Source organism: Cyclopterus lumpus, chromosome 14 (genome assembly GCF_009769545.1).
Source record: "Cyclopterus lumpus isolate fCycLum1 chromosome 14, fCycLum1.pri, whole genome shotgun sequence".
Classification (NCBI taxonomy): domain Eukaryota; kingdom Metazoa; phylum Chordata; class Actinopteri; order Perciformes; family Cyclopteridae; genus Cyclopterus; species Cyclopterus lumpus.
In genome coordinates this window covers 16,867,904-16,931,165 of record NC_046979.1, presented here as the reverse complement: position 1 = coordinate 16,931,165, position 63,262 = coordinate 16,867,904, and the positions used below count along the sequence as shown (strand labels likewise).

The 63,262-nt window shown below is 44.6% G+C and overlaps 4 protein-coding genes across 5 annotated transcripts; all 4 read right to left on the bottom strand.

Annotated features, from left to right (window-relative positions):
- Positions 1–6,502: 6,502 nt before the first annotated feature.
- On the bottom strand, positions 6,503–9,395 carry LOC117742885 (oligodendrocyte-myelin glycoprotein-like). The gene is made up of 2 exons (XM_034550534.1): positions 9,388–9,395; positions 6,503–8,531 (listed from the first exon to the last, which is right to left on the bottom strand). The coding sequence occupies exons 1-2, from the start codon at positions 9,393–9,395 to the stop codon at positions 7,163–7,165; spliced, it is 1,377 nt and encodes a 458-aa protein (XP_034406425.1). The 3' UTR covers positions 6,503–7,162.
- A 10,379-nt stretch (positions 9,396–19,774) lies between these two features.
- LOC117742331 (kinase suppressor of Ras 1-like) lies at positions 19,775–28,012 on the bottom strand. The gene is given in 23 exon segments (XM_034549523.1): positions 19,775–20,476; positions 20,689–20,824; positions 20,967–21,098; positions 21,491–21,624; positions 21,757–21,853; positions 21,964–22,160; positions 22,245–22,523; positions 23,032–23,089; positions 23,194–23,242; positions 23,571–23,612; positions 23,878–23,949; positions 23,952–23,988; positions 23,990–24,046; positions 24,233–24,342; positions 24,432–24,493; positions 24,699–24,745; positions 24,747–24,783; positions 24,887–24,956; positions 25,545–25,680; positions 25,682–25,718; positions 27,283–27,368; positions 27,370–27,779; positions 27,865–28,012. Coding segments are annotated over 23 exon segments (2,532 nt in total). The 5' UTR covers positions 27,974–28,012; the 3' UTR covers positions 19,775–20,338.
- Positions 28,013–31,246: 3,234 nt separating this feature from the next.
- Positions 31,247–39,915, bottom strand: LOC117742884 (kinase suppressor of Ras 1-like). Its single transcript, XM_034550533.1, is given in 4 exon segments — positions 31,247–31,297; positions 31,443–31,480; positions 31,483–31,585; positions 39,523–39,915. Coding segments are annotated over 4 exon segments (429 nt in total). The 5' UTR covers positions 39,760–39,915.
- A 3,881-nt stretch (positions 39,916–43,796) lies between these two features.
- Positions 43,797–59,669, bottom strand: LOC117742481 (vascular endothelial zinc finger 1-like). 2 transcript variants are annotated; one of them, XM_034549892.1, is made up of 5 exons: positions 59,538–59,669; positions 53,283–54,034; positions 49,759–49,828; positions 49,503–49,665; positions 43,797–49,006 (listed from the first exon to the last, which is right to left on the bottom strand). In XM_034549892.1, the coding sequence occupies exons 1-5, from the start codon at positions 59,568–59,570 to the stop codon at positions 48,675–48,677; spliced, it is 1,350 nt and encodes a 449-aa protein (XP_034405783.1). In that variant the 5' UTR covers positions 59,571–59,669; the 3' UTR covers positions 43,797–48,674. The 2 variants fall into 2 exon arrangements, with proteins under 2 accessions (XP_034405783.1, XP_034405784.1); XM_034549893.1 differs by lacking the exon at positions 59,538–59,669 and adding an exon at positions 58,545–58,800.
- Positions 59,670–63,262: the final 3,593 nt, after the last annotated feature.

Sequence of the window (63,262 nt, the reverse complement as noted above, 5' to 3'; positions counted from 1 at the left end):
GTTTTTGAAACAATGACTTAGATAAAACCCAAATAACAAGACTTTTGACAGTTTAACAGCTAAAGCTCTGTCATTAGTTTGGGGACACCCCACATTGCGGCTGTCTGTATCTCCGAAACAAAAGCTATGGAGGCAAATGGTGGCAACTCCTCGTGGCACGGAAGTGACAAGGAAAATGGAAATATGACACCTCTCTGCACGTTTTTTCTGTTCCACGCCATTTGACGATACATTCAAGATTATATTACTGTTGCATGTTCTATAAGTTGTCAAATGGGTGACAGTACCCTACAGCATATGCCTAAAATGTGACTGTGGAATAAAAAAATAAAAAATTGCAGCTGCAGAGAAAGAGAGAGAGAGAGAGAGAGAGAGAGAGGTTGTGAATTGATGCAGAATATGAGCTCTGAGGAACAACATGCTTTAAAGCGATCACAAGGTGTGCAAAAATCACAGTGGATTTAACACATGAAGAGCAACTTGTTTTAAGCTCAAATAAAAACACTAGGGTCTCCGGTTTCACACTGTGGTTGTGAATTATTCTGCCGTTTGAACCTTGTTATCGGGGCCTTTCCGCTCATTGTTGTTGCACCATGAAGAGTGCAAAGTCAGACGTGACGGAAAAGTTATATCAGGTGTGACGTTTTTATAGCACCTGTGAACCCAAAACAGCAGGACGCCAAACCAGACGCCCATGCTCTCTTTCAAATCCATCACATGTCGTCAACAACCCTTGCATATGTCATGGATAACATAGTTGAACATTCAGGTCCCTATTTCTTTTTCTTTTTTTCACACTGATTGAAGGAGAAAAATGTATAGATTTCTAAATAAAGCGCTGTTCTCCATTTTAATCTGAGCGGCCACCACCGCCTGATGAAAGTGCCCAACATGTTTATCCTTCTTTAAGCAAGTATAGGCGCTCTGGCAGCTATGCTTTCAGAGCAGCTGAGCGTTTAGTATCGAGTGAGGAGGAAAGAGAAGATGTGTGTATCTTTCTACAAAGTATGAACAAACAGATTTCCCCGAAACCGAACGCCACCGCGGCTTGGAAGCATTTGTAAAGGTGGCAGCTGTCGAAGACGTTCTGATTATTGAGAGGATGAAGAATAGGAAGTATTAGACACCTTTTTTTTCAATTTCTTTTTTTTTCTATCCCGCAAGCTTTTAATTCATCTGCGTGTTGAATCATAATTCACCCTTGGCTTTTCGAATCAAGGACAATGCAACGATTTCTAGAATCACACAGTTGCATCAGTGCAACTGTGGCTCGCTTTCAGTGCTGAAAGATGAACCCCCTTCTCAATAGAGAGGAAACTCAGCATGCGAAAAAAGAAAGAAAAATAAAAGAAGAAGAAGCTTGTAACCAACTGAGCCTTTGCATGAAGACTGGAGGATTTAGGGATGGAGAGAGAAGTAAAATTGATAGTGTGTGAAAGAGCTGTGGGGGGAAAAGAAAGTGAGAGAAGCAATAGACTCACTGACAGTGTTATGAGATGCTGTTTTGAGAAGAGCCATCCTGTTTCCTGTTGCAGTAATCATTTTACACCCTCAGAATCCTCACTTGACCTTGGAGAAATTGTTCCTGGATCATGTATAACCCCCTTTCCCCCGCACAGATTCCTACATGTAATCTGTTTGTGAATCACCAAAATATATTAACCTTTGAATGCCTGGAGACATGCATACGGGTGGTGATGATAGTGAAACCTGAAGTGTTTGGGGATTATTGCCTTTTTTAATGCACAATCTGCATGACTCTCGCCGAGGCCCGCCATGTGTTTTGAGCATGCACTGGCACGCAGAGGAATCCAATATACATTAATCCAACACTAAAAGACAGCTCAGACTAAATACCTCCTATCACTTCCATGAATTTGTTGGGGATATTATACAAACGCTCTTGAGACGTTGTTAATTTGATCCTTTGGATTTTGTGAATGATTTGGTATTGATCTCTGTGGACCTCTGGAGGGCCTATTACACTGGAATTCAGAATCCAAAGGAGAAGCTGTTGAGAAGGCTGCAGATGTGAACAAATTGTCTCCCTCTAGTGTCCTCTCCTCCCTGCTTCTCCGTTGCTGCATGAGCTAAAGCACCTCTCAGACTGCAGGGAGGGAGCCGGACCGAGACATGCATAATTGACAGTCCTATTTCAGGAATTAGCCATCCACCAAACTGCAGCCGACCTGCTCTTTCATCTCGCCCAGGATAGCTTAGCATCTTGTGAGAGTACATTTCAGCCACATTTGATTGTAAACCCATGACTTTAATGAATTTGTAGCTTTCCAATGGGCGGTCGTGGGAAAGCGGCGTCGACTGATCGTGATATGTGAGGATCACTGGGACCGTGTGTGCGATTGTTACCGCACAGAGAAACTGTTTGAAGTCAGATCAGTGGGGACGGATGTTCTAGTGATGAGTGATTTCTCTCCCCCATTATGCCCTCTGTAACTACGCAGATGAGTTAATTAAGCTCTGCCAGAGGCTGCGCACTAATATTCCAGGTAGATGGGCCCCCGTGATATTCAGACGTCCACATTATTAAAAAGAACTAAACCGTTATATTAAATCCTGCAAACTACCCTTGTAAGCGTTGAGAAATGCTGTATTCCCTTGTACCAAGTGCCCAGAAGCACCTTCAAGGTATAACACAATATAATCGCAGATGGGAACAGTTCTGCAGAATCACTCCAACCACACACACACACACACACACACTTCGGTTGTGACAATAAAGGCCGAGCGAGTCTCCATTTCTTTTTGAGTTTTAGAAGCCCATCTGCATGTGGGGCTCTTTAGACCAATCGGGCTCCAGCACAAGTGGGCGATGACGACATCGTTTACCTGCTCCACTGGGCTGGGAGATAAGCTCATGCCCCTGCTGCTCCCTGGAATGTTCTGGCTGCCGTTTTGAACGACATCGGAGAGCGCCGTGTGTTACAGATGATGACGGGTGGCATTAAAGCACCGCGAGGAGCCATCCTATCACCTGTACAGTCAGCAGTGCGCAGGAAGATGTGCATGTTGGCCTTTCCGAGAGACAGAGGGAGTGGTGGAACCCTCCCCATGCAGAGACCCAGTCATGTAAGTTATATCAATCTCATTTGGGGGATTTTAAATTGAGTTTGATTTTGAGCTCCCCGAATCCCCCCCCCCCCCCCCCCCCCCATCCTCTGTCAAAGTACATTTTTTTTAAATGCTCTCCGGTTTATCATGCAATTTTACAGTACATGCTCAACAGTGTTGAGGGTTGAGGCACACTCATGCACAGCACAGCTGCATTTGTTGTTGCTCGACAGACAAACTAACACGGCCCGAAGAACTACCTTGTGCCCAGTTTCATTCACTCTCTCTGAATTTGTTTATATGATATTGTGCATATGCTATACGACTCAGACGTTTCTTTTAAATCTTCCAGAGGCTTAGAATTACACAATAAGCAGGCCTCGCCGGACACACCAGCTAAGTGGTGCTTTCTGTCCTCCGGCTCATTCTATGTTTTTTTGTTTTTTTTCTACCATCCTTTTCTCTCTCCTTTGCCTTTTACCTTATTTACTTTCCCCCTAACTGGCTGCCACCATTTATTCTCCCAGTTGCCAACCATTTCCTATTCTGCAACCACCGACCTTAACACTGACCTTGCCTTGTGAGACAAGAGCGAGAGATACCCCCCCCCCCCACACACACACACACACACACACACACACACACCCTCCCTCCGGCTCCCCCGGCCACCCACCTACCCCACTCCTGCTCTGCTGCAGGGTTTGAATTTTTTTCCCTGTCTCATCAGTCCTCCGGCTGCTGGAGTATACGCCTTGTTATTTCTTCCAGATTCCGACTCGTTTCTCCTTTCAGCTGATCAGTGCCCAGACTGGAAAACATCGCTCTTGGCTCAAAGAGGCTGCGAGCCCCGGCATATGGACCCTAGCAGTCGATACAGATTAGGTTTATCGGATAAACTTTATCTGCAACATCTGAGCGTCCTTCGGTTGGGGCACCAGCCTAATTCTGGTGCACGATTGATATTGTGACGCAGGCTCTAAGGAGGTCGAGATTGGCAGCCATTGTTTGAGGCACAAGCAGGCTGCAGAGGCCTTTTCAGGGCATGTCAGTGCACATCTGCATGTGTGTGAGCTTCGGTCCGCCATGGTCGTTAGATGCATTTTATTCAAAATCTAAACCCTCGTTTCATGTTTGGTGCGTCGAATTATCCTGTCATTGCAGTGGACTCACACATGTTGCCGAGCAGAAAAGCCCACTCTCTGTGTGCATCCTAAACAGATTATTCTTGTTTTGTTTTTTTTACGTCCTTGAGAATAATCTTCATCAGGGGCAAGTTGTGTCCTGACGAGAAACACAATCTCTCCAAGAATGATCTCCAGCTCTAATGTTTTGGGATAAACATTCATTTCTGTCCCGCCACCACAAGAGGGCACCTCGAGCACATGTAATCAGAACAGGAGCTGATGTCATTAGTGCGTCTTAGTGTGTGTGTGTGTGTGTGTGTTCATGGAGGTGGTTTAAAGTGACGCATCTCCTGTGTTCCTTTCAGGAGTGGTGAGTCTGCAGTCACAGTCAGGTTCACCACCTACTACAGTGGCCTTATGGCCTCTCACGCTGAAGGGAAAGACTGTGTGACCCCCACAGGCTGCTTTCTGGGCTGCCTGTTATTTCTGCACATTGTGTCAGAAAGAAAAAAGGTTCAATTCCAAACTCAAATAGCTTGGTTGTACAGCAGTGCTCTCAAACAACACAAGAAAGGGGAAATAAACAAAATAAACTCCTTTCGCACACTCGGAGGCAATCTGCCTGCATAAAGACTGTAATACACTATACGTTCTAAGCCTTTCTGTATATGCCACCGTCTGAACACGGTGGTATATACATAAAGCTGATGGGGACTTAAATGCACGAGAACACAAGAGGGCAGTGGGGTTGCCGGGTACAAAGAAGCACATTGGGGCTGAGTCTTATTGAGTGTGGCTGAAAGAAAGAAGGCAGTTCACTCAAAACAAGCCCGGGTGGAGAGATGAAGAGGAGAGGCATGACAGCAGTAAATGATGCTAGCCTTCTACACCTTGTCAGTTATTAGGAGGAGCCAGAAGAGAAATCCGATATTATTTTGTGTGGTCTACTGGGAAAATAATTGGCAAGCAGGCCAGCTCGCTGGCACCTACAGTATTTTGAAGAGATGTTTGAAAGTTCGGCAGCTAAAGTTAAGAAATACATCATGTTTGTTAAGGATTAGAAGAGCAGGACAGAGACCAAATCAGTGGTTGCATTGTTGGCTCTCAGCTTGACAATTAAAAACAATTAAAACCAAAACTTTCCTCCTGAAATTTCTTTTCTATTTTTTGGCAAAACAATATCTCAGTCAAACACATCTCAGTCGTAGCTCCGCTTTCTCTTTTCATGTCACAGAAACAAGACCCAGAGAGGAAACCTGGCTGTTTGATAGTATTATCGTATTATACTGGCCATATTCACTTGGCCGTTTTGCTGGACTCAACTCAATAAGATAACCATGTCATAAGTTACAAGTGATTAAATGAAGGATGCAAGGTAAAGGTGAAACTGAGACTTGAAGGAGAGAATATAAATATAGTTTAATTTGATCCTTGACTCATAAATACCCAACACACCAACCACTAGTTCCTTTCTGTTTTGGCATCTGTGTGGCAGCTATAAATACACCCAATTTATTCAGCAGGTGTTTGAGTTTTCATAAGGAAGAGAGTTGTGCAGATAAAATGATCAGTCGTTTTAGTTCACTCTGTCTGACCTCTATTACAGCGGGTTTATTCAGTAAAGCTTAAACATGATGTCAATGTGTCCAGTTTTTTGGTATTTATCTGAGTCAGAAAGAAGGAAATTAATTTCTATTTTTTCCCGGATGTATGTCGTGACTGGCTATACATCAGATGTTATGTCTTGCATAAAGTAGGTGGATCTTTTTTCACTGATATTTCAGAAAACTAACTTAGACACATGTGATTGCCCAATGACCCACATATAAGACTGTGTTTGTTCTGAGCTGCAAAGTGAGGTCTATTGGGAATAAGTTCTTCTGTACTTAGTGAACCTTCACTCAATAAATGCACTTCAAACCAAATCTATGCGTATTCAAATCTGAATAAGTAACCGTTTGATGTATTGTATAGCATTGAGCAACTTCAGCCCCCATGAGGGTTGATACCTAAGTCTCATGGGAGATGTAGTCGTTGATTACAAAAGAAAAAGAAGAAATGGCAGTTTGTCCCATGAGACTATCAGTGAAAACAGCCTGAAATCAAAATCATCTGTCTTGCAGTTTAGCGTGAAGAAAAAGGTGGCGTAAAACAATTCAAACCCAAAACAGTAGATATCTCATCAGTTTTATTAAGCGTATTCCACTGCATTCTGTGCTTTAATGCTCTGCGGCAGCATTGCAGTGTAGGTTAGCATTCCTGAAGCGTTCAAACACCATGCAGATCATTTTCATGAGCGTCACTGAATCATGAAGGACACTTAAGTTTGAGATGTGATAGAAATACAGAAGCGGTATACTCGGCGCTCAGAGTTCGTTAAAGATAGCGATGCAACATTGTCCGTTTGTCCGCCTATGGAACCCCTTCGCTCCACAGTTGGTCCCCGTGATGCACGTGGCATGACCACTTGCTTGTCATGGACCCTGTGCCCAGAAAGGACCACTCCTCTGACCTAACCCAATGCAATAAATAAAAAATAAAATAAAAAGATATGACCACAGTAAGACTAAAGCAACAAATAAAAGATGCACAATATTTTTTCGGTCATAATGTGTCCTGGACTGGCATTAAATGGGTACACTGTAGTTGCAGATGAGCAGGAGGCTACATTCAGTTACATAAGAAACTGGTACCTGGATGTATAGTGCCATCATGTGCTTAGCTATATTCATTACAATGCACTTTTTTATTTTTTATTTGAGAGGAGGCTTGTAAAAAGTGTTGTTAGAAAAGGTACTTCCTTGTTGTTGTTTTTTGGGCCAATTATTATAAAAGTAGCATCATAACACACTGAGAAATAGCATTTGTTAAACTTTGTATTTTAAATGGCCTTTGTGCTTGAAAAGTAGGTCACATACAAACACGAAAGTACTTTGTTTTTGCTGGAAATTCACAGGTGTCTTTGTCTTTCACAGGACTCGTTGCAGAACGAGGGACAGAAGACCCAGGTTGTGTAGGAATAGGTGCGAGGAGCGGGTCGCGGGAGCCGGGCCGCAGTTGCTGATGCCGCTGGGAACCGACTGATTCTTCCTCCTCACGCTCCTGGTGCGAAGAGTGGTTGTCTTCCTTGTCTGGATGGAGGGGCTCTCCGTTGTAAAGAACTGGTCTGTGACCAGCGTCATGTCAGCCCTGATGGGCGTTTCAGCAACGAAGCTCGTGGCAGGAAAAGAGGACGCCACGCTGGCGTGGAGTGAGTCAGCGGAATCAGTGCGGAGCATGTGGTCTGCAGAGAGGGGGTTCATAGTTAGCCGTGTGCCCGTGTTTCTGGGTCGCGGGGTGGAGGTGCCGATGGGTTGGTGCTGCGTGGTCGAGGCCTCTTCGGAGGGGTGCGGGGTGCTCTGCAGGCCAGAACCAGAAAAGTGCCACCAGCCGGTGACGCTGGCCTCAGGGGCCATGGAGCTCTGATCCTGGGCACTCGCTGCAAGGGGGGGCAGATTGTAGGAGCCAAAGTGCCACCCTCCAGTCTTGCCAGGGCGCACCCCTCCACAGACAGGCTGAGTGTGGCAGGGGCAGCCCAGGACGCGGGCAGGCGTATGCTGTGTCCAGGACAGTAAGTAGGTGATGTCGGCATAAAGGTGACAGGCCCATGGGTTGTCGCCCAGAGTGATGACCCTAAGAGATGACATCTTGTCAAAAACTCCAAATGGCAGGGTGGATAAGCGGTTGGCATGCAGATAGAAGTGAGATAGTTGGAGGAGCTGGTCCAGAGATCCCGACAGCACCTTCACGAGCAAGTTGTGGGACAGGTCGATGTTCTCCAGGTGCACGGGCATGTTGGTGGGCAAAGTCCAGAAGTGATTGTGGCTCAGGTTGAGCGTGCGCAGGTTGGTCAGCGTGTTGTTGATGAAGATGGCCCGCTCCAGCTTGTTGTCGGAGAGGTCAAGCAGCCGCAGGTTCCACTGGTGGACCGTGTCGTTCTTGTCCAGCAGCTGGAGGTGGTTGGAAGCGGCGTGCAGCTGCCAGAGGGAGCGAGGCAAGCCGGCGGGCAGGCGGCTCAGCCGGTTGTGAGACAAGTCCAGGAGGCGGAGGTGGGTGTACGCGGTGAGCTGGCCGTCCAGGTTGTGAAGTCGGTTGTGGGACAAGTTGAGGGAGCGCGCGTTGTGCTGCAGGCCGTCGGGAAGCTGTCTCAGGCCCCTCCACGAGCAGTCGACCTCCCTGTGGCTACGGCCGCAGGAGCACATGGAGGGGCACACGGCTAAGACATGCGGCCCCAGCAGCAACACGAGCAGGAGTCCCAGAAGGGCCTCGCTTGGGGGCAGCTGCGGCAGCTCATGCCTGCTAAAAGAAAAGATAGGGGGACAGGACGGGGAGAATGTTAGGGTTGGTCTCACACAGCGCCCTCTTGTGAAATGATTCCTGCACTGTGTATGGATGGTGAATACTGGGGATGTATCTGGAGGAGAAGCACAGTGACTGCAAAATGCTCTGCTGAATAACAACTTGTTTCATCATTACTCTGAAGCTCAACCCTCTGCCAGAATATCTTTCATTCCCATACGTCACAATTGAACTTTTTTTAAAAGTAGACATATCCAATATTTGTTAGAGAAACACAGACACACACACACACACACACACACACACCTCTTAGGCTCGTGCATACTGTACGTACACGCACAAGCTGCTCAATGTTTGCTGCACATCACTGCATTGCTTGCAGATGCTCACATTCACATTACATGCCATTCTGACTCCCCCTAACCATGCAGGGATTTTGTATTTTTCTGCAAGTGGAAATGCATCCTTTTTGCTCTAACTGATAAAACATTCCAGTTGATCTGAGAGAGGATGTTTCTAGTCCGTTCAGGAACATCGTTCATCACGAAAGGATGAGAAATCCCTGTCGTCATTTTCCCTGGCATCAGTTTGCTTGTTCAGTCATCAGTGGTTGTCAGAGCAGTCAGTCCCAGGCTCCCAGAGGAGGAGAACTAGCTCAATAGACGGGTTGTATTATTGACTCCACAGAGAACGCATGCATCAGCTGGTGCAAAGGCAAGCAAAGACACAGCCAGGAGCCCTACACTGCTGAAACTGCAGTGTATGTGAGCAAGGGTGTGGCAGAACGTGTGTGTGTGTGTGTGTGTGTAATTGTGATTGTGTGTGAAAAGAGTCTAGAGATTTCTCCATAACTCACCTCCTCATCTTATCATTCCAGTCACTTTTCTCTGCTCCTTTTCCGCCGTCCGGCAGCCGCTCTTCCCTCTCCTGCTTTCAAGCTCGGGACCAGCTGCTGCTCTGCTGAAGCGGTATTTTTCTTCTTCTTCTTCTTTTCTTCTTTATTCTTCTTCTATGCTTGATGTACCCTCATAGGATTTGACCCCTGCTCACTTGTCCAGTGCGAGTGTTTTTGAGGTTGCCCTCACCGCCTTTCGAGTTTGTCCTCCCCGAAGAGCCGAGAGTTTGATATTGCCTTTATGGATCTTTGAGTTAGCGTGATCAGGCACTGCAGGCTTTGGATTTACTCTGTGCAGTGTAAGTGAGCGGGGAGGGGAGGGGAGGGGTGGGGGAGTATTAGGAGGGGGGTAACGGGTAACTAAGGAGAAATGGAGCGCATAACAGAGGGGTCCCTGCACACAAGGCTGCTGCAAAGAAAACTCCCCAATCCCTCATCTGGCAGCTTTCAGGATGTATTCCTACATTTATAGTGACAACTATTGTTGCAGTTAGATTAATTGGCTGATCTCAGTCCTGTTTGCACTCAAAATCAATTAGACTGTTATCGGTTATCACCCAAATCAATATTACCCCCCCCCCCCATCTAAAGCATCCCTTTACAAAGTAACACAGTGCCGTAATTGGTTGTTATTTTCCCTGTGTCAATGTAAACGCTGCCACAAAAAAAGATTGACCTTCAAGATTTATTGCAGAGGACTCCAGTTCACTGCAGCTTCCCAAACCTGTCATCAGCAATACAGGCGAGTCTCCACGCTGCACTGCATTGCTGTACTTTTGCTACACATCGTCAGAGGGTTCTAAAGGACAGTTCAACAGCGATACAGACGGCGATCAGGGTTTAAAATGTGGCATCACTGCAGACTCCTGATTGGTGCAACCGCAGTCTTTGTTCAGTTGTCATGTACCTGCATGTGCCCTTTTTTTTCCGGTGCGTTTGTTACTTCCTCACACATCTCTCTCTGTACTTTCCTCTCTTGTCTGCCTATACTTCCTGAAGCTGCATGCACCGAAATACTGAGTATACTGTCATTGGCCCCTTACAGCAAGCCCTCAACGTCAAACCCTCTCTTCCACTGTGAGACAACATGCTACATGCTACATGCTGCCAATTTGAGCTGAGTTAGCACATAGCAGCAGAGAGAAAGGGGGGGGGTCCTCCAAATCTCTAAAATCGAAGTTTTACCGTAATCACTTTGACTGCAGATGTACAATCATTAGAGTATTTTGACATTTACTTTCCCTAAGGACGGCTTTTACTGGATCCCATCTCTGAGCTTGCACATCACCCAGAGCTACCGCCACTCGGAGCGTTCCCACCTCCTTGCAGTAGGAGTTGCAGCTGGGGCTGCTTGGAGATAGGACAAACTATTCAGAGTTTTAATGAAGGGTGCACATCCATCATGACGTCACAAGTAAGCAGATGAACAAATATCTGCACCAGCTGGCGGAAACAACCGCGCATTGGGGTTTTGAAAAGGTTTTTTGTTTGGCTTTGTCAGCTCTGGCTGAGGTGAAAGAGAGCGTTATCTCTGAGTTGAGTGGCACTGCCCGGAGCCTGCTAATCAAGCAGACCTCTCTCACACACACACACACACACACACACACACACACACACACACACACACACCTGTGAAATGTAAAACTAAAAATAAAGTCTTAAACCTCAAACATGCCTTTAAAGAAGTGAGAACCGGCCAAAATGTTGATTTTGTTGGTTATGCGGTCCTCACTATGTAGCAAGTATAAGAAAACACACGCACACACACACACACACACACACACACACACACACACACATAGCTGCAAAGTAATAAAGTCAGGACTGAGGTTACAGGTGTTTTATTCGTCTGGTTATGTCAAACATGTATGTACTTCTCAAAACATTAAATGTGTGAGACACAAATTGACTATTAAAATAATATGTTTCAATATTCCAAAAAACACAAACAACAGAGAAATACAACCCATTGTTTTAAACAGAAATGCTCCGTGCCCAGTTTGACAGATTTGGCAGCAACGCGCAGCTGTTCAACTTACTGTAATGCAAAAGCTGCTGAAAGAAAGCATCCTTTATTTACCAAAAAGGGGTTGTAAAGCTAGAGGGAAGCAGGTGCTCAGGAAACACACACACACACACACAGCTCTACACTTTCTCTTTTGGTTCCTCTGTGCCCTTAGAGGAGGGGGCTGCTCCGGCTTTGACGGACTGGGCATCAGTGGCCTCCTCTCGCGGCTTTGAAGAGGATGCATTTCCCACAACGGGTGTCGCGGAAGCTTCCACGCTCTTAGCCGCGTCTTCCACCTCCTTCTTGTCCTCCTCTCCCGTTTGGCCGTCCTCCTTTGCCTTCGCTGCCTCTTCCTTGGCGCCACCGTCTCCCACGTCCTCCTGCGTTTGACCGATGTCGGCCATTAACACGGTGGTCTCCTTGGCGTTCGTCTCCGGCAGGCCTTTGCTCCTCTTGGCAGTTCCCATCCAGTATTCGGAGGTGCTGATCAGGTCAGCGTTGTCGCTCAGCATCTTGATGCGGCTGCTCAACCGGCACACCTTACACATCAGCAGCAGAGTAGAAATCAGCAGGACAGTGCAGGCGATGATCAGTCCGCCGGCCGTCATGAACACTGGAAGACATTCTTTCTTGTAAAACATATCGATAAGTGAGGTGGTGGTGGGGATGGTGGGCTGTGGGCTAGGTGAAAGGGAAAGGCTGTGACTATGGGAGCCCCGGAACCCTGATGTGGGTACCACAGTGGCAGGCATGCTGGTGGAAACTCGGGTGGGATCAGACGGGGTCAATGGGGAAGTTGATAAAATGGCGTCTGCGTTTGATTGTGAATCGTTTATTTGTGCAGTTGTGACAGAACTCTGACTGCTCGTAAAATCGGCAGCAGAAGCGAGACCCAGGACTTCTATGCAGTACAACAGGAAGAGAGGGCCATTCATGTTGGTTTCTGAGAAGACACGGGATGGCAGTTCAGTGCAAAATGAGATTTGGAATACAAATTTAACACAGTAAGAAGAATTGGTAGACAGTGCAGACACAGTAGCACCTTACATAATCTATGGGGGCTGTGCAGCCATAATTTTTATTGTGCTGCTGCTACTGACTATTATTACTACATTTTGGAGGCAAACATTATACTTTCCACTCCAACACAAATATATTGTAGCTTTAGCAACTAGAATGAAAATATTGACCAGCTAATAAATAATAAACGATGGTACAATATTGTAGATTGAGCCTCCCAGCAGTTAATCAGTCACATGTAACCTTACAAACTATAACATTTAAGTAATTCTTACACAATAATGCATCCATCGTTATAATTCATTGATATATATAATGGGTCATTCTGAATAATGAATACTTTACCTTTTGGTACTTTAAGTATATGTTGATACTTTTTTACTGAAAGGACATTTTTAACGCAGAACTATAATATCTTATAGTTTTTGGAAAATTTGTATAGATTATTACAACCATGTACGGTATATGAAAATAACTTAGCAACAATTTTGAAAATGAAGCCATGAATTTTTTGGATTAATTTGAAAAATCTGCATAATTTATATTGCATAATTTAAAATAGGCTAAAATATCAATTTTTTATCATCAGGATTTAGGACAGAACCATGCAACACCACTAACTAATTAACAGGTATTCTTCTAAAAGTTCTCACTAGTATAATCTAGTGACTACTTTCAAAGTAAAAGCATGTATCCATTTATATCACTTACATTGTTGGTGATCTTGATATAGTTCCAAGAAGAAAAAAGTTTTGTAGAAATGAATATGGGCACAATATGCTGCGAGTGAAGTGAGATGAGCGAACGACTGGCAATGTCGAATGACAGTAATCTAAATCCGTGGCACACTCATACTTCTTACTTCTCTATTTGCACTATAATAAGAAAAGGAAGTGGTTTTGGTGTTCTGCTCAGTGCTGTAGCTGGTCACGCAGACATCTGCCAGGTAGCTGACTATTAAAAGTTACAGGCACGCTAAATGTTCGCTCAGCAGCTCACCAACAGAAAAAAATATATATAGAAAAAATTCTCACCCATTGATCATTCATTTAATTTTAAAATGATTATTTTTGGCAGTGAAACAACCATCTACTATTCTTCACTGTTTATCTACTTATTTTCGTCCCAACCAAAATTGTTCACAGATGACTTTAATAATCGTCCATGTTCGTACATCATTTCATGTCTAGTACCAATAATACACTGGCCAGTCATTTAATGCCACATGTGGTGGAAAATGTTGAAGCACAACTCACGCACATTGAGGTCAGAAGCAGTTATGTAAGAGGAGCCATAGTAAACATCTGTTTACTGAGAGTTTTTAATATAAATAAATATAAATATACGGCATCACATATCAGCTGAGATGATCTCATCAAAATGAACAGCAAATGGAACTAAGGCGAATTTGATCATGAAAATGTATAATGGAATAATAATGTCTGCATCTTGTTATTCAGACAGAAGTCATAAGTACTGCTGTAACTGTAAATGAAGGACACAGTAAGACTTCATTTTAAACCTGGTTCTTCATACAGTAACCTGTACTAGTCCTTCATTCCTAACCCGGTTCTTCATACAGTAACCTGTACTAGTACTAGTCCTTCATTCCTAACCCGGTTCTTCATACAGTAACCTGTACTAGTCCTTCATTCCTAACCCAGTTCTTCATACAGTAACCTGTACTAGTCCTTCATTCCTAACCCGGTTCTTCATACAGTAACCTGTACTAGTACTAGTCCTTCATTCCTAACCCGGTTCTTCATACAGTAACCTGTACTGGTCCTTCATTCCTAACCCGGTTCTTCATACAGTAACCTGTACTAGTCCTTCATTCCTAACCCAGTTCTTCATACAGTAACCTGTACTAGTCCTTCATTCCTAACCCGGTTCTTCATACAGTAACCTGTACTAGTACTAGTCCTTCATTCCTAACCCGGTTCTTCATACAGTAACCTGTACTAGTACTAGTCCTTCATTTCTAACCCGGTTCTTCATACAGTAACCTGTACTAGTCCTTCATTCCTAACCCGGTTCTTCATACAGTAACCTGTACTAGTCCTTCATTCCTAACCCAGTTCTTCATACAGTAACCTGTACTAGTCCTTCATTTCTAACCCAGTTCTTCATACAGTAACCTGTACTAGTCCTTCATTCCTAACCCGGTTCTTCATACAGTAACCTGTACTAGTACTAGTCCTTCATTCCTAACCCGGTTCTTCATACAGTAACCTGTACTAGTACTAGTCCTTCATTCCTAACCTGGTTCTTCATACAGTAACCTGTACTAGTCCTTCATTTCTAACCCGGTTCTTCATACAGTAACCTGTACTAGTCCTTCATTCCTAACCTGGTTCTTCATACAGTAACCTGTACTAGTACTGGTCCTTCATTCCTAACCCAGTTCTTCATACAGTAACCTGTACTAGTCCTTCATTTCTAACCCGGTTCTTCATACAGTAACCTGTACTAGTCCTTCATTCCTAACCCAGTTCTTCATACAGTAACCTGTACTAGTCCTTCATTCCTAACCCGGTTCTTCATACAGTAACCTGTACTAGTACTAGTCCTTCATTCCTAACCTGGTTCTTCATACAGTAACCTGTACTAGTACTAGTCCTTCATTTCTAACCCGGTTCTTCATACAGTAACCTGTACTAGTCCTTCATTCCTAACCCAGTTCTTCATACAGTAACCTGTACTAGTCCTTCATTTCTAACCCAGTTCTTCATACAGTAACCTGTACTAGTACTAGTCCTTCATTTCTAACCCGGTTCTTCATACAGTAACCTGTACTACTACTAGTTGTTGCCAATGCAGAAATATCTACTTTTTCTTATTTTATTCGGCTGTTCTCAGCCTTCCCCATGGGACGGGGTATAGAACAGCAAATAGGAACGCCTTCTCTCCGAAGTGACCAATTAGTGGTCAAAGTCTTTCACACACTAGATTTAGTAAAGAAGAGGGGCATAAGTCTAGTTTCTTCTCAGACCACTTGAATTACAACACACTGAATGGTTAACATGGACTCTTTGCAGAGAGACTCCAAACAAGTAAAGTGCCCTACCCCGGCTTTAACTCACCCTCTACACTTGCCGGATTCATTTGTTGTAGCTGAAATCTGGCTAAATGTGTCTGAGAGGAAGTGAGTATTGAAGGAACGCAGATGACTTCATCTCAAAGGACCCTCACATCTTCCCCGAGTGATGGAAAGTCCCACATGTCAGTAACAGCAATGACAGTAGAGTCAAGGCCTGAGCACCTGTCAGCGAGAAGACAATTCAAATTTCTTATAATGAGATGGAAAGTTATTAAGAGAAGAAAAAGAAAAGAGTCTTATCCTCAGGAATAGCCCCCATATTTTTCCAGCAGGTAGAAATCCCATTCAAAGCGGGGGCTCAGAACTTGATGGCGTCGTTTGGAGATTTAAATCTTGTCGATTCGAGTTCTGATGAACGAACACAGCGACTCAAGCCATCGGTGGAGAGCGGTCGCGTTCAGAAGACCGGCATCGAACATCCTCGTCTCGAGCGCTGCAATTCTTCTGGAACAATTCATGGCGGTCTACGCCCTTCATCGATTCTGATGAGCAGAGAGGCACAGTGCAGTCCAGGGCACTAAGTTACTGTTTAGCTCACACTATGGGCTGCACGGGGCGGTTCAAAGGAGAAAATCTCCTTCATGACATCTCTCAATGTCATAAATGATCTTCCCAATGATTCATTTGCTATGGGAAGAGAACGCATTGATTCTGCACATATCAATATCCCACGCTGGTAAACCATCAGGCCCATGAAATGAGCAACGGCAAAAAGACAAATGGCTAGTTGTTGTTTGCTTTGATCGCCGTGCAGGGAGAAGGGCATTCTTTGTCTGGCCTCCCAGTGAAGGAAACGGTCTCCCCTCACCAAATGCTGGTCATGTGACCCAGTACCAGTTGGAGTCAAAGAGCTCTTGGTTGCAGCGCATCAAGGCCAGGATACAAGGTCCTTTCTTTTCTGTTGGATTGAGACCAGTATGAAGAAATCAATCCATCTTTCTTACTGGTCGCAGCCACACTTCAGATGCATATTTACCGATAACAGGTTTCAAGGGCTTGAAAGCAAGCAGTATTTATTATTTTGCTGACAGCTCTCAAGGTTTCACATTATACATTTTTTTGTCATCACTTAAATGCTGCAAAAGCACAAATGTGAAAAAAAAGGCCTACATTTTATTTATGAAGCGTATAAAAGCATTTCCTGCACCAACAGTCCATACTGTTCTGCTATAGATTGCAACTATGGATGATTGTGGATCAATAAAACAGCCAAGCCAGACTTGTACTACTGGTAATGTAAGTTTTTAACCAGATGTCCTCCTAAATGCCCCCCCCCTTTTATTCTGGAGCAGCTTTAGACATTTTAGCTGACAAACCCATGGGTTGGTTTCCAGATTTAGGAGATAGTCACTCATTTCCACGTAAGCTGAGTCAGCTATTCTCGGTTAAAACATTTTTGCTTTCACACCAGTACATTGCTTATAACAACACAAAATTATTTGACCAGTGTTGTAATAACAGTTCAGAATACAAAGCCTGAAGCTGATCTGATACTTTATGTTGGGTCTCCATGCCACCTAGAGGCATTAAGCAGCAGCTGCAAGCTTATTCATAACTGTCAACTAAAATGAGCTTTAATGTTCATTTTTGACAAAACGTTGTCTTTCAGTTTTACCGTTTGTATGGACTAAACTTCTCAAGCAGGACAATTATGGCCATGAAAGCCACTGTGTGTGCTCTTCTTTCCCCATCTTTCTAAATGGCCTTATTAACTGGTTTGTAAATCATACTCTGCATTTCTTCTCCTTTATTTGCCAGATGACATTGTCGACCCCTGGATGTTGCAGGTACATCGCATGCGCACTCGCAAGCCGCTCCACTGTGCACATTATTATGTCCCACGACTGGAACTGGAATGTAATATCCAGCAGTTATGAATCCTTCATTTGGATATGAGACGAGAAACTTAGCTTATTTGATCAGTTATACTGTGGCCAGGAGGGCAATAACCGCTCTATTGCTACATGACAAGCCTCATTTTATTGTCTTTCATGGATGAAAACAGAAACAGCGTGTACAGAATGGTAGTCACATGCAATACAAAAATATGAATTTTTACAATAACATAAAAAAACATGTATTGGCCCATTCTAAAAAAAAAATGGACAGCTTTTATACAGTATTTTATACCTGAAAAAAATATAAATATATATACACATCTGTAATAGCCATAGCAGTACCTATCCAAAACATGTTGGGATGTATTTTACATAGAAAAAGTTTGTACAAATATTAGAAGAACCATGTTCATTTGCTATACATAAAATAATGTATGTACATTACATACCATTGGATTTGCAACACAACATTTACTGTAGTCTTTCGCGAAACCCCCCCCCCCCCCCCAACCCTCCGTACTCCAGTCAGGACCCTCACCTCAGTCCCCCCCCCCACCACACACACAGACACACATAAATACAAGCACGCCAACTGAAGCCAGCAATCACAAACAGTAAACACAAGCGCGCACAAGAGGTAATGTTTTAGGAAGATATAGGACACTTTTTGCACCAGGTTCCTGATTTATACTTAGTTTTGCACAGAGAATGAAAATCCCTCAACTTCTCAACAGAAGTTTCCTTCTAAATTACTTTCTAAATTTCTAAATTCTTATAAGGTGCACTTTACACATCAAAGGAAGGACATTTTGCCAGCTTTATTCCTTTCCCAAGTGGATTGTGACTGACTTCATTTCAGCTGTTGTTTAGCAAACAGAAGTCTCCATCAGTGCCCCGGTTATCAAATGCATCCAATAAACAGTGGATTGACCAGGTTATACTCCAAAAAGACCACAAACAAGTGAGCATATCACACTGTCCAAGCCTCCTGAAGACAAAAAAGAAAGAAAATACTGCAAATGTGACTATTCAAAAAACTAACTAAACAACAACAACAACAACAACAACAAAAAGAGGTCATGATTATTATTTTTTTCTCCTGTTGACAAAGTGCATAAGGTGTCTAGACATGGGCCGGTGACCATCTTAGCACATGCCATCACTCAGCCTGCAAACGTGTGTGAACCCCTTCAGGGAGAAAACACAGAGAAATGAAGCGGTCCGTTTGGTGGTGGGGGGGTCCAGCAGTGTTATGTTTAAAAAATAAATAAATAAATAAAAAAGTTATTTATTAACTTTTTGTGCTCGTGTGTTTTTTTCTCGCAACAGCCACATCACAGCAGCACAGAGAAGGTGAGCGGGCCGAGGACGGGGCAAGCCATCGGCGGGGCGGGGCGGACGCCGCCAGCCAGTTATTCACAAAGCCTTCGGGAGTCCCGGAACAACGTTACAGAACGGAGAAACCAAAAAGGAAAAGGCGAAAAGACGTCAGACGAAAGGAGAGAAAGCGTGAAGGACGACAGCTGTGCACCCGTCACACCTCGCTCCACCGATCCTCTCTTCCCGACAACAAAACGCAACGGTTAGACGCGGAAGATCAGACTGTGGATTAGTGGAAGCAGTGTCTGTTTCAGGCAGAGGCAATGCTTTGATCAATCCTGTAAGAGTTAAGGATACAAGAGCATGCAAGGCAGTCCCGGGCTTTTTGTTTTGCATTGCTTAGGTTTCAGAGTGACTGCTACAACCTAGATTAGAAGAGAGAGAGAAAAGAAAAAGAGAAGAAAAGAGCAAAAGGAGAACACAAACGTTAGACGGTTAGTGAAAGTGTTACAGCTTTACAGTGAAGAAAGCGTCATTTGAAAAGCAGCAAGATATCACACACACACGCATAGATTAGTTTGAGGGTGACCACGCACGAAAAAACTGCTCAGGCTGCGTGAGTTCAACAAACTGTTGAGAAGATTCAATTCATCGTTTTGGGACCATTTTAATTCCCTCTAAAGAAAACAAGCTCCTGTCTCTCCCATCATCCAGCCAAACAGATAGTGAAGCCATTCACTACTGGGAGCTCGGAGTCTTGGGGCAAACACGTCAGGAGCAAATCATAAATAAGAAGCAGAAAACAAGTGTGGAAAGCTGTAATGTAGTCGTGGCAGGAAGCGGAACAAGCTGGTCTGGGTAATAAACACACACACACACACAGACACACACACACACACACACACAGGGCCGCTGCGCTCAACTTCAGAAGATAAGTCACATAGTGGCTCATATTTGTAACTTGACTACAGTGAGAACCAGGAAGGGGATTAACTGAGGGATCACAGGGTTAATTAACATCTTCCTTCTGCTGGTACTCACACAATTGTTGTTTCACACACACACACACACACACACACACACACACACACACACACACACACACACTTTACGTCATTGTGGATCTGTCTCATGAGTCTTCGCTTACCCTCCCAGCCTTGTTTAGGATACTGGAAATTGCCATGACAACAAAGGATCCAATCAGACTGTGCCTGTGATGTGGCTCGTGACATGCCAAAAAGTCACGGCCTGCGAAACATTTTGCTGTCAAATACGCGCCGTGAGACAGTTGTCAGGGAGTTCTTTGTGACCATGAATAAATTATACAATTCACATTTACATACACAAAAGTTCACATTGGATTAGAGAGCAAGCAACAGACGAGCTGAGGCGCCGCAGAAACGATGAAACACTTAAACCTTATAGAACTTATGGTATTGTCAAAATATGTCATACAAATATCAATTCCCAAATCCTATTTATGAATAAGATTAAGACCCCTGGAGGCTGTGGTCAAGCAACTGTACCGCGAGGAACCAGAACTACAATACACAATAAGAACTCGGGGATCTGCTTTTGCGTGCCCGCGTCCTGTGTGTCTCCACAACGTCCTTCCCTTCTGGATACCTACTCTGCAGACTTCCAGAAGTGTCCGGGGTGGGAGAGCCTGCGGTTGAGTTTGGGCAGCTTCTCCAGCATGTCGGCCAGCTGGGTGAAGGTCGGCCTCTCCCTCAAGTCGTACGCCCAGCAGGCAGAGAGGATCTCCTGAGACGACAAAACCACTTTGAGTCGAGGATCAACCTCAAAGGTTTCACAGCATCTTCACGATCTCTGCGTCCATCTCAGTCATTTAGAAAACATCCGTACAAACACACACAAAACACACACACACACACACACACACACACACACACACACACACACACACACACACACAGTGCTTGTGTGACACATTGGTGCTTCTTTTTTCAACTCACAGTGACCTCCTTGCCCAGACTGATCTCCGCCAAGACCTTCTTTATGCCCTCGCCGCTCCCCACCTGCCAGATGGTGGCTTCCACATGCTGGTTGGTGATTGGCCAGTCTCGAGCTTGAAGCTCATACCAAATGGTGCTTGAAGAGGGGGAAATAATCATATGTATAATTATTCTGTGAAATTGGAAAGTCTCTAAATAAAGAAAACTCTTTGTGGTCAGAAACAGGTGTGACGGAGCAGTCGGCCCCCCGAAAGTTAGCCGAGGTGAGTGTGACTCACCCGAAGGCGTACACGTCTGCTGCGGTGGAAAAGGGGAGGCGGTCCTCGTTGTTACCTGGGCTCATCCTGCGCACAATCTCTGGTGCGAGATAACAAATCCAGCCATGTGGAAGTTTTAGTTTGTTCTCGCGCCTGCATAAAAATAGGGGGGGGTAACAAATCAAATGGAGTGGAAAATCTGAGTGGGAAGATGCATTAAATAGAGTGGAAAATGCATTAACTAAATGTAGTCCATCTCCAACTGCTGTGTACAGAATCTATTCATGAAGCCTGACACAAAAGGAAGTGAGAATTTAGAGTGGTGTGTTCAGAATGTACAAAACAAAAACAAAAAAAAACAAGGCTGTGCTGGAAAGCATTCGGATTTTACAATCAGGACAAAAAAAACACCAAAAAAACCCACTGGCTAACAAGGAAAATGCCTGCAGGACTGGAGGACCTCAGCAATTATTACAAATCACTGGCCTTCCCCAGGAAATAGCAGTGTGGTGTGAAGAGCACTTTGGCTGAGTGGCGTTTCTTACCTCCCCTCCTGAACAACTCCAGAGATCCCAAACAGCCCGAAGTCTGTGATTATGACTTTATTGGTATCATGAAAAACGTTCTTTGACTTCAAGTCTTTGTGAACGATGCCTTTAGCGTGCAGATAGCCCATTCCCTGCAAGACAAGACGAATACAGATTTACTGATTCTTACCATGAGAATATTTCATGGCACCACTTCTAAGAGCTTGAGTCGTTACAAATGCATCGATGAGAGGATTGACTACATGTGAAAGAAAAAAAAATACCTTCACAATCTCCTGTGCAATTTGTCTCGTCTTATTAATATCCAGCGTGTTTTTGGTGTCTCTTACAACCGAATACAGGGTCCTCCCTTTACAGAAACTGTGGGGAGAAGAAGAAGAAGAAGAAGAACAAAATCAATCAATTCAAGATGAAGCGATGTCTTCGGGTTAAAAGCACCTCAGAGGCGCGTTTGATATGTTGTCTCTCACCTGGTGATGATGGCGAGGTGGGGCGGAGCCATGCAGGCCCCCATGAAGAGGACCACGTTCTCGTGCCTGGTCTGTCTGTAGTTCATCACCTCCTTTTTGAAGAGCTTCAGATGGTCCTGGTTGTTCCCGTCAATCTCGAGGAGCCGGATGGCTACCTCGCCGTGCCACCGCCCCTTATGGACTCTTCCCCAGCGGCCCTGTGAGAACACAGACAAAAACCCTCAGCCGTGTTCAGCCTTGTTGAAGTACGACACATGTGCTGTTGACGTCTAAGACCTCACCTTTCCTATGAGTTCCCCGAGGTCCAGCTGCTCAAAGGGGATGTCCCATTCCTGCAGGTAGACACTGGTCTGACTCGCCTTGCGGGAGATGGGGCCCTTCCACTGGTTCCCCCGAGAGCCGGGCAGGTCATCCAGCTCATCGCACTCGCCGTCCGAGCCCACGTTCATCCTCATGTCCTCCTCGTCGTCCTCGTCTTCCCCTTCATCCTCCTCCTCGTCGTCCTCATTATCGTCCTCCGCTTCGGGGTCTTCGTCTTCGTCTATTTCCTCCTCTCCTTCCTGCAAGAGAGTGGTGATGGCGTTGGTGATCTATTGTGCTTTCTTACTGGCAGTTTATTCGCCCTATTCTTAGAGATTAAGAAAATACGGCGTTTCTACCGATATTGCTTTATTGTATATACCTCATCTGCATCTCCCTATTGGGTGGTTTGACAATTGAATCTTATGGAGGATGAGTCAGTACATTTGGTAACTGTGAGCCAGCGTTGAACTATACAGGAAGACATATTATTTCTCCAGCTTTGTGTTGCTGTCACAGACGTAAAATGAGGATATTTCCACGTCAGCAAGACTCTCCTGTTTAAATTAATAACACTACAGCTCCCGCATCGTCATAGCCAAACAGGTTCCAATGAACAAATGTTTGGTCTAAGATTAACAGACACGGGGCGTCACCCGAGTCTTTCTGTCTATCACCTCATTGACGAATGACAATATCAGAGAATGTGATGCATAGATACATCACAGCTAAGCCTTGCACCGTGCACGCCACATGTTGCAACATTACCTCTTCATCTTCTACCAGATCAGTGTGTATGTCATCCGCCGACTGCTCTATCTCACTGCTGAGACACAGAGGAGTGATATCAGAGGGGCCAAATCCCCAGAAAAATGTAATAATCAAGCCACTGAGTCATGAGCGAGTGAACTTTTAATACAACTGTCTTACACGGTGTCGTGGAGGACATCGGGGTGCAAATGAGCAGGACTGGAGACATCTGCAGACGAAGATAAGATGGTTTAGGGAAGAAATAAGAGAAGCAAAAAAAATACATGTTTTATGTCTGTCGCCCCCCCCCCTTTTCCTTTTAGGAAAGCCCCACCACATGCAGAACATGACCGCTCATGCAATTTCCCACTACCGCCAGCAGATGGTGTCAAAGGGCCGTTAAGTGTCATGCAGTCATACAGACAGCTGGATTGACTGCTCCAACCCCAAAAGCAAACATGCAGAGGAGGGAGAGCGCTACGTGGAATCTACAGTTCGGAGAATGGAACGACGGGAGAATAACAATACAGGGTGACACTTTGGGAGCGTCGACTCACCGGGGAAGATAAACTGCTGTCTATGCTGAAAGTAACAGGCAGCTTTTGTAAAGAAAACAAACAGAGAGGGAGAGACCGACAAGCATGGCAAGGGAGAGAGACTCTCGGTTAGAGAAGCTTTGAATGAACAGATCTTGTAAAAAAGCACATTTGTTATTCGGTGTTAAAAGTCATATGTGGAGAGAGAAGTGGTTTTAGGACAATAATTTGTATTCTGAGGTAAAGATCAAGAGTACAAATCCTAACATGCACATTTCGTTGAGTACAGTATTTCTAGATCTTTTTCCAGGCGCTTGGCGAGGCTTACCGGGGAAATTGAAGCGGCTGTCCCGATGGCCCTTGGGCGACGGGTTGGGTGGCGGGGTGGCGCTCGGGGGTTGCTCTGCTGGAAGGGCGCCGGGGAGGAAGGTGTGGACGAGGGTGGTGGAGGACGGATTGCTGCTGGAGTCCAGCTGGTTCAGCACCGGAGGATGATCCTGGCGGGGGAGGGGTGGGGGGGGATGCAAACGACACCAGTCAGAACTGGTATTTGAGATGACTTCTAATTTCATTTTACATTGCAGCAGTCGATGCTGAACCAATGGGGATTCCGACCAAGTGGTCTCACTGAGTTGCGTTTAAGAGGTCTGCATAAAGTGATGTGTTGTGCTGTAATGTTTCACCTTTTTTGTAATGGCCTTCGGTAGTGTGCCAAACTGCGGTGATTCTGACGGCCGGTCCACGGGGTTGTTGATATCAGACGGAACCGACTCAGTCCTCCGAATTTTGGCGACTGGAGGAGGAATTGGAAATGTCACAACATAGAATGCCCAACACATTTGAGCCAATCAGCTGCAGATTCGAGGGAAGAGCGACGCTTACTTGGTAGAAAGGAGATTCTGCAGGACGGGGCTTCCTTTGTGCATTTGTTGTGGCACTTTAACCTGCACAGAGAGTCGGCAGGGTATCAATATATGGCGCCCTAAACACCCTCCAGCTCCAACACGCACTCACACGGCCAAGGGTTTGAATCCCGTCAGAGCTCCCGTGTTGCCTCATTCTGCGCTCTAACGCGCCACTGCTCCACTGCCTCAGTCAATAACAGAAACACTTAAAGTTGAGTGACAGACCCTTTAAATAGAAACTCACCGACAGTGTTTGCACTTAACCCCAAACATCATGTTCTTCTGGCACACCCTGACATGTCTGGGACAGCCAGGACTTGGTTGAAAACCTGCATAACGGAAGCATTTTTATTAATAACAAATCTAGCTCGTTGGCTTTTGCCATGACATAAGCTTCGGATGGGACATATGGTGAGGAAGAGACCGGTCTACCTGTGTGTGACCGCGAGGCCGATGTCCCTCCTCACTGCTTGTGGGGAGCTGCGATGCACTGCTACGTTATCTAGCCAGGGAGAGAGAGAGCGTGAGAGAGATGATTAGGTTATGTCGAGAAAGACTGGCATCTAATGACGTTACCCCATGGTTAATCATATTCTTTTTTTAAACGGGGCATTTAGCATTTCGATTTTGTCACGAGAACAGGGTCAAACCCCATTTGGGGGTTGTGATTCCCTCACATCGAAATGATTGAGGCACGTTCCAGCCCAAACACCAACACACTCACACTTGAATGCATATGAATCTTAAAGGCCAATAAGCTCTAAAATGTAATGGGTTTTTTTCTTGACCAAGTTTTCATGCCAATTGGGCAAGTAGGAACCAAACGGAAAAAAGTATAAACTTATTTTACTCAAAATAAGATTGTGTGCATATGGTGCTGTATTCTTGATTCTTTTAGGTAACTATTCCCCCAAATCTGATTTATTTTCTAAAATCTGAATCGTCGCTGCTGTATCATTACACGTATCGTATCGCCAGATTCTCCCCAATACACAGCCCTAATCAACAGACAATTTTTGTCAAACCAAAATTCAACCAAAATCAGCAAAATAATAAATAAAATACACGTGTATACACGTGCATGACTCACTCTTAATGCTGATGTGCTCCTCCAGGAGGGTGGGCGTGCCGGGCAGGGTGTAAGACGCTGTGGTGGTAGCTGTGGGGGTGCGCGCTGACATGACGGTGTAACGAGAAGGCGAGTCCTCACATCCATTCCCGTTAACCTTGCATATTCAGTAACAACTTGTTCTTTTTAACACACCTGGACAGAGAGGGGAATCAACACAAATTGGAGTGTCCGTAGGTCTGGGTTTACTGGCGAAAACTAGACTGCACGCGAGAGCAGGTGCGCTTCAACCCCAGACTGTATTGTGCAGATTATGTAAGGGCTAGAGAGGCATGTTGCAGTACCTAAATAGCGTTGGCCCGGGACAGACAGGGTGACATCTTTAACACCCAGAAGTCACAATGACCGAAGCAGCGAGCAGCGCCAGCTCCGCTGTTTATACACACATGCGAGTAATCATCGTTGGAAAAAACATTTGTCTGATTTCATCTAGATTTGTGTTCAGTCAGCTATCGAGACCCGTTGACCCGTTTTCAGATTGCCGTTGTAATATACCTACAGTGTACAAAGCCAGGATAAACTAGCTGGATTGTCTTTGCGTGCGTTATACGTATTGTATCTGTGTCACCTGTATTTACTTCAGCCTTTGCCAATTGTTTTTTTTGGGTGGGTTCTTTCTCACTAAAAGCTTTCCATAAACAGACAGAATATATGGATACACATGTGGCTTGTTTGTGTATGTGCATCCAACCACAATAGGGAGAATAAAATCAGGGAGAAGAGAGAGAGTGAGGAGGAGGAGGGGGGATTGAGTATGTGTCTCGCCACCTCGGAGCAATTAGTCTTCGAACATATTTCCTGTTTTGACATGAGTCATAATCTCTGGGAATCTGTGTGGGGATTAGCTCCACTCAAGCAGCCAGAAGCAAAGGAGCAGCCGGCAGGATGTGAAAGGATGTGGGAGAGGCAGAGGAGGGAATGCGAGTGTATCTGAGGAACGCTCTGCTTTCTGTGGGCCGACCGCGGCAGAAGACTGAGGTAAGAACCACACACTGGAAAGATGCTTTCAGGAGAACTGCACCGGCTCATCAGTGGGCGACAAGAAGCATGCTTCAGCAACAGTAACCCAATTACGGTAATGCCACCATGATAATGCTTGTTTAAGTAAGTAAGCTACAGCATCCACTGCTGCTATCGGTTTCTTTCCCTGTCTCCACTGTAAGTGGACTTTATTTATTTTTTTACAAGTGAATTGTCTATTTGTCCAGCGCTCAAGAGGATGGTTTGGCATTGTATGTCAGAATCAGCTTTATTGGCTATTTGGCATCCCTCTCTCGAATGTACCCAGGAATAGAATAAGCTCGGGCGGGGACAACAAAAATAGAAGTAGTGAAAAAATAGTTATATAGATATATAAAGACCAACAATTAAATAAGAAACAAAATGTCTATACACAAGTCAGGTATTCTGTAAATTGTGAAAAATACCAATGAAATACTGAATCAGTAAATACTGAATGGATATGTTTCAGTAAACACAGCTTCTTCAAACTGTTTAACACCTTAACGGGACATTCGTGTTAGCGTCAATGTATGGTCACTATAATAGAAATGTACAGAACTTGGATTCATCATGCCTGTCACTAGTAAAAGAACAAAGGAATTAAAGGTGTGAAATGAGACGAAGCCAGTGTAATGCAGTTAAAGAATTGTGAGCCAAGTAAAAGAAACTCTCCTCTCACAGCTCTCTGAGCACCTACTTGTTGGTGGGCGGGTCCTCGATGCGGTTGCCCAGCTGGGACTCGTGGCTTTTGCTGCGCGTCAGGGTGATGTTGGGAAGGAGATTGCAGCACTTTGCGCGACGGAGGCGGAGGGGTGCAGGGCGGGCTTCAGTTGGTGGGCTGCCTCTTGGAGGGCGGAGTTATTGGGCGGCGTGGAGGTGTTCCGTGGAGCCGGGCCGTGCGGGCAAAGGACATCGGGAACGGATCCGTGAGGGGGCTCTCGCAGTAGCCGTACGACGCCAGTGCCTCGGGCGTGGGCGCCGCCGACACCGAGCCCGAACGGGGGTGAGGAAGGTAGCGCAGGGCGTTGACGGGGGTGGAGTGGATGGCGGACGGGCGGGCGAGAGGCGAGGGGCTGTGGGTGGGCGGAAGTGGAGTCCCAAAGCCGGTGAGCTGGTCTGCAGTCAGCAGAGAGCCACTGTCCCTCCTCGTGGGCTCAGACAGCCAGGGAGCGCCGTCTTCCCTCAGTTCGCCTCCTGGACAGCAGACGGCACAGAAAAACACCATCAGTAGGAAAACAAACAGACAATCGGAGTAGTGTCCCGCCGAGTGAGCACCAACCTGATTCAGTGACACTCTTCAGACAGGAGAGGGCAGCACTGAGCCGGGCACATTCTTCTGAACTGGACCCCAGTCTTCGCATGGTATCCCTCACCTGAGCGCCTGACATCTGCAGTAAGGCATCCAGAGACAACTTGACTTCCACTGCCTGCAGAGGAGCGATACGGAGGGAAGGAGGAGGAACACGGTGGCATGTTAGGGCCCCTGTCCTGCATCCAAAGCCTAACACCACTGGGATGGACTGTATAAAACGAACGGACTGAGTTGTTTACAAAGCGTCACTAAAAGACTTCTGGCGTACACGGCAGCGTTAGCAGGGTGAAAGTCAGCTTTAATAAAAAGGGCAGCATGTTATAGTATTAAATAGGTCATACAACCCTGACTTGCTCTGTTCCTGGAAATCTGTGATAATCCTGCATGTGTGGGGCATTTATCATGCAGCTTCTTCCACTTATCGGGGAGATTATTCGGTGCTACAGACATGATTTTTAATGCATATCAGTAGATAAAAAAAACAACGTTAGAGCTAAAATACTGAAGTGATCAAGGCCGTGCAATAAGTCTTTTTCCTACTGTTTGAGAGCCAATTGCGTTCCCTCAGTGTCTCCTAACTCACACGTCTGTGTGATGGTCTTAGATCGAGTGATCACCGTACAGTGGTGAAGGGAACTGTGAGCAGCGAGCAGGAAGGCAACAGACATGGCTCAACCCAACATTAGGATTACATTAGTGAGGCAATATCAGAGTGGGAGGCAGACCGAGTGTCACTGCTAGGCTACAAATTAAGAAAATAACATTCAGACACGACACGGATTACATGGCTTCTAGGACTCAATACCCCCACCCCCAACCACCTTTATCATTTGTCATGCAAACACCTACTTGTAACCGACAGCTTGTCAAACTAGACGTATAATGTAACCAACTATTGTAACATAATGAAGAGACAGCAAAATGTAGCAGAGAGAGAGAGAGAGAGAGAGAGAGAGAGAGAGAGAGAAAGAGAGAGAGAATTTTCTTTTTTTAAACTAGCAGTAAAATGCTCAAACTCAACAAGGAGATGACATTAATAAAACAGGCCGTGCCCCTTTTCAGCTACGGATACATTAGCAACAAATTAATGGTGGCCATTTACATTTATAACAACCTAAAGAACACTGAACAGTGTGATTACGTATCTGTAGCATATTTGGATTAAGACACTATTTTTGTACTAAAGAGTGACTTGAACATCACACAAGGACCAATATTAAAAAGGAGGCCCTTGTGCTAATATGCCATACATGCCATACACAATTATTAAGCTATCAGCGTCTCCTCTCATTTCCAGTGGTTATCGCATGAATCACAATCAGAACAGTTGAACAGAATAGATAATAATAATAGGTGATTTCATGTTTAGTTACCGAGGCAGGTGGCAAAATGACAGCACAGACTGCGTGTGGATCACAGAAGAAAATATGAGAAAGTGAGTTGAGGATGTTTTTCTGACATGGCAAGGACGCAACCCGCTTATCAGTCAGGTTAAACCCTTGCTCTGAGAGGGCAAACACTGATCAGAAAACTAGGGCAACCTCCACACCTCGTCTGTACACTGTAAGCAAACCCGAGCGCACACACGCAGACGCACAAAACACACAAGGGTGAGCGCTCCCCTCCCACCTACTCCTCATAATAGCACAACAATGTTAGCGCCACGAACAGCACAGACTGCTGTACCGGGGCCTCCTTGACACACTATTGCGTGTCAGAATTTGCAGGCGTGTGCACAATTGCGCAATTAACGTCACATGTTTATTGCACTTTAAGTCAAGTGTTTTGTAGTTACTACGGGGGCACTTTGGAGGTCTTAGAGTACACCACTCATGAACGCACCGCGGAAGGTTGGCAGAGAAATGAGCGCTGAATAAAAATGTCCATTTGAACCCTAATTTTGGTCAACTTTGTACCATGCTTGTTTAACATTAGGCTATACCTCACCGTCAGTTACAGCATGGGAGCAAAGAGGTCGGATGCCAAGTTTAAACAATATATATATATATATAATATATATAATCGTTGTCATGTTTTTGGACAAGCCATTACATAACCCAGCCCTCATAGTATGGACACTGGGTAGAAATATATATATCTAGTAATGTTTCATCTAAATGGGTCATCAACTTGTTACGCCACAACGCCTCTACATCTTTTTGGGGGAAATCCCAGTTGGTACGCGACAACATACAAAACGAGCACCAAAAAAAGGATTTGAAGGTGGTAGGGGGTTTAAACTGGAAAGCAAAGAGGCACAGAGCACGAGAGATATGATTAAACCGTCAAACAAATAATCAGATGTGGAACGAGGCAGCGAAACTAAAACAGAAAGTGTGCACAAGCTTGGGACATATTAAAGAATAACAAGCGCAAGGGGGATTTGGGATAAGCGGGTTGCAGTGAGGTCACTAAACAAAGACAAACAGACAATAACAATGCACACATTACAGCAGATGAGAGGGACTCAAAGAGTTTACAGCAGCGCAGGAAGGGGAGCCGAGGGGACGGAGAGGAAATTACAACAGAATCAGACAAATCATGGTGTGGAATGAGAATCGCACTACACTTGCGAAATGGGGAAACGCATGCATTGATGCATTTTTTTCGCCAGCAGTGCAGTCAGTTGTCGGGTGTTGAGCAATTTAGTGCAATGCAGCTTAAATAGTGGATCTCGAGCCAGCGGTTATCTCATACGTCAGAAGATAAATAAGAGCTGCCAAATGGGAGTCGTTTCCGTATGATCAAATGCAAGCTTTGCAGCACATAGTGAGGGAATGTTCATTATGTTTACAATTATAATCAGATGAAGGTTTTCTGTAGGAAATATATCTGTGTGAGTGTCTCCTGCTCATGTTCAACAAAACACATGTTCAACAAAAACTGAACAAAAACTGAATAACTCTTAACTCTGAACTGTTAAATGGCACCAACGGGCAACACTGCCACCGTGACGTACTTCAATGCTGCTTTTTTGGCGTCATTCGTCACAAAAATGGTAATAGTTTGACTCCCAAAACTCCACTGTGACAATAGATGATGTTGTATTTATAATTACGCTGATCTGCTTAACGGTTGTGCTTATCTCATCATCTGTAGAAGAGATCGCCATCCCTCTCATCATCGTCCTCAATTACAAGACCAGATTAATTTCATTAGGACCGAGCCAAACATTCGGAATCTGCAGCCGGGGGTTTAAGAATGAAACACACCTTCTATAATGTCACGCACATACTAATGTCATACTAAAAGTTTTATATATACTATTTAGTTCAAGTTCAGATTTCTTTGTCACTGGTTTGCAGCTTAAATACGACAGAGCTCCTCGTTTAGAAAGACAATTTGCTGGTCACTGGTCAGTATTCCTCATGCACATGTGAGCGGGGACTGAGTACACAAACTGAAATCCACATAAATGTGACACGAACACAGTCCACCCAGGCCAGAGAGAGCGAGCGCGAGAGATAGGGGGGGGGGGGGAGAGAGAGAGAGAGAGAGAGAGAGAGAGAGAGACTGACTTATATTCACACAGGATTACGCGATACCTCAATGAGCTCCGGTCGCAGGTTGATGGTGCGGAAGCCAGTCTCGTAGGTGCGGGGTAGCTGTCCAGGGCCTCGGGCCTCTCCGTCTCTGGCACTTTCTGCTTGCACTGCAGCTGTTTACAGATGTATTTCATCAGCTTCACCTGCAGGGAGCAATAGAGAACACAGCGCAGACGGGAGGGGCGGGTTAGAGGGGAGACTCACAGCGTGCTAGGCACTACGGCTAAGGAGCAGGCCTTCGCTGTCACACCTCTGTGTTGGCAGCGGGGGTTTTGCATGTGAGATGACACAGAAATGATGCAGTGTGTGTGCTTTGATTTTACTGTATTACCACACATAATACGCCTTTGTTTGGAGCGGTAACAAGGATACTACAGACTGCCGTAGATGCTACATAAGGGGTATTACATGGGGCCGAAATCTAATTCAAGTCATCACCTCAGCTGACACAAACTACAATATATCTTCCTCTTAAAACAGAATAAAAGTTGAAGCCGATGCATTAATCACTCTGTACTCACACCGTGTTCCCAATTTGAACTCAGTGCACCTGCAGCAACGACTTCAGTGTTTATTTAACCCGCTTTTCCAGTCCCCCCGGTGCACAAGACCCTTAATTAGATATGAACAGCTATTATCATACAGAGGAACAGCGAGCCGGTCATCTAATGGGAGCATCTGTGGTGCTGGCACAGCAAACATGTGCAATCGGAAACCAGGAGGGCAGCGCAGTGACATAACGGCGGAAGAAAGAGCCGTAAGACCAGTCAATTGTCCAGTTCATTTCAGAGGCTCTGAGAAAACATGGCTCGGGGATTGTACCTTTGTCATGTCTCTATGCCATCAGAAATCCCATAAAGCTTTGCCTTCTTCCAGCCTCCCCAGTGTCTCCACACATTTGGGTGGCCGTTGCTGATGAAGCAGGGGAGTGAATGAAGAGGAGAAGAGAGAAGAGAACGCATGCCTGTATTGCTCAGGGTAGTAGCTAACTGACGCACACTAACCCCCCCCCCCCCCACCACCACCATCCTCCTCCTCCTCTTGAGGCTTGCATCTGTTAATCAGCCCATTAATGACTAAATCCCTGGTGAAGACCTTACTGTAGTGTCTCATGACGCACCACTTTTAACATTTACCAGAACAGCCAAACCCAGCCGTCATCGTCTCGAGCGCACTCCCATTCAGCGACACATGAAGCCGCGAGACGAGACGCCGACGCATTGGAAGCCGTTGTCCAGTGCGGTGGTCCTGTGAGTAAGTATCACAGTAGCGGCGTGGTGTTGGCTTGCAGCAGGGCCCGCGTTGTGCGGCTCAGTGCAGCCGTATAGTGTGTCTCCTTATCTCACGGCCTTATCTGTGAGAGTCCATTACAGCAGGCAGCACCTTCGGAAACACCAGCGAGCTCTCGACCCGCCGCGCACCTCTTCAGAGCGAATGAGCAACAATGAGGAGCGTGCACGCGCGGCTCACGTCTTTCCTCTGCTCATTCAACTTTCTCTGTGACACATCCACATGGCCAACCAGACAGACACTCATGCGGCCACGCTGCTGCCAGAAAGTGCGGCCTTGGGATGTAAAAAGGCAGCTGCGTGGCAGCTAACAAAAGCCTCTCCACTGAGGGCCACAGAGATGAAAGGATGGAAAGGAAGTCAAATGCTCTCCGCGTTGACTCTGACTGCAGCTTCTCAGCTCCACAATTACTCAGCTATTATCAGTTGCACTCGAGAGCATTATAAAATAATCAAACGGCATGCATTATTGAATGTCAGCTGATAAGCTGAAAAGATGTTTTCAAAACTTACAATTAAGGACGTGCAATGCAAAAACTCCCCTTACATGTGCATGCCTTCATAACTTTTTTTTTTAAAGCATAAAAACACTGTACAGTGGTCGTCATATGATGCCCTGCAGTTTACCAAATATCTTTAGAGCTTGAACCTCCTTTTAGGTGTAAACATTTGACCTACGAGTCCAACCAGTAACTAACCTCTGACATTAACCTGATGTTGGCATTGTGTACCGTATATATTTTGAATTTGCACCTTACTGTTGTCTCAGACTGAATTGCAACAGCTGCACGGCAATATTCCCTTGGGATGATGATGAAGTTGTATCTTCTTACATTCTCATGTATACACATCTGTGGCTGGAAACTACTAACACACATGGAAACATACTAATATCTGTGACAAATCTTTAGGCAGACATTCTGAATTTACAGAGCCTCACAGATGACTTCCCACGCTCTACGAATGCACCGTTCCTGGAGATGTGGACTGCTGGCATGGCCGGCAGCGAGAGGCCTGTGCTCGATGTCGCTCATGAGCTACGGCTTCCTGCTTTGCCCCCACTACACACCAGTGCAGCGCCGTGACGTCAGGTTACCTAGCAACCCCTCTTCTGAGGCGTCAGCAACATTTCAGTGGGATTTTCCCACACATGCGAAACACAGATGTGAGACACAATACATCTCAACATACAAATGTCTCCACGGGTCCTCCGTGGGACAATAACTGCAGCAGTGGCAAAACACTGACCGACACGTTTAATCCTCCGGTCACACACAGAGCATTCTCTTTACCTTTTACCACCCTGAATAAATAAGGTGGATAGAGTTACACAAGCGCACACACACACACACACACACACACGTCCCCAAAGCCCACAAAGATACCAGTAATGCGTGTTGAGAACACAGCCAGGCATCTCGACAGATAATGACAGAATATATTTTGGTGCAGAGTGGAGAACGCAGCAGCGTTTGACGCGTGGCCTGGAGGTGGGAGGAGGGGGAGGGGGATAATGGCGTCAGAGCCCACCTGTCAGCAGCAGAGCTAAACACTGCCATGGCAACGGCCTAATGCGGTGAGGAGATGAGTGACAGCCAGTGTGTCCGCCACCCAGAGAGGGGAGAGGGGAGAGAGGAGAGGAGTCCCAGCGGCGGACCCTGCCTGACGCAGCAGGCTGGAAGGAGCCGATCCCATGGCTCCGATTGTTTGCTCGAGGCTCCTGCTGACGCGAACACTTTTTGGTGAACCTGCCGAGGAGAGCATCCGAGAAGTGAGCCACAACGCTCTGTCCCAGGAACTGATATTTGCACCAGGAAGGTCAGTTCCTGTCTCTCAGACTGGAAAAACTCACGTTTCTTGTTGTGGGAATGGACAACCATGAACGTACATGGTTGACAGACCAGGGACGATAGCTTGCTGCCCTTCCTCCATCATTGTTACTACCAGTGCAAGTTGACCCCTATGCTGGGCTGGGGGGGGGGGGGGGGGGGGCTGTTGACCTTGTTTAGGTTAACACTGACATATCTGACGAAGCAACATGTGGTCAGTGGGGCCATTCTGTACATTTCATGACATAAACAAAAGTACACTGCAGATAAAAGTGCACAATATTTTGTGAAAACTGAAAATGTGCACCTGAATAAAGATTATTTCAGAAAAAATTACCCAATTCAAGTAGGCCCACATAGTGCACAAATATAGTATAACCATTCACAACCAACCACCGTGCTAACTTCCTCACGATTTGGAGCAAGCAAATTGCCCCCGTTTCCACAAAAGAAGTGCAGCGGAACTCAAAATGACAGGATGTAATGCAACTCATCCTGAGTCAGTTTAAGAATAGACTAAGGCCAGCCTACACTCTTCATTTCCACATCATGCAGCCCATTCTTACTGGCTGCACCACAAATAAAATAGAAAAAAGGAAACAGAGACAGGATCGCCGTTGCCACAGTAGCTGGAGTTGTGTTTCCTCTGTACCCTCATGTGAGCGACATTCTCCATTGTCTTCTCCTAGGCCTCCGACACACACAGACACACACACCACACACACACACTCACACACACACACACACACACAGAGACAGAGCGGTTGTCATGTCACAAGAAGCAGCCCAGCGGATTGGCTTTGATTCTCCCCTCCCCTTTCCTCCCTGCTATCCCCTCTTACACAGGCTCTTTGCGCGTCATTTGATTTTCTTATTTAACAACCAACCCTGAAAATGCGTAGGAAGAAAGATGTCTAAATATAGATGCAGCCACAACAGCTCGCACCACGAGCGCACAGCAAACTCTCTCCAACACAGTGAGGAGACAAAACAGAGTGACGCTTTTGCTGTTTGCTGATCATTACTGAGAGCAGTGATTACGAGAGATAAAGACCCTGGGCTGCTTTTATGTTCAGACTGCTGACAGCAAGGAATAAATATCTTGCACACTTGTTTTTAGCTTATGGGGAAAAAAACAGCACATTCTACTGTTTTACAGGATGTCTTGAGTGCAGCGTCTGGATCGTGGAGACTGATTTGACTTTGAAAGCAAACGCGCTGCGAGGGCAGTGCATGATGAAATCAGGAATACAGTCAAAGTAACGCAGAGGCAGCACGAGAGGCCGAGTGGGATTAACATGTGAAAAGTGAAGTAGCAGTTAGCACTCCATTTGAGGAGGTCGCCATCATTATCCTCTCACTGGCAAGGGAGGGGGAAAAACACACACACACACACACACACACACACACTCACACACACTCACACACACACCAACACACAGTTCAAGTGGAATAATAAAGCTCTCTCAATGAGAGTATAAAGTGAGTTCAAGCCTCTCTTGATGGCCCTCCAGTGCAATACGGGAGCAGCGCCCGTTTGCACCTCGGGTGCGACAACTACTTTGACCCCCGCGGTGCTCAAAGCGTTGGCAGGAATGACATCGATCGAATCTGGCCGCCACAGAACGGTTTGCACGTGATCACCTGGACACTGAGTTGTGAGCCAGCGTGCTAGAATTTCAAGATGGCGGCAGGGGCCCTGTTGGGACACCTGTCACGGACGAAGAGGTCAAAGTCCGGGTGCTCACGTCTGAAAATACAGCATGTGGACGCGTTGGCTGGGATTTGGAACCATGTTGGTATCGGGGCGCATGAAGTCGTCCTAAAACCTACGCTTAACTCCAGAAGCTTCAAAGCAAATTCGATGCATGCAGCAAACGACATTTCAATGGGGAAGCGAGAAGTGAAAGTGCACAACTGTGTCAAGACCTGGTTTCAAAACGGTGTGCCAGTAAAGACATAGGAAGTGAGACTTCTGATCAAGACAGCGCCCCGTGCCCGGCAAGCTCCACTGAAAGAAAGTGTGTGGAGAGACGTCCAGACCAGGCAGCTTAGCGCTGATGATGGACACTTGACTCGGCGTGAAAGCCACGTAGAGCCGGATCAGCAGCTTTTTTTTTTTTGTCAGTTCAAACACCGTCGTGCTAATTTAAACAATATAATCCAGGTCTAAGCTTTTGTGTGTTGCTTGAATGCAGGCTACTTGCTCGACAAATAAACCTGTGCGTGTTGCCTTACCAATAAACGCTGACTGGGCTGCACTGAGAAATTCTCCCGTCTTTCTTCAAAAGGTCAGAGACAGCTAAACAACAGCAGCTATGAAGCTGGTTGGCAGGCACATTTCTAAAACTTTGCTTTAAAATGTCACAAGGGTTTAAAAAAAAAAAAAAAAGAAAGAAAGAAGAGAGAATGCACTCGATAACAGACAGCGCCTGTATTGCCACTTAATCGTAGAAGCTGAATAGATTTCAGGACTTTTTTCACGACGGTCTTCTCCGCTGCTTGCTTTCAAATTTCAAAACAGTTGTGACTTCTCCCCTTGTTTACATGACCGGAAAGTAGATTCCAAGAAGCTACTGGTTTGATGATTAAGTGTCTCTCAATCAATGAAGAGCATTCATGCGCTCACCCTGTATCTATGGCCGACGAGAGGAGAACGAGAACGGACAATGTGACAGTAAAACATGTTGGAATTCTACATTTTCACAATTTTACAAAAACGCCCTTTCGCTGCAACGAAGGGGAGAATTGAGGCTCCTGCAACTAATGATACCACATGCATAAGAAATATGGAAACGATAAAAGTCTGTCTGACAACAACAAATGTATATTTAAAAATCCCCATAAGGCTTTTAAAATGAATGAACCCTTATGTTGACGCATAATGAAAGCAACCTCAGACATTGCCATTTGCATTTTCTTAGACAAGCTGATGACATTTAATGCCACGATTTAGTCTTCGGAGCAGTCTAACAGCTTTAAGTACAAGTTACATACATGCTCTGTAAAAGCAGTTATAACCCCTAAAAACATACCACCGAGAGCGACATTTAGCTGCGCTGTGCCCCAGAAAGCATCTTCCTTTCCTGTCTCCAGTGCAGCAGCTAAAAGCCTGTGAGCAGTCTGAGGTCCTCATCAGCTCCACCGCAGGAAGTGGTCGATTTTCAACCCTCAAAATGCATACTAAACCTCGCTAAACCACAACCCGGGAGAGCTAACTCGAGGTAACCAGACCCCCTATTTGCATTTCTGTCTATTCAGGCTTGCCCCCCTCCTCACAGCGGCCTCCGACTACAGGAAAGAGACCTCAGAGCAGTTCCTTCTTAGCCTTCAAGAAACATGCACGGCCTGCCCATTGTCGTGGAGAACAATGCCGGCGTAAGATGCACGTGAAAAGACCTCAGGAAGCACTCTGCCAGATCCACGTCCTGTTCCAGACGCAGGGGCGGATGAAGAAGAGTTGAAGCCTGCACCGAGCGGGACGGGCAGCCGACTTGGCTTGTGCAAACTTTTCAAGCAGACTACGAGTTTCACACTCGCTGTACGAAGGGGGGAGGGCTGAAACAGACAACCGCTCTGGTCTGCTTCAGCTAACACTTTGAATTATTGTTCATTTAATACAGCCTGTGAAAATGTGTTCCCACGCAGCGTGCCAACTCGCAGCTTGTGCCTGCCGGCCAGCTGAGGGGCTACCAAAGGATCTCGTGGACATTATGACAATCTAGCAGATCTTTTGAGGCCCTGCTGAAAGCAAACCGACGCCGTAAAGCAGCAGCAGCAGCAGGTCCATTGCAACTCGGCGACTAAATGGTGTCGCCTCTTGACCGTTCTGAAGGTCACTGGAAAAACCAGTTCAGCCAGGCCACTGCGTCTCTGTGCGGCTGCAACTAAATGCCCAGAGCGTTCTGGTACATTAGTTTTTCGGGGCGACGGTGCAATTGTTGATGGGGTGTTCAGTTATACAGAAATAAAACCGACATGGATAATTGATAGCCTGCAGCCAATCAGGAGTGAATATTCCTTTTATCCAAGGTATAACGCTTAAATAAACCATGAGCCAGAAAACCCATTTGCCATCTATCATGTCTCCAGGATGTCGGTATACGTCTGGAGCCTGCACCCAAAGACACACAGGTCTACCCCTCTACAAGTAGTAGGCATTAAGCTTGTACTATTGCACTATTTCACGACTCCACGCCTCATCCAAATGTACTGTCAGTTTATTATAGCCACACACACACACACACACACACACACACACACACACACACACACACACACACACACACACACCCGCTTTCCCATCACCGTCCTCTGCAGGAAGCGGGGCCTGTTGTCCCCTTTTTGGCATTGTTACTAACAACACCACGCTGCACTTTCCATGACATGATCCCTTCAGTCATCTTGCAGCTGAGAATATTTACGACAACAATATGTGACTGTAAACATCCCAATGGGTGGAAAAAAACATGCATGCCCGAGATAGAACTGACCCCTTCCCGAAAAAGAAGGGCTCCATCAACGCCACTGCACAAATTCCAAAGTAGGAATGAAAGGGATTCCTACGTGCACTTTACATTAAAAAAAAAAAAAAAATAGGGCGATGATGATTATGGTGTAACTCACAAAATTGCAATTTTACGAGAGCTTTGTTCAATGCTTTTTAACCCGAGGAGATGGTTGAAAGGCTAGAGACAGACATTGCATGCGACCAGGCATGCCTTCTCTATCACGCCGCACTGAGCTCCCTGCACCCTCAGTGCCTCGGCCGAGCAGCCGGCTCCACTGTCAGCGACACGCCGACACTCGCAGACAGTGCTCAGCCCGCGCGAGGCGGACATGGTGCGCCGCGGCTTTATGACTCCGCAGTTTGACTAGACCGCTCCGCTATCGCAGGACGGGGGGGCTTTGACACGTATCGGCAACGGAAACACTCGTTAAAAAAAAGAAGAAGCTCGTTACCTCCAAAGTGCGTATTTCTTGCTGCGTGAGGTCGTTGGACGCGGCGCATTTGGTCCGTAGCCCCTGTAAACTGGGGATGGAGATTTCAATCATATTCTGGATGAGTTCGCATTGATGTAGTGCGGCCATCGCTGCGCCACCGCCGCCGCCGCCGCCGCCGCCGCCGCCGCTGCTGTCCCTCTCCGGCTGCTCATCACTCTCGACCATCTTCCCACCTTTTGCAGACACGCTATCCATTCCTCAGCATTGGGCCACGGCTGGAAGGGCTGGAGTCAAACTGTTAAGCTTAAAATAGAAAATAAAAAATAAAAACACACATGCAGCAGCAGTCCAGCGACGCAGCGACCTATTGTGGAAGTTAGCTGACAGCAAATGTGTCTCTCTCCTCCTCCCCCCCCCCCCCCTCCTCCTCCTCCCTCCCTCACTCCTCTCCAGCTCCCGGTCAGGAAAAAAATGTAAAAAAATACACCAACAAAAAAAAAGTCAGGATGCAAGAAGAGATATTTTGTTTTGCTCAAAACGAGATGCTCGACGGCGGAGCAGAGGGTGAAGCGGTCCGAAGTCCAGGAGGGCTCGACTTGTATTTTCGGTCCGTACAGGCTACCGACGACAGGCTACTCTCTTTCACCGACAGCTCTGTGGCAGAGGCTTTCGCCGTCTGTCAGCTGTTGGGAACATCATGGGGCGCGGTGCAATCTGGGAAATGAAGTCGCCCAAGAGCAAGAAAACAGAAACTGCACTCCACGCTCCACCATCTCGACGCCCCCCCCCCCCCATCCCCCCATCCCCCTTCCCCCACCCTCTCGTGGCGCGTGCTCACTGGCATGCAAATGCCAGTGATGACAGTGACAGTGCTGTGTTCGGCTCACTTGAATTATTCTTTGTAAAAAAAGGGAAGTTGATTTGTGTTATTACACAGGAAAGTGTCTCGCGGCCGCAATCTACCAAGCGGCATTAAAAGCACAGGTGTGTCTAATAACATTGATTATGGTTATCCGTGATATTACACCTTTTTCATCGAATTACTATTATTATTGTGAATTATTTGGGCTCGCGACAACAGGAAAAGCACAGGCGCAAAATGCTGGAAAACTAATCAATGGTTGCTGGATTCCATTTCAGCTTTTAGGTCCTGGAGTTGTACGTGCTGGGGATCAGGGATCCACAATACCCCCCTACCACCCTCTTTCTCTGACACTGGTACAGAACAATTAAACAGGAGTGTGGGAGGGGGCTGGCAGGCCTGGCAATGCAAGGGCATAGAGCTTCGGGCCCTAAGAATAATGACCACCTTTCAACTCGTTCATGGGCCACCGCTACATTCCCAGCCTCGAGCCAAAGAACAAGGCCTACAGGGATGCGATGTATAGAGATTGTTTTGCATGTATACGATTAACAGGCCGGTTGTGTTTTATTGAGGGTTCAGTCTGGGATCGGTGCACAGCCCCCCCCCACACACACCTCCTTTTTTCCCCCCATCCCGCCAATCCAAGTCTGCATAGTTGACATTCCACTTGCATGTAGTTGAGTGTGCACGGCCTGCATTCAAATGCCGACTGTGCACTTTCCACAATGCTGCGTGACGTTTGGTGTGGGAAGGGTGCAGCGCCGTCCTCGGCCTTTCATAGTTACATATTTCAGTTTGCTGCCGAGTGCACATACTACTCTCACTCCGCAGCAGTCTCAAGAGTTACTCCAAATGAGACGGTCAAATTTGAACCCCCGTCGCTTCATCCTCCCACTCGCCACTCTTGGTATTTCCACACCAGAAGCGATGCGAGAGAGGGAAATGAGGAAATAACGGTGCGTGCGTTATACGAAGCTCGGCGGGCGATGGAACTTTCTGCAACGTGAGGAGCGAGGCGCCTAGTTTGTCCTCATATGAGCACGGTGCCCGTCGTACACGTATGGGGGCGGAAGGCGCGCGCGGGTTTCCACAACCATGAAGCAACGGTACACATGGCTCATTGCTGCAATGAGGGTGTGATGTTCCTTCCTTTAATATACCCTGATTATACAATGGGACATGAGTCACTTCTCAAGGAGCCCTGTGTTCCTGCTCTCCATCTGTCCATCCGTCTCTCTCTCTCTCTCGTCTTCTTATTGCATGGTGTGAATTGCAACATGTCTTACTGGCCTGACATCCATAGAGCAGCCTTGCCCTGCAACGTGTGGAGATCAGTGTGGAAACAAGACAGAGGAAGTAGAAACCACGCTTTTGGGCCTACCACAGAGTTAACCTCCAACCATCTGAAACCGTGTAAATACCTCTGAAATGAGCTGGACACTGATTCTACATGACATTGTAAATCCCTCTTAACGACATTGCAACGACGGAATGAAACTGAGAACTATTTGTTGTTGTCGGCCCAGCACTTTGTGAATTCAGTCTTGCGGCATTAACAGCACAGATTGGATGGGGACGTGCCAGCAGGACACCATGCCAATTTCTGCTGGTCTTTGCCTTCAAAATGAAGTTACTACAAAGTGAGATCAGAGTAAAAGGATGTTTAATACTGGCTGCATATGTTCACCTTTTAGAGAGCAGTCAAACTAATAGGCCTCACTGAGCAGACAACCAAAAGGTGAGGCAGATCCGTGCTGTTTCATTTGGTTCGTATTCGTATTTGGTAGAGCTGTGCTGTCAGCAATGTAGAGGGACTATTCATTTAAACTTCTCTCATACTGTACGTCTGTCTTGTCCTCTATTGCGTAACTGCAATAATACCCGCAATGGCTACTTAAACATTCAGTTGACAGGTCACGAAAAGGTGAAATGTGAGCACAGCAGAAGCGTCTCTGTGTTCTTCTCTTTTAGTTTACGGTTCATTTTCCTTTTTGCGTGAGGATCACTGACCTTTTGTTCGGCAATAAATAACGTGCACCGCGCAGGCAACTAAAAGTATACCTGCATATAAATTGGAGTAGAAAAAGGAGAAGAAAAAAGATTTGCATGAGCAATGTTCAGATAGGCTCTTGACAGCTTGCTGACGCGCCTCACCCGGCTGAGGATAACATGATCCTTTCCCAGCCTGACGGTCCCTTAAGCCGTTTAAACTGGCGTGCCATTGGACAGCCATGACACCACACGTAGTATGCAGCTCAGATTAAATTAGATTGTGGACAGTCTGATTTCATCTACTTTGCTGGACAGGATTGCCACGGGCCTTTGCTCTACAGTGCGCACTGTTTGGATACATGATTTTGATGCAGGTGTTGTCATTGCATAATGCAAATAAATACGAGGTTTAGAAATGTGTGTAGCTTGGTCTGTATGGAAATGTGACGTATCCACATTTGTTAATTATTCGTTATTAATTCATTAGTTTGAATTTTTTGTCAGCGCACATCTTTACATGTTTCTGTGTAAACTACACTTTAAAAAACAGATACAAAAAATATGGAATGCAACGTTGTGGAAAAGTCAGGGCCACATTTAAATTTAAAGGGTCTTTCAGAATTCTTTTCCATAGATGCATACTTTTTTAACCTACTAAAATAATTAGCTAATGACAAATCAAAATTATTAGAAGTATTTATACTTTTCAAGAAATGTTACATTAATGCTCATATTTTTATTAATAGTATATGTGCTCGCATTGGCCTGCATTGTCTGTGAGAAACCAGAGCAGTTCATTTGAACTCCATATAGTGATTGAGGGAGGGTACTTTTGAGCAGACATGATTGTAGTCCTTTATTCCAACACTTAGGAGTCACTGCAGTCAACCACAATTACACGTACACATATTCTAGCTTCTTATTGCTGAAGGTAACTCTGTAATTTTGACTAGATTTAAAATTTTAGGAACATTGTTAAGACCCACACCCACCAACTAAATGTAGTTTGAAGTCAACTGTGTCAACGTTCCTGCCTGCCACATGTCTTAAAGGCAGCAAACGGTCACTTGTTGAGAAAGGACCCAATTCAATACGTCATGCAGTCAGTCTGGAGCAGACGGTTTCCCAGACGTTTTTTAAAATCTGCGGACCCACTTCTTAAAAATAACAACCCACAATTGGCCGTGTGTAAAGATTGCGAAAAAGAGCAAATGTGTGCATAAAGAAGCATGCCTGACTTCCTGACCTTTTCTTTTTTTACAGCCATTGACACATCACCTTTTATTATCTAGGTAAACCAGCGATTTTGAACATACATATGTTTGTTGCACTTGTTATTGAAATCATGTGCAGACTTTAAATACTCAATTAACGAAGCCAGACAAAGTACATGTAGGTGGGTTTTTTTCCCCTCTCATCAGAAAAACAAACAGAATATACACCACACCTTTAATGTCAGGTTCAACAGTACAAGTATAGGCTACAATTATCAATACAAACATGCAGGCTCCCTCGTGTGTCTCAAAGGTGTACTGCAGATGTAAAACAGTGAAGTAAAAGAGGGTGGAAGAATTTATTGGGCAACCTGACTGAATCCCCCCCACCCCCACCACTGGGGTCTTGACCCAGTCTTTGACAAATACTTGACCTGGAGCAATTCAAGAGCAACTTGGCTTTTGAATTGTCATACAAGCTTGCAGCTGTCTGCAAGTTGGCTCTGACACAACATGTTTGCTTTTAGCTTTGGTCATCATGACCGCAGATAAAGTGGCGTTTTGTTGTCGAGTGAAATGTGTGTTGTTATTTAATCACGGGGTAAAAGAGAGTCCCGGCCCGCTGGTCTCACAGTGAACTGGCATCATCAGGTGTCATCGATGCACTTTTCAGGGAATTAATCGTGTGAACGCGTACTGTACACAAACTGTACGCATGTACCTTATTTTATTCTATTTCAAGCCCCTTCTGACCAGAATCTAGAAGCGTATCCATTGCCTCTTATTATCACAAACAATCTGAAAACAGGAAATAAGCCCGAGCAGGCCTCCTGCGTACTTCAGCTGCCGGAGAGAGTAGTCAAATGAGCTTAGTTTTTTTTTTCTATTACGAGACAGGCCCTCTTCTAACCTTTACTATATTTACTGCGTACATGTGAGGAGGGGGGCTTCAGTTCTTTACCAGCCTTAAATGTTTGACTCGATCATAGCCTACTTTAAAGTAAAAAAAAAAAACAGAGGTTTACATTGCTGAAGATCTTCAAATAAATAGTACACAATAGCACGTTTAACTTTTTTGGTACTTTGTTCCGCCACACAGGCATCTAGCTGGTTAACATGTCCACCATCAAATGCTGTTCTCTGGAGTGCCTTTGTATTCTCAGTGGTTTCCAACAGTCAAATAGAATATCCACTCCAGGATGGATAATAATCAAACTTTGCCATTTAGTAAGTAAAGTGGCTGCTATCATAGAGGGTAATGTAAGCAAATAGGCTCACAGTGGGGACCAGCTGGAGGAACAAGGGGCGGATAAAACCAGAGGACTCAAATGGCACCGAACAGTGAAATATGCAGACACCACCATCTGCTGGGCAACTCTGTATTGCAAAAAAAAAGTATTATTCAGCTTTCAAGAGGGTCTTGAGTGCAGTTTCTATTTGTATTTCTAAGTCTGGACAGATTAAAAATATAGAAATCCACTTGCTGAAAAAAAAAAAAAACCCGGACCCTGATTTGAATTGTAAACAGAGCACGCAATCCATTATTAAAAATGATTCAGTGAAATGGAAGATCTTTGTGTCGCATTAACCTCCCCGGGACAGTGAAAGCACCAACAGAACACATGATGGCGTTTATGGTAAGTTACACATTGAAGTACCGTCGCTGTTTGGTTGCAACTCAGTGAACATGCAAACAGCTCAGGGGCTTCAATGGTTTGTTGACCAAACAATAGGCAAGCTGCGTGACCCGAGCAACTCTGAATGTGTTGTGATTTGCCGTGTCAGATGTGGCGGCCCCACCATCTCAGAAACAGCTGCCCTCGTGGGATGTCCCCGGCACCGGGATGTTTAGGCTTGACGAATGACAGGGGCAGTCCTGTGGGTTGTGAGTGTCAGAGAAGCATGAGCACAGTGCAACAGCTGGTCTGGTTTGAATGTGTGGCGTGAATTATTATCACAGTCTGGCCCCAACGGTTTCATTAAGAACTGAACTTTAAGCTTTACTTAATTGTATTTAAAATCGGATAAGACCCTCTCCTTAGACAAGGCACTTGGAAGTTTAAATGCTGCACGCCTGCTGGTCACTCACAACCACAAAGTGATGGAAGAAGTGTTCAGATGCTTAACTCAAAGCTATTATGAGGACCTCTCATCTTTTGTTGATTGTGTTTTCACTGCAAAGGGGTCTCCCAGTCTGCCTCTCGCAGTCCTGGTTCTAGTTCTCCCAGTGCCTTCCTTCGCCCTCAGCGGGCCCAGCCACACGGTGTCCCTGTTGGTTCCCAGTGGGGACCGGCCGGGGTCCCAACAGGATCTCTTAGCAGTTCCCCAGAGGAATCAGCATTTTCTTTCGGGTGTCTCAGGCCGTCCTCTTGAGGACTTGGCGTTTTGGTTCACCTACACAGATCCCTTCGCCCCCCTTTCCTGCAACCAGAGGGCGGAAGGGATCTCCGTGTTCTGCCCGCCCTCCTCTACTGTCAGTCAAGGGGTGCAACTTGGCCAGGACCAAGAGAACTGGTTGGGTTGGGGGTTGATTTTCATTCGGCAGGGAAATAAATAAAAACAAGTTGCGGCATAGAAGACAACTCAAACTGAAAACTAGCAATGAGTTATGGTTAACGGTTGGGAATACATATAGTTAGCACAATGTACAAATAACAGGCAAAAACACCCATTTAATGGATACAAATATACAGGCTACACAATCTAAATGGGTAGAACAGTGGTTGGTTTTACAAAATGTAAAACTCAACCACTAAACATTGTTTCGGGTTGGTGTGGTAGCGTGTGCACAAACGCCAAGGGGCGTGGCCCATGGGATGCGCTCCTAAAGCTTATAGTTTCTAGATAAATAGTGATGGACTCCTACTTTGAACCAGTGGTTCTTTTTTCAAACCGAACACTACTTAATACATATAAACACATTTGATAGTTTTCTTTTATTTAGACAACCCAAATAAAAGGCACATAACATTGCGCATGTTTATGTAATTATTTGACAAACATACATTTAAAAGAAATGTAGGAATGTTTGACCTTTCTGCTAACCGGAAAGCCTAGCCTCTCATATATACAAAGTTACTATTGTTAATGTTCTAATACAAAAGATTTATACAAAAAAAGTTATCTTGTCTTTTACATCTATTGTAACTACCATATCCTTGGAACTAAAATAGGTTTGTACAAAGATATACATTCAACTGCTTTCACAAGGGTCATGGAATTTCCAATTCTTTTTTCTTTTCCTAAAAAATAAAGAGATGTTCAATTCCACCAGAAATGTTCAGTTTATCACATTATTATTGTATCAAATTTGGCAAACAGGCTATCATAGTGAATCTACGTAAATGCATAAGAACAAAGAAAAAGCTACACTAACATTTTGTTTCAAACAAAACTTGGGAAAAATGACAAACATGCATATTGCATTCTTCAGTATGAACTGAATCAACTCAGCGCTGCACCACTGTTGAGATAACATGGCATTCATTAAAAATAGTTCATGTTCAACAGCTACAGTGTTTGGGGTCATGCAACATCAATCTTGTCCCATTTTTCTTTTTTTATGGACACAAACTTGCATTTCATCAAACTCTCTCGCCACATACCTTTGCAGCCTGAGGCTGAACTTCAAAAGGAAATGTAAAAAAAATAAAATAAACGGTACAGCATGTATGCCATTGCACAGTAAATGATTTAAATGGACGGCTATATTTAAAATCAAATAGTTCTCGGACTGCGAGTCCATGATGGAAGTCTTTTAACAGGACATACCCAATTATAAAAGATATCTAAAAAAGGGACAAGAATCAAGATACATGGCAGATATATTTAAAAGGAACCACTTTCATGTGTGATGGGCATTTTGTGTGGGTTTCCTGAGTGAAGGGTCCTTAGAATTATCGTGGGGCGATTCACAGATAAATGATTTATAAAAATAAAAATAAAAACAGTGTACAGAAGAGTCAGACAGGACTAATTAGTCACCATTGTGATGACCGCAACAGCCTGAAAAAGCTTCACTACAAGGCCAGGCCTTTTTGTCCACGTTGCGCCACTCGATAGTGCAGGCTGGCTAACCAGAACACTTAAGACTACAATTTGATCTTTGATAATACTGCTGCTCACCTGTGTGTAGGATATGCTTTCAGTGCAAGACTCGTTCCACTCTGACTTCATGAAGAAAAAAAAAAAAGGAACACCACAAATAGGCAAATAAAAACAAAATCTCTGTGTTTCCATACCAATAGAAAACAAAAAGCACGAATGTGTCGTCGCCAAGGGGCGTCGAGACATCCACTTGAAAATGACGAAAAGCTAAAAAATTAAAATGCCGACATGAAAATACATTACTATGTCAACTGTACAAGTTAGTCACTGTACCGTGAGAGCATACCTACGATCCGAGAAGAAAAAGAAAAAGCTAGAGCACTGTGAAAAAATATTCTTCCAAGCACATGGAAGTTGCTGTCCCTTTTTCTAGACTCATTTCCTATAACATTAAATAGTGATTAGCAGGCTATAATAATAATAATAATAAAAAAAAAAAACATACATACAAAGTAACACCCAAAGGCTTTGGGAGAGAACTTGTAAAAACATCTACAAACAGCAATATATCGTTATTGCTTCAGTCCTGTTGCTCATCTCCCTTTTAACGAAAAAGAAAAAGAAGCACAGGTGTGTTTTCCTACGGAGTCCTCGGGGGTGCTCGAGGAATCCCCTCCTCTCACGCGTCGTCATACAAATCACAGTTTCATCACTCTAACTGACTACACTAAGTCTTACGGCGGTTGTCCTGATTTCACGATAAATCCTACTCGATTTCTACTCAAGTGTTCTGCCTCTCACGTGAGTTACTCAACATCAGTTGGGACGCAGCTGTGACTTGGGGGAGCTCCTGCCGGCGGCACGGCTCATGTAAATTTTCACCTCGGGGTAAGTAAACATGGTTCCGGGGGAGAAAGAGACGGGCTCGAGGTGCAACTAATGAGGACAGGAGTCTCTTGTTTCACTTCATTTTCCCTTTCTTGCTGGCCAGTCCAATGCGCGCTCTCTCTCCTCTTTCTTTCTTTTTTTTTTTTCCCTTCTTCCTTTTCTTTTTACCAGGGTGGGGAAGAAGGCAAGACTTGGGACAGAAAAGGCATGCTATCCATTGACCTCATGGCGATGTTGAGCGGACCGCCCATGTTCATGGGCATGGTGGTCGTTATGGCGACCGGGTGGGCGATATTCATGGAACCTGTGGAGGGGATGTTGACAGACGCGATGTTGAGTGGCCCGGTGATGGTGACCGGGTGCTGGAGGCTGATTGGAGATGTGAGGTTGAGCGTGTTGCTGCCAATGTTCATATGCGCGGCTATGGTGACAGGGTTGTTGGAGTGGCACCGGTTCATCGCCGAGGTGATGGGGGCAGAAATGGTCACCGGTGTAGCTGAGGAGGAATTGAAGAGACCGTTACGGCTGGGCAATATATTGATTCATTATTGAAGTTGTGACAAGAGACCGTCTTAGATTTTGGATATCTGAACTTACTTGCCTTTAACCACTTAGTCATTATATCCACATCAAGGATGCTCATTTAAAAAAATAATAATCATTGCCTAAAATCTTTTAGGAAGGACCAGTGGTTGTAATGTATCGTCGGATTTAAAAAAACAACAACAACAACAATATAACCAGCAGGATGAGCGGGGTTGAACATTTCATGACTACTACAGAAGCAACGCAACTCTGAAAAGCTCCTTGCCAAGCAGAGAGACACAGAAATGAGGCCGATATATCCACGCAAAAAATATATCTAAATAAACAAAGATTCCACACGGACAACATCTTTGAGTTGAAGGTTGTAAAGACTAACATTTATGATACTAACGTGATACAAATGATTTGCTCAGGAGTTGAACGCCTCGCTGACGAGCGCGACATACCTTTGTTACAGGAGTTAAAGTTGGTCTGTCCGTGAGTCTTCAAGTGGCTGGTGATGTAGGCTGCGCTGAGCATCTTCCCACAGATGCTGCAGGTGACCTTGCCTTCATGCCTGATCATGTGGGAGCGGAGTCGGTCTTTGGTGGCGAAAGCAGAGGTACAGGCCTGTGGCCGCAAAGCAGACGGGGGTGAAAGGTCAGCGGCGTCCAGAAACCACAACAACGTTCATAATTGTCTAGTAGAGGCAACAACTCTTACCGTTACTTGACATTTAAATGGTCTTTCTGAGGAATGCACATGCTTCACATGGCAGCTCAAGTGGTCTGGCCTAGAGTCAATGAAACGGAGAGAAATAGAAAACACATTTAATCTTTGAAAGAGGGATTCAAAGAGTTGTAGGAGAGTAACGCAGCTTTTCATACGCGCTTTGAAGCACAGAATGTCTCACAAAAGTACTGCTAAAGGGGCCAATTCAGATTATTGTATTGACTAATGTGGAAATGTGAATGTTGGTAGTGATTTCTTTAACACAAAACACAATCTTTAACAGAGAGCAACCCCCGATGTAAAGACGATTCTATGTGGTCGGCTGCAGAAGCCTCATTAGTGTGATAACAATGCTGTCCTTTCTAATTACACCAGAAGTCATAAGCAGTAGACCAGTGAAGTGACAGTAAAATTAAAAAAATTATTATATACGCCATTCTTTATTTTGAATATAAATATTATATATATATATATATATATATATATATATATATATATATATATATATATATATATATAAATAAATATATATATATAAATAAATATATATATAAATAAATAAATAAATATATATATAAATATATATAGATATATTAGCCTACAGGTGGATATCATTAACTGATATAAGGAGTACCCAGCCCTGAGTGAAAAGCCAGTGTTTAAAGCAAAATTAACTTTTCCATACATTGCATGCATACTGCTTGCGAGTGCAGAAGCGTATGGATGTGCTCGGTTTGCTCTGGTAATGAGAGGATGGGCACCAAAAGAAAAATGCCTAAAACTTCAGTCAACGGGCGTTTAATTCTCCATGATCAATCGTGCGTGAATCAGTTTGACCCAGTTTCACAAACGCACGACACGGAGATTGTGCACTTCTTCTGTTTATTTTTGTGCAGCTCCAGAAATATAAAAGGAGATTCAGTTGGTGGTTTCCTAAAATTGTAGACTGAATGGTACAATATTTCTCTCAGGGGATTCAGGAGACACTATGTAGTCCAATGTTAATTCCACTTCATTAATGCATTGGAGTTAAATTACGCCTGAACAACCTTGGTCCTGAATGACTTTTTAGCTAGTCAATAAACAAATAAATGTATTTTGCACTGAACTGTGCATTGCGGAACAAGTTGGATAACTCTTCATACTTGTTTACTTCTTTCACAAATTTGTCATCAACATGTATTATGTAGCTTACACACATTCAAATGCCAAATGGCTGACAAATAACCCAGACAGATGGTGTTTACTTCCTACAGATGACATTCATTTAAATATATACTTTAATTTAAAGAAATCCTAAAAGAAAAAAAAAGAAAAAAAAGTGAAGGTTAAAAATTCAGTGTTCCACGGCATAATTTAATGTCCACTGCATATCAGCAGTTGCTAGAAAACCACTCTATGCCTCTTGACCTTTACAGTGAAACTCCAGCATTCACAAACTCGTCTTGGCACTGATCCTCCGTCAGCTTGTTAGTTCTTTTGAAGCCCTGAGCTGAATCATGTTGGAAGTGCCATAATGGAGTGAGTAACGGCCACAGCATTGGCAGCCAGAACCGGAAGGTTTCACGCTGCTGGAGTTTTTTTATTAGAATTTTTCTTAAATACAAATGAGTCAAGTAGAATCTTCTCAGTGGTGCTATGAACCAGAATCAGTTTTTTTTCCGCTCTCTTCCCTCTTTCTTTTCTTTTCTTCCAGCTGACAAGGAGAGGTCTCCAGACAGTGCGTGCCTGCATATCTGGCTGAGTGGCAGTGACTCAGTGGCCTGTTATTCAGTCCCCATTCTCACTTTCCAGCATGCTGATGAATCCCAACCCCACGTCACTGTGTTGGGAGGCATGCCTGAAACTGCCCTCCACAGCGCCATGCTAATGTTACAGCTTGGCTAGGGGAGGCTGCTGATGTTTTTTTTTTGTTGTTTTTTTTTAAATGTTGTTGTACTGCGGTTACAGCACAGAACTCTTCTGCCCACTCGATGACGATTTACACATGTGCATTGTTAAAACACGGTAACGTGTAGTTTCTTGTGTGTCCATCGTTACATTGAGCTGAGAAGAGACCTTCTTAAACTAAACATTTATCCCCCGTCACAGTAAATATGTTGAACTGGACATTACCGCATAGTTCACTGAATTCCCAGGGGAGAGAGAGCCTGTGACATGCTGGCGGGAACCGCAAAGTGACAAGTGACGCTCCCCCCCCCCCCCCTCCCCCTGATAATCTACCACTGGTGCTCTCCCATGTGCGACTGTTTAAACATGTGGCTGAAATGGCGCGGGGGGTCAATACAAGTACAAATCTAAACCGTTTTGCACGTGCGTGAATATGAAAACACAGCCAGTCAAAATGGATATTACGTGGCCATACTACCGTCCCTCTATATGAAATCCCGGTGCAAGTGAATAATCCAAACAGAGCTGGCTGAATCACTCACAAACAAGTCATGACTTGCTACAAGCAATGGGGTCGCTGTTCAGGGAACGTTTGGTGAAGCAAAAGAAAAGAAAAGAAACATTTGGAACATGAAAACACAACAAAAGCTCATTTTTGGCCCGACAAGAAAAACAGTCGAAAAAAGGTACGTTTGTAAGAAAATGTTTATCATGTTATTTTTAACTTCCATGCGGACAAGTCAAGACTTTCCTCTTTGACCCTGAAACGCAACCATCAGAGGGTGAAATTACACTCAGTCTCCACTAATATGAGCATGAATTAGATGTCAGAGGCATACTTCCTGTTTACATTAGCCTTCTTACTTTTTAAATGAAAGCATATGAATAAACTTGTTGTACGGACACATCGAGAAGAGTTTCACTCGCAAGCGCGCTTGCACTTTTTGCACTTCACACACATCCCAAATACTTCCAGTGGCTAATACAGCGACGGGGACATGACGCCCAGCGGGCCTCTTGCTGGAGACCACTTCCGGTTACGTTTATGGGAGTCCGAGGCTGCACTGGGCCGGCCTCAAGAAGCAGGGTTAACGAAATAGTTTGATAACTGCGGTGAATTAAACTTAATTGTTTCAGATTAGTCTACATTTGGAAAGAAGTAAAAGTCCACACATTTTCTTAGTTATTCGTGGGAGTTTAAGTCCACTTCAAATGCGTGTTTATGAACTGCGTCATTAGTTTTTTCATTACGCTTCTAGTCCAAGAGAGAACATAAAAACTTATTCCACCACCTCCGGAGCTATACGAGGAATGTACAAAGACATTTGAAACGGGTAATGTTATCTCCCCGGGTAATCTGTTGCCAGCACTGCTCAGGGTTCGCTGGTCTCCCTATGCCAAGTCTGTCAGGCAGCATGAAGTAGTAATATCTTCACATTGATATGAATTAATTTCACCCTTTTCTCCACATTTTGTACTGATGGTTTGAATACTGTCGAAGGTGCGTTTCCTGGAAGGAATAGCTTCCATAATAACAAAAAAAAAAAAAAAAAAAAAAAAGTAGGAAAAAATGCTTTTCTATCATTATTACAAAACATTTTAAACAAACAGAATGTGGTCCTTACCTGGAAAAGCCTTTCCCACACACCGAACATACATAGGGCTTGTGGACTCCCCCGTCGTGAGAGCGGACATGGTAGGTCATTCGGTCCTTCCTTTTAAAGCGTTGCTGACAGATGGGGCACTCGAAAGGCTTCTCATCCGAATGGGACAGCTTGTGGCGATTCAGGTGGTAGACGTCCCGAAATGCCTTGCCACACATCTCGCACCCGTGGTTTTTCTTGACGGGCTTGGCGGGCTTCTTCGGGATGTTTTGGTGCGGCATGTTGCCCATCGCGGACGACGTCATGATGCTCATGCCCGAGGAAACCGAGGTGGTCGCCGTGGAGAGAATGCCCGCCACCGTGGAGATGTAGGAAGGGTGGCCGTTGTTCTCCCGGGACATGGTCGAGATCATGGGCACCATGGTTGGGGCCGCCTGGGCGGTCTTCTTTGGCCGCGACACCATCTTAATGCCGGTGTGGCTGGATTCGTGGCGGCGCAGGTGGTAGCTGTCACGGAAGGCCTTGTTGCAGTAGCCGCAGACGAAAGGCGTTTTGCCCTTGTGTTCCTTCTTTATCACAGGCACTGGCATCCGCGCACCCCCTCCGCTGGCCACATTGTCTTTGAGGAGATCTGCGGCGCTGGTAGGGGGCTTGTGGTCTATATGGATGGGCAGGATAGGCTTCTGGTCGATTTGTTCGGCTCCTGCATTAAGAAGTGGCAGCAGGCTGTTCTGGGCCACATGGTGCTGGTGGTGGAGGGCTTCATTGGCCTGCTGATGAAACAAACACATATGCAGCGATATCAATATTGGGGATTGTGGTGTGAAAAACAGTTGGAACATCCCACTGCCTTTCCCAGGCTGCATAAGAATTCACATTAATCATAATAAGTGGAGGTGCGTAAGCTTTAACGGGTCTACGAAAAACAACTAAAGGTTAGAAAGATGCTGCGGACCACCACATGAGCGCTGGGGTCGGTCATTAATGAGGTTGACGCAGCAAAATAATCCAAATATACTGGATGAAAAATGATCCCATCATGACAGCGCTGAGCATGCGACTGCAAAGCAAGCGTACCAAATTAGAGGTAAAGCAGAGTCCAGAGCTCGGTAGAGCAGGCTATTAGCTTAGCCAAGGAGCTCAGTTAGAGGGCATGGTGAAGTAAAAAGGAGTGAAGGGCTCTCACACAAACACAATAGAAAAATACAGGCCACTGAACTAGGCAAACAACAGGCGTAGATCACAGTGGCACAAACGCTTTTCTCCCAGATTGTCAGCTTCGGTTAGTTATGCTCTAATCAAGTTTAGTAGATTGTCTAAAGCCACATGTCGGCAGGCACAGAGTTGTAAACAGTCAGCAAGAAGATATGTTAATGATAAATCATAAATTTCTAATGTACTTCTCAAACATAAATATTAAAATCACAGTTACGGCTGCTGTTTTGGGAAACGGACACAGTCAAGACGACTGGGTCGTGAAAAACCAGCAAGAGGCGGCAAGGTGAAATGCTTGACCTTTCCCTTTGAGGTTCAATCATCCATTGCAGAAGGCCAGCCAAGAAAAGGAGGTGCAACAGAGGCGGCAAAGGCATAGAAAAGAAAAATGAACCACACAGTGTCCTCCTTATGTCATCCAGCCTATTGTGAGAGACACAAATCTGAGCAGTGATGCCTCAGCAGGGGATCTTTGTATGCTCATCTTCATTGATTTGGCTCATCTATTCATGAGACGGGGTCATTGTTTTTCCACACACTACTCGGCGAAGCTAGCCGCCATTCCCCCCGTACGCAATGGGACCTGGGAACTTGTGGAGAATGCCACTAAGCCCACCAATCCATTTGTCTGAGCACCTGCTCACGCTTGCCACCTTCCAGGATTAGTCATCATCATGCCAATGCAAACCCGTCCGCTGGCACACCAGGTGGGCCGGGGCGGGAAGAGGGGGCTTTATGTTTGGGTGGGAGGGGGGGGATACCAGCCGGGAACCCTCTTTGTAAAGCTTGTGAACGGCGGACACGGCCACTGCAGACAGCCTGCCTCTATACAGAGGTGCAGGGCCTGTAAGCTGCTGTGTCTTCATGCAGCTCTGACCATTTTGACACAAATGCGCTCTGACAACTGGGGCTGCTCCCTCATAAATAACATCAAAATGGAGGGAGTGCCCTGATGGCTACACGGGCCACTGTAGACTTGAATCGAGCTCATGATCTGAGTCATATTACGTCTCTTTTCAAGCTTTTGTGTCACACTCCACAGCTGCTTACCAAAAGCATAATCTTTTTTTTATTTTAACAAAACAAGCCAAAACTATAATTGATGAATAAAAAGTGATCGCATATTTTAGGAAACAAAATCTATTTATTTTCTTCTATTTTTCTGGCACACGTGTGGTCTTCTCTTCCAGTTTATCATTTTGTTCTCGGATGTTCCTCACTTGTTTACCACATTCAGAAATCTTTGGTCGCTACCCAGAAGTTTCTACAAAAGATCACTTTTGTAATGTTTGTAATCCTTCCGGATTTTATCCCCATAGCCTGTAAAGCTACACTAATACTGCAAGGATTCGGGGCCTTGCCTGATGATGTTGTAGGTTACAAGTAGAGATATTTTCAGTTATGGAGGAGGTTTTTAATGCATTGATTCTTTCACCTGGACTTTAACTGCCTCATGCAAGAGGATGATGGGCCATTTCGAAGTAACTCACCAAGTCATCCCTCTACCAAAAATACCGAAAACCAGTGATCCCAAACCGGGCTGTAGGTCTCCGATGTAGCTTATGTATGGCACCGAATAGAATTATCGGTTACCTAATGGCACTTTTCTCGCGTGACCACCGCAGTTACAAAAACACATGGTGTTGAGAACACTTGGCGAGTAGCCTTTGAAGCGGTGATGTTTTGATCCCAGAGTCACCCATTATTTCCATCTGTGCAACGCCGTAATAGTCACTAACACCGTTATCAGCTTTAGAACGACCAAAAGGCATTATTATGACAATTCTGAAAGCTAACATGCACTTTTCCAAAGCAGACATTTTGGCTGGTCTACGCAGTAAAAGCCCAGGTGTGTCTGCCAACTGATTAAAGAAACGACGCATTCCATTCAGGTGAGCTTGTTCTTGGCCCTGGTATTGTTCTTAAGCCGTGTCAAAAACATCTAAAAAAAGACCTATTGTTAAAAACATGTGTAGAACACCAATGAGCCGTACGATAGATGAAACAAAATACACGTATTCCACTTGCCACAATTTAAAAAAGATTGCAGAAAAACATTGGACTATTGGCCATAGCAGCTTAGTGGTCATATATATATATATATAAAAATAAAATACACACTAGATGTTTACTTTATTCAGAAACAGATCTACACCAACAAAATGGCTCCAGATTGCAAGGTGCATTACCACAGCTATTTTTAAACTATGTGTACATGTTTTGCAGTGTCCTGTAAGGGGAATATTATTAGTTTAGGACGAGTCAATCATTTTACATTTTTTGTACAGTGTGTCGCACCTGTTGAGGGTCAATTTCTTTTAGACATTTTGGTAGTTGTCTGGCGGAATTAATGTCTGAGAAGCACTTTCATTTTTTAAACAAATGATTTTCTGTTATAATAGTTTGTACTGTGTTTTTGTTCCTAATATTGAAATTTCAATATATCGCACTGCGCATTAATCAAAAACCGGAGGAGAGGCAGCTGTACTTAAAGTATTATTCAAGCTCATTTACACAACAATATGGATCATTTAAAACGCCCGACAAAGTATAAAAACAGGAATATGTTAATCATCATCTTTTAAATTCACACAATGATAAAATGCACTTGTTAGAGTACTCAAAAAAATTACAATAAAAAAAAAATACTGTGTCGATTGACGGTAGTTATAAGAAACATCTACCTCATTGCGTCAAGCGCTCGATTGATAACGTCACACAGATTTACATGAGATTGACAGTAACAGTGTGCGGGACATAATACATGCAGGGCCTCTGGCTAAATGCCAGACACTACACAACAAGCCTCACCGTCCATCTGCCCTTTTCATCAGGAAGAAAATGTAAGTAAGTGATCAGTCTGACAGCGAAGCAGAGCGTTACTACCAATACCAATAAATATGTGATGCATACGCAACACTAACTTAATTACAAATATGACAAAAGCAATCCACAGAGCACTATTCATACCTTTGCCTAAATTCAGTGTGAGGCTTTAAGATAACACCGATAAGTAAAAAAAAAAAAACGATTTATTTACAGAGCACTTTTAAAAACTGTTTAAAGTGCTTTGACAGACAAAGCAGCCAAAGCAAGGCAATAAAACAACAGAAAGCTCAACGGAACAAAACTAAACTAAAAATGCCTCTAACATATTGATGATATGATATTCACTTGCACCAACTGTAGCTTCTCCTGTGGCTTAGCCTGGTAATGGTGATCCTTCTTCAAATTTTCAAGCATTTATCGATACCTCCTATCCACCTGTAGTCCACCAGCGCTTCCACTTGGCAGCATGTAATGGTGTAATAACAGACTTACTTGATGAACCAACTACAGTCGACACAAAGTAAACACGTTTCTCTTAAAGTGTGTCACAAATTGGGGAAACTAACATTAGCTTGGCATTGGCCTAAAACTACAAACGTTAACAACAAAAACTATACATCTTTACTTAACCCCCCCCCCCATATTAACTATATGCATACGAAGCTGCAGTAAACACAATTATAATAAAAGACTGTTTTGCAAACAGCAAATCCTGTCCTGAACATTTCATTTTAGGATGTAGATTTTGTTTTTTCCCAATGAAAAAAAAATGTGTTCAGCGTATTTTTGTGAATGATACTGAACTGCTGCAAAGCTCATCGAGGAGGCTCTTCCCATGAGGAGTGTGTCACACCCACTAAACACACCAGAGCATAACTTAATGGGACAATACACACACACACACACACAAAAAAACAAGAAAAACCCAATATCCCTTTCAAGACGTGTAACCACACGAGACAGCAGACCGGCGCTGTACACCACGGGGTCCATGTGTTTATTAACAACGGACACAATGACAGCTTTAAAGAAGCGTTCAAGATGCGCGGCAAAACCATCACGGTTTGAATTATGACGTTATCCTCCACACACACACACACACACACACACACACACACACACAACTCCAGGTCCCTCGCACCCCCCTTTACGTCCCCACTGGGCTTAATTGTTGTCGCTCTACGTAACGTCATGGGGATACAACCTTTCATTCATTTAGTTACAGAACAATAGCCTCACGTCTTAGCACGCATTGAAAAGCGCCAAACCGTGGCTCTCACTTCGGGCTGAAAACGGGTAACGGCTAATTTAAAAAAAAAAAAAAAAAAATGGGCTCCTTCTCCGCTCGTGTTAGCCGACGTTGTGCGCATAGTTTGAATTCCTTCTTTCTTTTTTTCCGCCGCGTTCTTTGCGGAACAAATAGCCGGTAAATAAACAAGGGAGCGTCGCGCGCCGCGGCTCACCAAGTCGCGTTAACATTACACTTTTGTAATCTCGTTGCGTCAGCCTCGCCCAAATTAAGCTAACGTTAAAATAGCCAGCGAGTTTTGGATGTGGCCAGCCCACGAACGTCGTTAGCTAACTTGGCTAGTTAGTGTCGAACCGGAGCGGAAAGTTCACCGCGGGCTCGCGAACCGCCGTCGTAGCTACCGATTAGCCATGAGAAACAACTTACACTTCTTCAGCGCAAAACGGCCGCTACTTTTTAGTTGCTCGTGGTATTATCTGCGTTAAAACGAAAATCTTCTCGCCCGGCAATAAACCTCATTATCCGACGGCGTCCGATCAAAGCTCTCTCTCGGTCACAGGGGGAGAAGAAGAGGAAAAAAAACCAGGTCTGTCTCGATTGTAACGGTGCAGTGGCGTCTCCTGCCTTACTTCAAATTATCCCGCATGTTTTTGCTAGCTTCGACTTGGCAAAACAAACTTAAAAACCCCGAACGCTGTCGAGTTATTCAACATCAATGACCTAAGTCTTCGTACAAGAGCAAAAACAAGCCACATTTTTCAAACGCACGTTGAGGAGAACAGATTTTTTGTTCTAGCGTCATTCCCGAGCCTCACAGCTGGACGCCTGGATTCATATACCATTGTTTTGCTTGGTTACTTGATCTTGGCATTAACGTTACTCGTTTAAAAAACTGGTTTTACCGGCGAGGTATCCGGTGTTTCCGTTTTTCTAAAGGTTTTTTCACGAGCTATCCCAGTCCCCCTCCTAAAGAGTCAACTTACTTGAAAAAGAAACGTACTCCAGCTCGGCTCCATTTCCACACTTACTAATTCTGTAGGAAACCTTGTAGAAGCCTACAACAAAGCAACCAAACATGGCAGCTGAAACAACTTCCGGTAACCTCGGGGGCTAAACCATCTTGCCTATGATGTAGGGGTGTGTGTTAAATTTAGTACGTTAAAAGAGTTAGTGTACGCATGTATGCGGTTAATAATAAATAGGGAAAGACTGTCGACTTAGAACGTTTTCCGAAATATACTAGCAAGACATGAACTGATTCGTTCCTCTTCTATCACAGAACTAATTTCATGTAGTTAGATTTCTAAACACCCCTCTGGATCGGTTTTCGGTGATTCGGCGAGGGGCATTTGTTACCCTGATTTGTCGACCACTGTCGCATGTGGTTTGGGTATGAATGTGTTTCAGTAACACCGCAGGCTTTTTTTACAAGAAAATAATTTGGGAAGCGATTTGTTCTGCATTACAAGGTTATGGTTCTACTTCTTCCCCATAATGAGAGGCTTTCCAGTTTAAACCGAGCAAGAAATAATCCTCGTGCGCAGCAGTTATTTCATTCATGGCATGGGGTGAATGAAAACGACATACCCATAAATTGATTAAATTGCCTCCCAGTGGACCAAAATATAACAATATTGTGGTCACTCGTTGACTCCAAATACGGAACCTATATTGAATACACTACTTGTATGTTTAATATGAGTATTTTCTGCATAAATTAATAATTGTGTGATGGATCAATAAGTTGTTTCTGATGTTTTTATACTATTTTTATAAAGGTTATTGCCACACAGTATCTTTGGCTTACATGCTAAGGCTGTTGATTTGTTCAAAGTGAAAGCTGAGTGTGTAGAAAATGGGAATTGACACTTTCTGTGTCTCTCAAACCATATCTTATCTGGGTTTTTTCTACAAAGAGAGTAGACAAGTGCTTTTATTTGTCAGTCTTCTTTCAACCACATGTAAATGTGTCCTTCACTTTGTTATATAATGCATCATCAAACTGTATAACCAATGATTACTCAACCCTCGGAAAGAGTGAAAACTGATGTGACCACACTGGAGATGAATCATAGCTGCATTGTGTATCATCCGGATGTTTTTGCGACCATGTTTTTGCGACCATGCATCTCAAAGATGTTTCACAGATTGGACTTTAGTTTAGTCATTTGATAGAAGTGAACATGCAATAGATGTCTGTGAAATAAAACAAATGAACTTGCTGTTGGAGTTACGAGATGCAGGTAGACAACATATGAGGAATACAGGCAGTCTGTCTGCTCAAAGAACACCTTGAACCTAGACTGCCAAGAGAAAAGTACAGATTTTCTGGGGTTCCAAGAAAAATACGCAAAGACCTTCATAAACGGCTGTGGCTCAGATAACTAAGGCACAGGTGATTGTATGTCCAGCTAACCACATGCTGTAGGCCCACATGACATACAACTCTCCTTGTCATTTTCTTATTCTATATTTGCTTTAAAATATCTTAAATAATTAACCCCAAAATACCCCCCCCCCCTTAAAAGAATAATACCCCATGGATACAATAAGTAGGTTCAACGCATGAAGTGTGATGTTTAAAACTAAGTACCTGGGTGTCACCGAAGCAACAGGGATTGGATAGCTTGGCGGCACCAGAAAATGTACACAATACATACTTAGGCATCAATGTTACATATGTATTATGACAGGAGGACCAGTGTTTCATATAAACAGTGTTAAAACAGTATAGGCCTCAATACAAGTTGAATTCCTCTCCTAAATCAAATGCAGCCAAAGAAAAAAACTAATAATACATTTTATAATAATTTATTTATTTATATAGCACCTTTAAAAACAGAGTTTACAAAGTGCTCTACATCGAAGCAAGGTAAAAACATAACATCAATACAAGTAAACATTTCAGAAAATACATGAGGCAAAGGAGACAATGCCATATAGGCAATGAACACAATAGAGAAATAGAAAATTACAAATAAAAAATAAAGCACAACAGACAAACTAAAATAGGGGAAACAAGGGAAAACTGCATAAAAGGACGACATCACTTAAAAGCAGTTCTATAAAACTGGGTTTTAAGAAGTGATTTAAAAGAAGCTACTGATTCTGCTAGTCTTATCCCCTCAGGTAGGTCGTTCCAAAGTCGAGGGGCTCTGATGGCAAAAGCAGGTCACCCTTTGATTTAAGCCTTGACTTTGGAACGGCCAGAAGGGCCTTGAAGGGCCCCACCGGAGGATCTAAGGCTGTGAGCTGGCTCATATGGGGCTAACATTTCAATGATGTAGCTTGGGGCCAGAACCAGGCGCACTTTAAAAGTGATCAGCAAAATCTTAAAATCAATTCTAAAACTAACAGGGAGCCAGTGGAGAGAGGCCAGGACTGGAGTCATGTGATGCCGTCTGTTAGAACCAGTCAGAAGCCGAGCTGCTGCATTCTGGACTAGTTGGAGGCGGGAGATGGATTTTTGATTTATGCCGGAAAGGAGGGAGTTGCAGTAGTGGAGTCGGAAGAAAATGAGTGCATGAATGACTTTTTCCAGATCTGAGCGTGACAATATGGGTTTGATTTTTGAGATTATTCTTAATTGAAAGAAGCAGGACTGGACAATTTTTTTGATCTGTGATTCAAAATGTAATTGAGACTCAAACATTACATCCAAATTTCTGGCAGCAGGTTTTAAATAAGCAGCCAGGGGACCAAGTTGACTCTTGATGAGACTGGTGTTATTGTTTAGGGAACTGAATAATATGATTTCTGATTTGGAGTTATTGAGCTGAAGAAAATGTTGACCCATCCAGCAGTTAACGTCAGAGAGACAATCTAAGACAGCAGCCAGGCTCTCTGGGTCACCGGGTCTCAGCGGAAGGTATATCTGCGTGTCGTCTGCATAGCAATGAAAAGATACGTTGTGCCGCTGGAGGATTTGGCCAAGTGGAAGCATGTAGATAGAAAAAAAAGGTGGACCTAAAATTGATCCACAGGTAATGTGAGTCGTGGAAGATGGGTGATTACCTATGGTGACCGAGTACGATCTTTCTAAAAGGTAAGAATAAAACCAGCCAAGTGCAGTGTCCTTGATGCTGACCCAGGTTTTGAGGCGATCGATTAAAATGGCGTGATCTACAGTATCAAAAGCTGCACTAAGGTCTAAATGAATTAAAACAGCGCTCTCCCCCTTGTCTGCTGCTAAAAGGAGGTCATTAGATACCTTGAGGAGGGCAGTTTCTGTGCTATGAAGTGCTCTAAAACCTGACTGGAATTTCTCAAATATATTATTATGATTCATAAAAGCTAGGAGTTGTGTTGAAATCACTTTTTCTAAAACTTTTGATAAAAATGGAAGTTTTGAAATTGGCCTAAAATTGGAAACAACAGAAGGATCAAGCTTAGGTTTCTTTAAAAGAGGTTGTATAATTGCATGTTTAAAAATCGATGGGAAAGTACCACTTGCTAACGAGCTATTTATAATTAATAAAATACTGGGCCCTAGAGTGCCAATGACCTCTTTGAGAAATTTAGTAGGAATAAAATCAAGGCTGCATGTGGCTGATTTCATGTGTGATATAAGTTGGTATAATTTGTTGTCTTATTTCATTTACCTTATAATTAAAATAATTCAAAAACTTCTCACACATCTCTTGTGAGGCATCAATAAAATGACAGGGGGAGGGGTTTATGACCTTGTCTATGACCTTGAATAAGACTC

Excerpts from the sequence above, each read along its gene's own strand:
- LOC117742481 (XM_034549892.1), bottom strand. The coding sequence starts at position 59,570 with ATGGAGCCGAGCTGGAGTACGTTTCTTTTTCAA. Across the intron at positions 54,035-59,537 it reads GGAGTACGTTTCTTTTTCAA|CAGGCCAATGAAGCCCTCCA; the intron begins GTAAGTTGACTC and ends TTGTTTCATCAG. Across the intron at positions 49,666-49,758 it reads CATTTAAATGTCAAGTAACG|GCCTGTACCTCTGCTTTCGC; the intron begins GTAAGAGTTGTT and ends TTGCGGCCACAG.